Below are 64,362 nucleotides of genomic sequence, written 5' to 3' on the forward strand. Positions count from 1 at the left end.
GCTGCAACTTCCCTGCTTCATCTGCACAGTCATCTTCATGTTCCTGGTGCAACCTGCTCTTCTTGACAAATCTCAATGCTGTAATTCCACTTCATATTATGCACGTATATGTGTCTTACCCTTTCCCATTGGGAGATTCAGAATATCCCCTGTATGTATCCAAATGCACATGCCAGATTTATTTTTCTAGTTTGAGATGTGTTTCTTGTCAGCTTTAAGCAGGCGTTAATATCTGTGCGCTGTATGATTTGGTGAGCTGAAATTTTACAAATCAACTAAAACGTGCCTCTAGCCTTTAAATATATGAATTGACATTCACCAAAGGTGAAAAATATAGTTTATTACTTAACCCCACTCATATATTCCAATGATATCACAACTTAAATATCTTTGTTTTGAATTTTAAACGGGTATTCAGTTATTTTATAAAGGTTGGCAGTTAAGATGACGTCGCATTTGTGCTGATATTCTGTTGTTGTTGTTGTTCTTAAAGGCATGAGAATGGAAAAAAACCGGGGTTATTTTTTCAAAGAACAGAGTTGAAATTTATTTTCATGGGGATTGGAGATTCATTCCTGGTATTAACTTTAAAAGTAATGTAAGTATATTTTCAAGAATAGTATTTTATTATTTTAACTATTGTTAATGTGTTTCAAGAACTTTACTCACAATTGGAAGTTTTCAGGTTAACATTTATGTTTTGAGTCAATTCAATCTATTAAATCTCTGGGGGCAATAAAATAAGTACCCTCTCTAAGAAGCTATAATGAAATCTAATATGTAGAATGGCTCTTGTCACAAGAATGTATAATGTCCACCGCTAGTTCAAGACAGCCATCATTGCTCAAATGAGCAATGCTGGCTATCACATTGCAATACTACAAACTATAAATAGAAGTTTCCGTGTTTTCTTGCAATGACAACTTACCCATAAACTCAGCTCTCAAAGTACCTCGCCACTGACTCAAGTTCCGATCCACCGTATGGTATCCCGCTGAATATCACCAAGTTCCAGAGAACGTGTGTTGGTGTAACCATCAACCTCATAAGAACATCAACAGGCTGCTGCACACATCTTTTTCATGAATTAAAATTAAAAGACAAGCCACATTGCAACTGTGGTGATGTAACCCAAACTATGGACCATATAGTAAACCACTGTAGTCTATGCTGCTTGAGTGGAGGAGTAGCGAAACTACACAAACTCTCTCCTGCAGCCCTCTCTGGCTAGCAGACATATAAACATTTGGCAATTAACACATTACCATACGTGATAATATAATTGCTTATTGCAGCCGAGCGAGAACCTTTGGTTATGCACTTATTCATTTACTTTTTTTTTTCAATTTTTGTCTGAATAAATATGACATGATTGAAAGTTAACTTATTATTGTATTAAAATTAAACACTAATGACATAATTTCTAGATTTTGAAGCTTCGTGACTGCAAGGATTCATATTTCTTAGGTTTTTTCCGGTTAAAGTCACGTAGTTAAAAATTAAATTAATAAAAGTAAAATAAAATAAATAAAAATCACGACGTTTCGGAGGAACCACAGGCTATCCGTCTTCAGGTGGAACCTTCACAGACCGAGTGCGTATCTTGATACCGGAAAAACCCTAAGAATACTAATGACTAATAAAAAAAATGTGGTGTATTGAAATGTAATTTCAAGAAGGAAATTTCAAGCTCTCATTATTTTTTTTGCATAATTTACAGATAAGACTTTATCTGGTAGATGGACTGCCACTCACTTCAAAGACCGAGAGACAAAGCTTACAGTGTCAGTCAAACAGTACATATCATGTCTTGAGCAGATGAGTTGCCCTGGATCAATAATGGATCTCAGATATTGGATCAAACTGATGCCAATTACACAGTGCCAACGAACGGAAATTGTTTTCATCGATGTGCCAACTTCCAAAGAAGCAAATTTCCTGACTGTGGAGGTATGAACCATCCCAATGTATCAATAGTTAAATGTTAAAACGCAATGTAATCGAGGGGCTGTATTGTCTTGGTGTGGCCTTAAGATTGTTGTTGTTTTGCTGCATTGCCCAAAACTTGCATTTACTCTTGACAAATTTGCAGGTACAGCAGTCCCTCGGTTAACTTTTTAATCTGTTTTATGAAAACTGTTGTTAACCAAAATAACCGTTAGATCGAATATAGGAATTACATGTGTAATGCGAGCGTAAATTGGGTTGCTGCTGGGCTCTGGCCAATCACACGGCCCGGGGTATTGGGGGCGGAGCCGGTTTGGGGGGCTTTTGGGAGGGGCCGCCGTTCACCTCGGCTCCAATGGAAGCGAGGTGAATGGAGGTGGAGCCAGCAGGGGCAGTATGGAAGGCCGGATCTGACGATCCGGAAGGGGAGGAGTCAGGGTCACGTGGGAGAGAGGATATAGAGGGGAGCCCGGAAGAGATTGGGGGAGTTGTTGGAGTGAAGAAGCGGGACCACGTTGGGTGGCCGCCGCGCCATAAGCCACGTGGCTGATGGGGCTTCGGCACACCGTCGGCCAGCGGTGTGCGGAGCGGGGAGGAGTGGAGCGACTGACGGGAGAGCGCCAGCGCGGGGCTGTGCGCGAGAAGGAGCTGATGGGAGAGCACGTGCGGGGCACGCGCGAGGAGGAGCTAAGGAGGAGCTAACGGAGTAGCGTGCAGGGCACGCGAGAAGAGCATGCGCGCACACGAGAGGAGCGTGCGCAGCACGCGAGAGGAGCGTGCGGGGCACGCGAGAGGAGCGTGCGTGGCACGCGAGAGGAGACGCTGGTCCCTTGTCAGGACCAGCGGGGTGTGAGAACGAGTGGAGGAGCTGAGGAGGAAGCGCGTGCGCGGAGGAGACCAGCGGGGTGCGGAGAAAAAAACTTGAATAAAAGACAAGCGGAGACCAGCAGTGCCTGACGGAGTCTTTTATTACACTGGAGTAGGAAGTGGACTTTTTCAAGGCAAAATAACATCGAGGAAGATGGCCGAGAACTTGAAAAAGCATAACCCACTTGTTACTCTTCCGACGACGAAGAGACGGCCGCCGGCGCACGTCCTCCAGCGACCACGTGGCAGGCCACCGCCATCTTTAACATCGCGGCGGAGAGGCGGCCATGCGCTGCCATCTCGGAGGCGCCGCGTGGTGTGCATCCTGCTGCTGAGCAGCTGTTTTGCGGGAAGGAGCCACAAGGAGAGGACACCGATGCTGCTGCTGCCGGGGTGGGAGCACCCCCGTCCTGGCTTGTGTGCGAGACACCGGAGCAGTTGCGAGAGGACGCCGCGCTCACCGTCCGAGTTCTTCGAGGCGTCTCAAGTCACCACCCTGCCGTCCTCTGCTCGCTGCAGCCCCGGGCGAGTCGTGACGATATGCACCCGGCCCTAACACACACCTCACCCATCTTGCTTGTGCTGGGGTGCGATTGTTTGTTATGTCTCGAGCGTGCGGATCACGGGTCGGGCTGTGTGTGTGTGTGAGGATGGACTCGCTGTCTGCTTGTGTTTGCTCTGTGTCAAATAGTGTTTATGCGTTGCGGCATGGGGATGTTATCTTGATGGCGAAGTTAATTATTAATTCGGTTGCGTTGAGTGTCCCGCGCTGTTACCATCCCGTGGGTTGATGTGTGCGACGTGGTTATTTTGATGATTTTTTTTGCTGCAAGGTACGACAGGGTTAACGGTGTGTTGTCTGCCTGCAGCTCTGCTTGCGATTGTGCATAATGTACAACCTGTGTGTAACTTGCTGCTTGTAATCGCGATATGCTGACTGCACATACTGTAGAGACTGTCTTTCTGTACGGATACGGTGTGCGGTGCATTGTTTTGACCATTGGGTTCGGGATTGTTACTAGTTGTGCGTACCTGTTCGGAAATTGGTCAATTCGTGGGGGACCCTAATTTTTGGTTGTATGGGTGTTCGTGCACACGAGATTGCATGTGTGTTCATAGGAAATTGCGAGTGTTGAGGGATGAGGGCGTTGTTGGTGGCTCTGCTGTCAAGGGTGTGTGGGGCCGTAAATTTCCGCCAAGTGGCGTCGCTCTTTCCGTTGATTGCGTGTGGCCAGGGGTTGCATTGCGAGTTGGTGTGTATGAGCAATGTGTCTTGGTCAACTATGGGTTAAAAATTCCCCCGATACGACTGATGTGCGCAGCGAGCTGTGGCTATGCGTCGTATCGATGGGGGTTGTTAAAACGTGACAGGGGATGTGTGTTGTGACCCCCAGCAAGGGGCAGCTGGGGTGCACACACGGGAAAAACTGCCGAAGTGGTCGCACGTTGGGCCGCCATTTTGGCTAGCGCGGGAAATCGCGGGGATGCGCTCGGCGCATGGGGCCGCCATTTTGAGCGCGCATGGCAAATCGCGGGGATGCGCTCGGCGCATGGGGCCGCCATTTTGAGCGCACGTGGGAAATTGTGGGGATGCGCTCGGCGCAGGGGGCCGCCATTTTGAGCGCGCGGTGGAAAACCTCGGTGGGGCACTTCGCGCGTGCCGCCGCCATTTTCAGTATACACGTCGAGCCGCGGTGATGCGGTTATGGATATCATCCCTTGACTCTCGTGTTGCGCTCTAACTTGTGTGCGTGCATTGCGTGTTGTGCGCAATGCTGGCGTGTTGGCGCCCATCGGAGTAACAGGAGCATAGTGGCCCATGTCTGACTAAGGGGGGGCGTGTCATTGCACCAGCATTTTGGGACTGAGATGCTGGCTGGGTTCTATTCTGGGGCAAATATTTCACCAGTATACGCCTGCCATTGTTGAGTGGGTGATGCACGAGTTGTGGTCACATCGGCCTATGGCCGATGGCTGACCTGACAGCCCGGAGGCGAGACACTCCGTGGTATGTCTCAAACTAATGGGCCGTGTGCTCATATGGCTCGGGGAGTCGGGGTTCCGTCGTGCGGTGGCAGACTGTTAACCTGGTGGGCCGGGGGCTCACGAAATTCAGTTGTAGAGGTTCTGTTACGTTGCAGCGAACGGGGAGACCTGGCTAGCATGGGGCGGGGATTCCCCTTGCGGGTCCTCCAGTGGGAAGGGCAGCGGACTTGTTCCACTCTGGGTTATGACGTTATTGAATGTATAGGGGAACTAGTCCTGCAGATCCTATTCGGGGATATGGATATTGTGGGGGTTCAAGCGATTGGAATATGGCCTAGGTTAGCGGAATGCGACGGGTCCGGGGTGATTGCTAGGACGGCAGTGAGGACACATGCTGGACAGCGGGTTCAGTCTATTGGTGATTGTAAGCCAAAGTTGTTCAGAATGCATGTTGGGGAGTGTGACTCCATATCGTCAAGATATTGGCTAGGGAACATTGCCCCGTGGGGGGTCGATGGGGTCTGGCCTTGCCAAGGGATGAACCTTCCCTTGTCTGTAAAGCATCAGACTATAAGATGCTGGAGTGTGTCCACTGGTGATGGGATAGTACGGGATGGAGCGTGGCTGAGTCATTGCGATGTGCCATTGTCTCATCCCCGAAATTGCACTGGCCGAGTGGATGGCCAGTGGACGTTGCTGTGGTTGGGCGAAGGCAAATTAAATTTTGCCGCTGGGGAGCGTGGCTCTCTCCACCCGAGGGTGTGCAGCCGGGGGCTGTGTTGAGAGTGACAGTGGGTAGATGGTGTGTACGTGAGATGTCTGTGCTGGTCCTCAAGGGAGGACTGCTGATGGGCAAGAGCAGGAAAAATGTTGTTGTCATGTGTAAATAATATTTTTTAAGTTAAAATGTAGATGATTGCCCATCTATCGCGTCGATTTTGGGAATTTATTAGGTTTCTGCTTACGCGGGGCGGATTTCGATCATCTCCACTACCCTGGGGCCGGGTGGCTGTCGTGTACGGCATGCGGATGTGCGTTTCGTGGTGCTGTGCCTCAGGGGGTTGGGTTCTCCTTCTTGTCATAGATCTTCGGCGCCTGCCACACTGGGTGTCACCGGTTGTGCTAACCGGATGTGGACTTGAAGGGGGAGTGGAGCGCCTATTCGTCACTCCTGCTCTACCAGTTGTTCTCTGAAGTTGGACTTGAGCCAGGCAGATGGACCAGCAACACGGACACGCTCTAGACACCGCATTCCTGATTATGCGCATCTGCCGTTCTTGCGTGTCGGTTACCATTGTTGTGCATTGCTTTCCATTGCTTAATTCTTCTTGCTTGTTGCACGGAGGATGGGCCGGTGTTCCGTACCGGATCCAGATCCCTTCCCTTTCGTTAATTGTGTTTGTCGTTGTACTTTCCGTTGTGTCTGGGGTGATTCCTGATTGTGATGCCGTCGCTCGCATTATTTATCCTATTGCAGCCGGGACAGCTGGATTTTTCATCAGGGGGGGGGGGGGGTCATGTAATGCGAGCGTAAATGGGGTTGCTGCTGGGCTCTGGGCCAATCACACGGCCCGGGGTATTGGGGGCGGAGCCCGGTATGGGGGGCGTGTGGGAGGGGCCGCCGTTCACCTCGGCTCCAATGGGAAGCGAGGTGAATGGAGGTGGAGCCAGCAGGGCAGTATGGGAAGGCCGGATCTGATGATCCGGAAGGGGAGGAGTCAGGGTCACGTGGGAGAGAAAATATAGAGGGGAGCCCGGAAGAGATCGGGGGAGTTGTTGGAGTGAAGAAGCGGAACCACGTTGGGTGGCCGCCGCGCCATCAGCCACGTGGCTGATGCGGCTTCGGCACATCGTCGGCCAGCGGTGTGCGGAGCGAGGAGGAGCGGAGCGACTGACGGGAGAGCACATGCGGGGTGCGCGCGAGAAGGAGCTGACGGGAGAGCGCGTGCGGGGCTGCGCGCGAGGAGGAGCTAACGGAGGAGCTAACGGAGGAGCTAACGGAGGAGCGTGCGGGGCACGCGAGAGGAGCGTGCGCGGCACGCGAGAGCGTGCGGGGCACGTGAGAGGAGCGTGCGTGGCACGCGAGAGGAGACGCTGGTCCCTTGTCAGGACCAGCGGGGTGTGAGGACGAGTGGAGGAGCTGAGGAGGAAGCACGTGCTGGGCGCGCGCGAGACGACGCTGGTCCGCGGAGGAGACCAGCGGGGTGCGGAGAAAGACCTTGAATAAAAGACAAGCGGAGACCAGTAGTGCCTGACGGAGTCTTTTATTACACATGTTAAAACATTAATCCGTTCCAATACGACCAGAAGTTGACATTTTTTACCTTAAAACATAGTTCATAAGGCTAATTGTTTTCCTACTCTTTTTCCTTTCGCGAATTCATTTTAGGGGCCATTGCAACCACTATTAATTCACTTATAAGTTGCAAAAATAAGTAAAAACCACGGAGTCTGCAAGAGAGCCGTTTCCACTGCCAAAACAGAAACCAATGTAAACAAAGCCAGCCGAGGTGTCAACGCTCATAAATGGGCATCGTTGGTTGGCTGAGGCATGCTCAGCCCACTAAACGAGCGCTCGTATTGGCTGAAATTGGCGCCTGCGTGCATAACGTAAACATACCGTTAATAAAAATTTAAACTTTATTCACAACTATAGGGTTCTATGGGAGGCGAAACGTGAACCGAAAAACCGCTAACCGATATCATTGTTAACGGAGGGACTACTCCATGTTTGTACTTCCACGCTCATATATATATGTTTTGTGACTGGCTTAACTTTGATCTAAGTTACTCATGTAACCTTTATTATATTTCTTGTTGATGTAACTTTCTGACCTACCCGACTGGACATCTGTGAAAAGAGCTTCAAAACTCATCAGTTTCCTACAGTATGAATACATATTCTGATTCTGATTGTACAGGCAATCTTTCACTCATGTAAAAGTGACTTTGGCTTTGCTTAGAATTGACGTTGTCTAATGTGTCTGTTCATGGTGTATTTATTGTGCTGCATCTAACAGGGGATTTGTGTTTGTGTGCACGTGTTTACATCAAGGCACGATTTGGTGAAGTCGTTGTTTGTAATTCGATATCAGCATGGGTGAGTTTTCAAAATGGATCATTTTTGCACGTGACAGCCAGTGAAACCAATGTCAAGGTGAGAATCCTGAAACTTGACACCATCGATTGTGTCTATTTCTGTGTTGAATATGGAATGTTGCTTATGACTTGTCCTTAAAGAAAGGAATTCTGCAGTAGGTGTTCAAATCACACATAACCAGGTGGAGCATAAGTTACTTGCCCTGATAGAATCATAACAGACTCACACTATGTTCACAATATGTGTCATTACTAATTTACAGGGTGAGCAATTTACTCTTCTCCCTGCACAATCAAGCCTGATATTCCAAAAATAAACCCACAATTGTTTTCCTTCATGTACTCACGTGTTCAACATGTAAACTTACATAATATGTAAGTTTTTACAATCATTTCACCCTTTACAAACCTCTGATTTTTTCTTTAGGTTGGGAGCCCAGTTTCCTTCACATTAAAAAGCTCAGACAGCAGCATCACCAAAGTGTCTTACCAGGTAATGCTGTTTTGCACTCAAGCTACGTTTTTAGCTATAAGCAGGCAAATATTTCAATACTCTGTGATTTACAACAGAAATCTACCTTGGGCCAACACTACCTGTTACAAGAGCATGTTAGACACTTATTTCCTACTAGCGCAAAGTTCCCGGCGTCGCTCGGGGGAAAAATATATTTCAAAACTTTTCTTAAAAACATAACATATATACACAAATACTAAGCTATTGTGAAAGCCCGGCGTTCCATTTTCCTGTCCATTTGTCCAGCAATATAATTATAAGATGCTTGAAGAAGCCCTGAATGTAAAAGTAATAAAACGTGGCGGCTAAATAGTTTTCTAAAAGGTTTCTGAAAATTGTCGACCTTCCCCGCATAAAAAAATATATTTTACCCCCCCGTAGGCATTTATAACTACACACCCTGCATACAATCGAGTGAGTATTGAGTAGTGTCTAGTGACTGTAGCAGTATCTTATCTACTGACTACAGTAGTATCTACCGAGCCTACGGTCGTATCTATAGTAGTAACTACTGACTCTATAGCAGTATATAGTGACTAGCAGTATTTATTGACTGTAGTAGTATCTACTAACTCTACAGTAGTATCTACTGACTGAATAGTACTATCTACTGACACTATAGTAGCAACTAATGACTCTATAGTAGTATCCACTGACTATAGTATTCATTACTAACTCTACGATAGTATCCACTGGCTCTATCGTAGTATCTACTGACTGCAGTAGTATCTACGGACTCTGTCGTAGCATGCACCACCTCTATAGTTGTAACTACTGACAATAGTAGTATCCACTGGCTATACTAATAACTACTATAGTAATAAGTAATATTTAAAAACACTTTTTTAAAAACACGCTTTTATGAAATGTACTAGTAATGAAAGAACTCCACGACTCTAGGAAGTGGCCCCGAAGCTTGCCATAACGTAAGGGACCGTGGCCAATTACAACCAACGTCAGTTGACCGTGGACAATCAGACCCAAGCCGAAACATAACATATAAAAAAATATTTTAAAAAATGTTTAAAAAAATATATATATTTTTTTTATGATAGAATATATTATTGTCATCAGTATGGCATAAGTATACCAAGTTTGCAGTCGATACCACATTGGGAAGTGGGTTAAAATTGAGTTACAAGATTTGAGGATACAACAATGACGACGACAGACAGAGTGAGTTAAATGAAAGCGTGTAAAGCACACGATGACAGACCACCACAACTACCACCACCGCATGGTGGTAGTGGTGGTGTCATAGACTATTGTTAGTTCGTAGCGAGCAGCATTACCTATGAAGTATGGACACACAGACAGACACCAACACACAGACACCACACACACAGCCACCACAACAACAACCGACATTCGCAACTAAGTGGCAGTGACGTCGCCACGACGCTTGTGCCAGGCTATGTGCACCTTGAGGCCACGTGAAGTGTCGAACGCCTGCTGGCAGGAGGTCATGGGGCAAACCCAGGTGCCACGGGTCGACTGACTGAGATGACTGAGATGACTGACTGATGCACCACCTGTGTCCCCTACTGTACCAACTTGCTGTGCTTTAGCCACCCGTCACTCCACTCGTTGTTGTGAGCGTTGCTCCTCTGCCCTCCGTTGTTCTTGGAGGGCGACTGCCTCCAACTGCCCAGTAGCGTCCTTCACGAGCCTCCTCCACAGAGGCTGATCTTGACACCGCTGGTACCAGTCATCGGCAAGTCCACTCAGCTCCACATCCTCACGTACCACTTCACTCCATCTCTTCTCTAGCCAGTGCCACGCCTGTTTTGCCCCCTCGATCTGGCCAAACAAAAGCTGTTTAGGCATGCGGTGGCTGGGCATGTGGGCGACATGACCCAGCCAACACAACCTTGCCTGCCGGAGGAGCTCACCGATGGGAATTAGTCCAGATCTTTCAAGGATTTGTGAGTTCCTCACAAAATCTGGCCTGGTTCAACCCAGGATGGATCGTAGGCAGGCCAGCCTAAATGTTTCTAACCGGCGAAGTTGTTCCATTAGGGGGGTCCACGTTTTGCAAGCGTAGAGAAGGGAGGGGATGACTGTGGCCGAGAAGACCTGAAGCTTCGTGCGGAGCGAGAGACCAGGTAGCTTCCACACAGCGTTACGCAACCGATGAAAATATAATTCCGCTCGACTGATTCGGAGTGAGACCTCTGCTGTTAAACCGGAGCCGGTCATGATCACACTGCCAACGTATGGGAAACTCTCCACTCTCTCCACAACTGCCCTATCACCAATTGGAAGTTGTGTGGGTGGATTGTCCAATGGTACAAAATACCCAGGCAGGTGCTTAATTTTGGTGGAACTAATGGTATGGCCCCACCTCTTAGTGGCAAGCTCCAGGTTCAGCAGCAGCGCCTCCAACTCCTTCTCTGAGTGAGCAGCAATTACCAGATCATCGGCATACATAACATGGTTGAGCAATAGGGAGCCATCCCTTGACCGCACCCGGGCATCAATCAGCCTCCCATTGTATCTGTACCAGATGGAAATTCCTCCGGTACAGCTATTGAAGGTGGACATCCTTGTCGCACCCCAAGGTGTACAGGAAATGGTACCGACTACCGGCCACGTCGTTTTACCCGGGTCCGCTCGCCATCATGATGATCCTTAATGATCATGAACAGAGGGTCAGGGACTCCGAAAGCATGAAGAACAACCCAGAGCTCAGGCCTACTGATGGTATCATAGTCCTTGACCAGGTCAATAAAGCAGAGATGTAGGTCTTGTTGGAATTCCCTACACCTTTGCTGCAGCAGACGGACAGAAAATATGGCATCTGTGCAGGACCGCCATTTTCTGAAACCGCATTGGGGCTCCAAGCCTCTCCTCAGCGTGCCTAGCAAGGCGATGTTGAATAATCCTTGCCAGGACCTTTCCCGACACACTGAGGAGTGAGATGCCCCTGTAGTTGTTAGTCTGTGCGGTCCCCATTCTTAAAGAGGGGGACCACCAGGGCATCCTTCCATTCTTGCGGAACCCATCCAGTGGTCCAGACTGTTGGTATGATGTAATGTAGGGCAGTCTGTGCACAAACGCCACCCTCCCTCAGCATTTCGCTTGGTAGATCATCTCTGCCCGGTGCCTTTCCTGGTCTTAGACTCTGGATCGCCTTCAGTACTTCCTCAACAGATGCCACCTCAGCCAGCCACTCACAGGGGGTGACTTCTTCTTCCAATATTTGAGGCACTGCAGCCTCAGCAGGGTCATCACCACTTTGTCCCACGTTGTTTTCCAGGCTGAGGGATTTCCCCTCCCCCAGGACCTCACAGAAATGCTCAGCAAATCTGTGAAGCTGTTCCTGGGGATCGGAGATTGGATCACCGTTCTTTCCGCTAATGATGGTAATAGGTGTGGTGCTGCAGGTTACTTTTTTGATAGAATTAAAGAGTGATTTGTGATCGCGGGCCATTGAGGCATACTCCATCTCCTCAGCAACCCGCGACCACCACCCATCATTGCAGTGCCTCACAGCTCTCCAAACCTCCGAGCAAAGGCTGCAATAAGCGTCCTCATTCTCAGACGTGGGATGCTGTAGCTGATGAGAGTGGGCCTGTCGCTTTTTCTCAGCCAGCCTGAAAACCTCTTTTGTCAGCCAGGGTCTCTGGAGGAGATCTGGACCATGTACCCAAAGCAGCCATTGCAGCTGAATGAGCCACAGTCCTAAACCTCGCCCATTTCTCCTCGACATCAGGAGGAGTCGGGGACAATGCCAACCCCAGCCGCAAGCGATGATGAACTTCTCGCTTGCAACTTTCATCAGCTAGCTGAGACCATGCCACTATGAATTTGAATGGGGTCCTGGGTGTACACCCACCATCGGAGTGGAAGAATGGCAGGCACATCTTACAGATGACAAGTCGATGGTCAGTGGGCAGATCAGCTCCATGGTAGGTCCTGGTGTCAAGGACATGGGCCCGCATCCGCTGTTCCATCACTATGTAGTCGATTAGATGCTCTTGTTTGGACCTGGCGTGCATCCATGATGTTGTGTGGATGCGCCGATGCCAGAACAGCGTGTTGGTAATTACAAGCCCATGGGCTGCACAAAAATCTAGCAGCCTCCTGCGGTTGTAATTGAGCTGATCTGGCCCATGCCTTCCAATAACTCCAGACCAGGTGCCAGCATCATGACCAACTCGGGCATTGAAGTCACCCAACAGGATGACTCTATCCCGAGGGGCCACTTTAGGTAGCACCTGTGACAGGAGGTCATTGAAGGCATCTGACTCATCGGCCTTGCCTGCATCCCTCAACGGATGTTCGTCTTCCGTGGGGGCATAAGTAACCATGACCACCACTGCTCACCTCTGTTTGATGGGAAGGCGAGTCCAAAGTAGCCTGGGGCTTACAGCTTCCCACAACTCGCCGCCATGCTCCCACACCCCCTTCATTCTTGTGTTCACAAGAAGAGCCACTCACTGTGGTTTGGCAGTCTCCTGCCCCAAGTGGAGGACTGTCCACCCCTCATGGTGGCAGGAGCCAGAGCCGGTCCACTGGACCTCCTGAATACCACAGAGATCCAGGCGGTACTGGTCCAGCTCCCAACAGAGGAGTGGTAGCCTCTCCTCCGCAGTGAGCGTTCGAACATTCCACGTGGCCACACGTAGTGTTTTTTTGTTGTTTCTCGAGGAGCCCCGAGGGTAAGGATTCAGTCTCCTCGCTCCGCCAAATGGGGTATAGCCAGGAGACGTCATAGACGCCTGTCCACACGGGGCCTCCGGCATGAGCTTAGTGCATTTATTTTACTCGTAGTTTAGTGGTAATTAATTGAAGGTGGAGGGGATACCAGCCCCTCGCACCCATCCAGAGCCCCTATTTGGCCACTGTGGTGGTTACAGACGCCATGAGGGGAATGGCCAATTTAAGTTGGCCCTCCCTCCATGGCACGGCCAACCACAATGTTGCCATCCCGCACCACGAGGAGGTAGGGGGTTGTTTTTGCCGGACACACACACAGACACCACACACACACAGACACCACACACAGACAGACACCACATGAGTACCTACGAAGGTTGGAACTACACACATACAGACACCACACACAGACACACACAACAACAACAACCATTCGCCACTAAGTGGCGGTGACGTCACCACGATGCTTGTGCCAGGCCAAGTGCACCTTGAGGCCACGTGAAGTGTTGAACGCCCGCTGGCAGGAGGTTACGGGGCAGACCCAGGTGCCACGGGTCTACTGACCGAGATGACTGAGATGACTGAGATGACTGGCTGATGCACCACCTGTGCCCCCTACTGTACCAACTTGCTGTGCTTTAGCCACCCGGCGCTCCGCTCGTTGTTGTGAGCGTTGCTCCTCCGCCCTCCGTTGTTCTTGGAGGGCGACTGCCTCCAACTGCCCAGTAGCGTCCTTCACGAGCCTCCTCCACAGAGGCCGATCTTGATACCGCTGGTACCAGTCATCGGCAAGTCCACTCAGCTCCACGTCCTCCTGTACCACATCACTCCATCTTTTCTCTAGCCCGTGCCATGCCCGTTTAGCCCCCTCGATCCGGCCGAACAAAAGCTGTTTAGGCATGCGGTGGCTGGGCATGCGGGCTACATGACCCAGCCAACGCAGGCTTGCCTGCCGGAGGAGCTCACCGATGGGACTTTGCCCAGATCTTTCAAGGATTTGTGAGCTCCTCACACAATCCAGCCTGGTTAAACCCAGGATGGATCATAGGCAGGCCAGCCTAAATGTTTCCAACCGGTGAAGATGCTCCATTAGGGGGGTCCATGTTTCGCAAGCGTAGAGAAGGGAGGGAATGACTGTGGCCGAGAAGACCTGAAGCTTCGTGCGGAGCGACAGACCAGGTAGCTTCCACACAGCGTTACGTAACCGATGAAAAGATATTGCCGTTCGACTGATTCGGAGTGAGACCTCTGCTGTTAAACTGGAGCTGGTCATAAGCACACTGCGCACGTATGGGAAACTCTCCACTCTCTCCACTACTGCCCCATCACCGATTGGGAGTTGTGGGGGTGGAGTGTCCGATGGTGCTTAGTTTTGGTGGGGCTGATGGTAAGGCCCCACCTCTTAGTGGCACGCTCCAGTCTCAGCAGCAGCGTCTCCAACGCCTCTTCTGAATGAGCAGCTATTACCAAATCATCGGCATACATAACGTGGTTGACCAATAGGGAGCCATCCCTTGATCGCACCCGGGCGTCGATCAGCCTCCCATTATATCTGTACCAAATGGATATTCTGCCGGTACAGCTATGGAAGGCTTCACGAACTACGCGGTCAAAATAGATGTTAAATAATGTGGGAGCCAGAGGACATCCCTGTCGCACCCCAAGGTGTACAGGGAAAGGCTCTGACTCCCGGCCACGTAGTTTTACCCGGGCCCGCTCACCATCATGAAGGTCCTTAATGATCGTGAGCAGAGGGTCAGGCACTCCGAAAGCACGAAGAACAACCCAGAACCCCGGCCTACTGATGGTATCATAGGCCTTGACCAGGTCAATAAAGCAGAGAACTAGATCTTGTTGGAATTCCCTACACCTCTGCTGTAGCAGACGGACAGAAAATATGGCATCTGTGCAAGACCGCCCTTTCCTGAAACCACATTGGGGCTCTGCAAGCCCCTCCTCAGCGTGCCTAGCAAGGCGATGTTGAATACTCCTTGCCAGGACCTTTCCCGGCACACTGAGGAGTGAGATGCCCCTGTAGTTGTTACAGTCTGTGCGGTCCCCCTTCTTAAAGAGGGGGACCACCAGGGCATCCTTCCAATCCTGCGGAACCCGTCTAGTGGTCCATACTGTTGTTATGATGTCATACAGGGCAGTCTGTGCACAAACGCCACCCTCCCCTCAGCATTTCACTTGGGAGATCATCTCTGCCCAGTGCCTTTCCTGGTCTCAGACTCCGGATCACCTTCAGTACTTCCTCAACAGATGGCACCTCAGCCAGCCACTCACAGGGGGTGATCTCTTCCAATATTTGAGGCACCGCATCCTCAGCAGGCTTATCCCCACTTTGTGCCATGATGTTTTCCTGGCAGAGGAATTCCCTCCCCCAGGACCTCAAAGAAATGCTCAACAAATCTGCAAACCTGTTCCTGGGGGTCGGAGATTGGATCACCGTTTATTCCCCTAATGATGGTAATAGGTGTGGTGCTGCAGGTTACTTTTTTGATGGAGTTAAATAGTGATTTGTGATCGCGGGCCACTTAGGCAGACTCTATCTCCTCAGCAACCCGTGACCACCACCCATCCTTGCAGTGCCTTATGGCTGTTCGAACCTTCGAGCGAAGGCTGCGGTAAACCTCCTCATTCTCTGACGTGGGATGTTGTAGCCGATGAGAGTGGGCCTGTCGCTTTTTCTCAACTAACCTGAACACCTCCTCTGTCAGCCAGGGTCTCTGGGGGAGATCTGGACCATGTACCCAAAGCAGCCATTGCAGCTGAATGAGCCACAGTCCTAAACCTCGCCCATTTACCCTCGACATCAGGAGGGGGGACGATGCCAACCCCAGCTGCAAGCGATGATGAAATTATCGCTTGCAACTTTCATCAGCTAACTGAGACCAGGCCACTTTTGGTTTGAATGGGGTCCTGGGTGTACACCCACCACCGGAGTGGAAGAATGGCAGGTGCATCTTACAGATGACTAGTCGATGGTCAGAGGGCAGATCAGCTCTATGGTAGGTCCTGGTGTCAAGGACATGGGCTCGCATCCGCTGGTCTGTCACTATGTAGTCCAGCAGATGTTCTTGCTTGGACCCGGCATGCATCCATGATGTTGTGTGGATGCGCCGATACCGGAAGAGCGTGTTGGTAATTACAAGCCTATGGGCTGCACAAAAAACTAGCAGCCTCCTACCGTTGTTATTGAGCTGATCAGGCCCATGCCTTCCAATCACTCCAGACCAGGTGCCAGCATCATGACCAACTCGGGCATTGAAGTCACCCAACAAGATGACTGTCCCGAGTGGCCACTTTAGCCAGCACCTGTGACAGAAGGTCATATAAGGCATCTGACTCATCGGCTTTGCCTGCATCCCTCCACGGATGTTTGTCTTCGGTGGGGGCATAAGTAACCACGACCACCACTCCTCGCCTCCAGTTTATGGGAAGGCGAGCCCAAAGTATCCTGGGGCTTACAGCTTCCCACACCTCACCGCCACGCTCCCATGCCCCCTTCATTCTTTTGTTCAGAAGAAGAACCACACCCTGTTGTTTGGCAGTCTCCTGCCCCGAGTGGAGGATTGTCCACCCCTCATGGTGGCAGGAGCTAGAACCGTTCCACCGGACCTCCTGATTACCACAGAGATCCAGGCGGTACCGGTCAAGCTCCCGACAAAGGAGTGGCAGCCTCTCCTCCGCAGTGAGCGTTCGAACATTCAACATGGCCATCCGTAGTGGTTTTATGTTGTTTCTGGAGGAGACCTGAGGGTGAAGATTCAATCTCCTGGCTCCGCCAATTGGGGTTTGGCCAGGAGACGTCATAGAAGCCTGTCCCCCGGGGGCCTTCGGTACAAGCTTATTTATTACATTTTTATGTTCATATCGTAGTCCCGTGGTAATTAATTGAAGGTGGAGGGGATACAAGCCCCTCGCACCCGTCCAGAGCCCCCGTTTAGCCACTGTGGTGGTCACAGACGCCATGAGGGGAAAAGCCAATGGGCATTGGCCCTCCCCCCATAGCAATGTTCACGACAGTGTTGCCCGTCTGGCACCGCGTGGAGGTAGGGGGTTGTTTTTCCAGACACCACACACACAGACACCATACAGACACCGCAAACATAGATGTGGTGAGGCCTAGTCCCATGCAGAGCCCCCGGCCTCGCCTAGATTGCCCAGCCGGTCGAGGTGGCACCTTGGCAGTCTGGGGCTGAGCTGCTACCCTGCACCCCCCCACCCACGATCCCCCGGCCCGCTCTACAGTAGTTATCAACGGCATATAGTAGTAGCATGTAGCGATTCTATCATAGTAACTACCGACTATAGTAATATACACTGACTATAGTAGTAACTACTAACTCTACAGTCGTATCGACTGACTCTATAGTAGTATCTACTGACCGTAGTAGTATGTACGGACTGTATAGTAGTATCTACTGACTGTAGCAGTATTTACTGACCGTAATGGTATCTCCTGTCTGGTAGTATGTACTAACTCTATAGTAGTGTGTACTGGCTGTAGTAGTAGCTATACTAACTGTATAGCAGTGTGTGCTGGCTGTAGTAATAGCTATACTAACTCTATAGCAGTGTGTACTGTCTATAGTAGTAGCTATGCTAAGTATATAATAGTGCAAACTTCTTGACTTAAAACCTTCATGACTGCAGCAATATATATTGTTTGGTTCTTTGGGTGAAGTGATGTAGATAGAAAAATAATAATAATAAAAACAAAGTGAATAAATAATCATTAATAAAGTAAAAAAGCATAAAAAACAAAAAAACACTAATGTAAACTGTAGCCTGGTTCTAAATTGGGGTGAGTATACTGGCACTCTATAATGTAGACTGTAGACTGGTTATTAAGTTTGGTGAGTGTTCTTGACGTCTATAATGTAGACTGTAGCAATGGTTGTTAAACTGAGTGAGCGTTTAATAACCATTAAAGACTGCCTGTACACTCACCGAGGCTAAGAACCTGGCTACAGTTTACATTATAGACTGCCAGTACACTCACCCAACTTAACAACCATTGCTGCAGTGTGCATTATAGACCACCAGTACACTGACCAAACGTAAAAACTCTCTCCGATTAAGAAGCAGGCCACAGCCTCCATGAGTGTTATTTTAGTTATTTTTCTATCTATGTGACTTTACTCTTTGGTTCTTTCGGTAAAGTCACGTAGTTAGAAATAAAATCAAATAAAACAAATCACGACGTTTCGATCGCAACACAAGCGGTCGTCACCAATAATTATAGTACTTACCTGACAGTGCAGTGGTGAGGCCTAGTCCCGTGCAGAGCCCCCAGCCTCGCCTATATTGCCCAGTGGCCGAGGTGGCACCTTGGCAGGCTGGGGGTGGGCTGCTACCCCCCCCCACCCGCTCTACAGTAATAGTACGTAAGCGCTATAATATCAGTATCTACCGACCCTAATTGCACACATTGGGGTGGGGGGGGGGTAGAAGAGAACATCACACTTTAAAGAATGTACCTCAGTCTTGTGTGTTTTTGTTGCATTTTTAACGCGAATGAAAATCCCCCCCCCGCTCCAAGAACGCGTGTGCATTGCTAGGGGCAACCACGTCTATGCTTTATCGCGCATGCGCAGATGCGTGCTTTGGTGCGCGCTCAGTGATGTAATGAAATAAATAATACTAAATTGGTAATTAAACTACTTTAAAGTTGACGGATGCGAAATCAGAATCGTGCTGGCTCACCACGGGGCTTATCACGTGGTACCTGAGAACTTTTAAAAACTTATACCCCACGGTTCATGAGCCAAATCCTTCGCAAGTCTCGTCTACACACAGATTGACAAACATGCCTTTTATAGGTAAGAAAATACTAGCAGGAAGTACCCGGCGTTGCCGGGGGAAAAATATATTTCAAAACTTGTCTTAAAAACATAACATATACATAAACAAGTACTAAGCTATTGTGAAAGCCCAACATTCCGTTTGTCTGTCCATTTGTCCATCAATACAATTTAGAGGCTTGAAGAAGTCCTGAATCAAAAAGGATAAATAGTTGATGTAAAAGTTTTCCGAAAATTGTCGACCTCCCCCCTACCCCCCTCAAAATATACTTTTACCCCCCTGTAGGCATATATATGTACACACCCTACATACAATAGAATGAGTAGTGTCTAGTGACTCTATAGTAGTATCTGTCTCTACAGTAGTATCTGTCTCTACAGTAGTATCTACAGGCTGTATAGTAGTATCTACTCACTCCACAGTAGTATCTACCGACTCTATAGTAGTAACTACTAACTCTATAGTAGTATCTGCCGACTTTAATAGAAGTATCTGCCGACTTTATAGTAGTATCAACCAACTCTATAGTAGTAAATACTGACTCTACAGTAGTATCTAATGACTATCGTAGTATCTACTTAATCTATAGTATCTATTGACTCTAAAGTAGTATCCACTCACTATAGTAGTATCTACTAACTCTATAGCAGTAACTACTGACTCTATGGTAGTATCTGCAGACTATAGCAGTATCTGCTGACACTATAGCAATATCTACTAGCTCTATAATTGTATATATCGACTCTATATCAGTAGTGCACTGGCTGTAGTAGCTACTATCCCTACAGTAGTATGTACTGTCTGTAGTAGTTACTATCCCTACAGTAGTATGTACTGGCTGTAGTAGTATCTAATATCACTACAGTAGTATGTACTGGCTGTAGTAGTATCTACTATCACTACAGTAGTGTGTACTGGCTGTAGTAGTAGCTATACTAACTCTATAGCAGTGTGTACTGGCTGTAGTAGTAGCTAAATTAACTCGATAGCAGTGTGTACTGGCTGTAGTAGTAGCTATACTAGGTCTATAGTAGTGTGTGCTGGCTGTAGTAGTAGCTATACTAACTCTACAGCAGTGTGTAATGTGCGTAGTAGTAGCTATACTAACTCTACAGCAGTGTGTACTGTGCGTAATATTAGCTATACTAACTCTATAGCAGTGTGTACTGGCCATAGTAGTAGCTATGCTAACTCTATAGCAGTGTGTACTGGCCATAGTATTAGCAATACTAACTCTATAGCAGTACGTGCTGGCTGTAGTAGTAGCTATACTAACTCTATAGCAGTGTACTGGCCGTAGTAGTAGCTATACTAACTCTATAGCAGTGTGTACTGGCTGTAATAGTAGCTATGCTAACTCTTTAGCAGTGTGTACTGGCCATAGTATTAGCAATACTAACTCTATAGCAGTTCGTGCTGGCTGTAGTAATAGCTATACTAACTCTATAGCAGTGTACTGGCCGTAGTAGTAGCTATACTAACTCTATAGCATTTGTGTACTGGCTGTAGTAGTAGCTATACTAACTCTATAGCAGTGTGTACTGGCCTTAGTAGTAGCTATACGAACTCTATAGCAGTGTGTACTGGTCGTAGTACTAGCTATACTAACTCTATAGCAGTGTGTACTGGCCGTAGCAGTAGCGATACTAACTCTATAGCAGTGTGTACTGGCTGTAGTAGTATCTATACTAACTCTATAATAGTATACTCTTTGGTTCTTTCGGTAAAGTCACGTATGTATAAAATAAAATAAATCACGACGTTTCGGGCACAACACAAGCGTCCGTTATCAGGTGGGAAAGCATGGTCTGCTGCTGAGGCAGACTGTTTTAAAAGGTTTGAAATGGGTGTAGCCCAAGGGTCATAAAGAAGTGCTGGGGCTAGTGATGTTAACGTGAGAAATTAGCATGTAACTGTAAGATAGGAGAGGGGCCTCCTCGATGAGGGCACGGAAGTGGCTGTGTTAGTGTGAGAGCTTAGCATGTTAATGTGAAATCGAAGAGTAGTGCAATCAAAAGCGGCCTCCTAAACGAGGGCATGGAAGTGGTTATGCTAATGTGAATGTAAAATCGAAGGGTGGTGCAATCCAAAGGCATGAGTGCAACCCAAAGGGTGCAATCCAAAGGGCGCAATCCAAAGGGCATGTGAGCATGAGAGTGCAATCCAAAGGCATGAGAGTGCAATGCGAAGGACATGTGAGCATGAGAGATCTAAGAGAGAGACATAGAGAGAGAGACACAGAGAGTCAGAAATAACAGCTGACATAGGCAGGTAGGATGGAAACATCACATTCAGTTAAGACTTTACCTGGTTAATAACGTCCTTCCAATGATTGCTCAGTTTGTACCCATCCTCTCGGTTGAAGTTGTGTCTGTGTTTATATATCTTGATGGCTTCATGAACAAATCTCTGAAGGTAGCCGGTAGGTTTGCTGAGTACTTCCGTCTTGGAAAAATCAATTTCGTGTGAGCCCACAGCGTTAAAACAATGATCAGCAACAGCAGAGGTATTGGTCCTACCGTGTTTCAGATCTGCCTTGTGTTCACGAATGCGGTCCGAGACATGTCGTTTCGTTTCTCCAATGTAACTGCTGCCGCAACCACAACTCAGTTTGTAGACACCAGGGTATTGCTTGTCAGGAATCACATCCTTTACAAATGGGATTAAGTCACATATTTTGTATACTGTGTGGAAACGAACCTGGTTCATGTGTTTGTTTAAGATTTTGGAAATATTTTTGGTAACCCCTGCTATGTACGGTAAAGTGATGGTTTTGGTTGGATCCTCAGAAGGTTGTCTCCACGCATGGCTGTGGTGACAGCTTTGCGGATGGTATGGTTCGAGTATCCGTTCATCCTGAGGGCTTGGTGTACGTGCTCCAACTCACTGGCTAAGTGGTGCTGGTTGGAGATGCAACGGGCCCTATGGTGTAGTGTTTTGATGAGGGAATTCTTCTGGGCTGGATGGTGGTGGGAGTCAGGCTTTAGATAGGCATCCGTGTGGGTGGCTTTCCTGTAAACCGAATGTCCCAACGAGCCATCAGGTCTCTTCTAGATCAAAACAATCAGGAATGGTAGCTTGCCATCCTATAGATAGAAAAATAATAAAAAATAAAGTGAAAAATAAATAAAAAAAGAAATATAAATAATAAAGAAACTAATAACCATTAATGTAGACTGTAGCCTGGTTTTTTTTTATCGAAGTGAGTGTACTGGCAGTCTATAATGTAGACTGCAGCCTGGTTATTAAGTTTGGTGAGTGTACTGGCAGTCTATAATGTAGACTGTAGCAATGGTTATTAAGAACCAAGAATAAGTCTATATTATAGACTGCCAGTACGCTCACTCAGTTTAAGAACCAGGCTACAGTAGACATTACAGACTGCCAGTACGCTTCTAAAAATTCCTTGACATACTCAAATATTCCGCTCCCTTTGGTCTTTCTATCATCCAGTAATAAGTTATGACCTTGGTCCGAAACGTCGTGATTTATTATTTTATTTCTATTATTACTTTAATTAATTTTAATTTTATTTTTTACCTACGTGACTTTACCGAAAAAACCTAAGAGTGTGAATCCTTGCAGTCACGAAAGCTTCAAATCTAGAATCCCTAAACATTGTTGAGGAATCTTCTTGGTTCTTTCGGTAAAGTCACGTAGAAGGGAAGTAATAAAATACTAAAAATAAAACATAATAAAATAATTCACACGACGTTTCGGCCACAACGCAAGCAGCCGTCCTCATGAATCCCTGCAGTCACGAAAGCTTTAAATCTAAATTGTTGAGGAAAGCAAGGGGAAAACCCTCTTGTTATATTCCATAAATACAGCCCATAAGGCCTAGTAGGGAGTGAGGTGTTGTGAGGTAAGGGGGGCAGTGGGATGGATAGGATGAATGGAACTTGAACCAAGAACGTGCCTTTGCACAGAACCAGAGATTGACACCACTATACTATTTAAAACACATGTGACCAAATGTACTTGTTAAAAAAAGAAATAGTAATTCTGATGTTTTTAAACCCAACCTAGACAATAATCTTGTTTTGGTTAATAAGGTGCAATTAGTGACCACTCCATGTAATTATCTAATGCTAGACTCAATGCCTTGTTTATAATTTATGGCTGACAGGATCATGTTGAATAATATCTCTTTAAAATAAAGTAATATTTTAAAATAACTATTTGTAATTCCACGCTTGTTAACAATGCAGTGTTGGTTTGTTTTTTCAACAGGTCGTGTCAATAGGCCAGGTGCTAGAGGCTGGTGTGGCTCGCTTTCCACAATTTACGCTGACTCCCTCAAGTGCCTGGGGTCCTGTAGTCTTCATCATCGTATATTATGGAACAGACGATGGCTACATCGTCCATGAAAGTGTACAGCTGAGGGTGCAGGACTTGGAGAACAAGGTGAGGCTAGACCATGCTGGACTGCTTCTCTAAAGTGCCATACTCACTTGAGAGACGTGGCCGAATGGTAGGGAGTTTGGTCCTTGTTTTAGAGCTTTGTAAGTCAAACATAGCGGCTGCCATAGTGAACGTTGCAGGTGTACTATCCATTAAAACATGCCAACCGCTTTATAATGGGTGTTAATTTCCCTGTGACTTTATTTTAAAGAGGCCACGTGTACTAGCATCATTGTCCAGATTTGATCAATTATAAATTATCCCATTGGGAAATCACTATATACAACATCATGTGCCTATTGGCATAATAATGCCCATTTATTGGCTGGTTCTGCATGCAACTTGTGATGGACAGAAACAGCTGTAACTGTGGATTCCCTTGATTAGACTGCAGCAAGAAAGTGGAATGTCGAGGTGAGATGTGATGTTAAGGTGATTTGAGTTGCTGAGATATTGTTGCCTTGTATAAATTAAATCCCTATTCTTACAAGGTTATAATTAACATCAACCTTGATGCCTTAAGACCAGTCCTTGGCATTGGGATCATCTCGAACATTTTATCAGGTCTCATCCTTGGCCTAGGGGGTGTGACTCTGGTCTGAGGACTTGGCTTAGAGACACCAGCCTTAACATTTACCTTAGCAGAGAGGATCTGGCTTTGGATGAACTTGACACTGGCCTTGACCTAAAAGGCTTCCAGACGTTGCCTTGGACTGGCCTCATGTCTCTCAGTCTCAAACTCAGCCTCGGATTCTGGTTTTGAGCATATCTCTCGGGTTCCAGCCTTGAATCCAAGAATGATTAGCACATGTCATGTGTTGTCCTGACTGGCGGACACAACTTGACTTAATTGTCACTTTCGCAGGTGGAGGTGAAGTGGAGCACAACAACAGCTCAACCTGGGACTAGTGTGAGCCTGCAAGTCACAGCCTCTGACCCCCAGTCATTTATTGGTGTCATTGCGGTTCCAGCAAATTTATTTAGAGACTACCCAAGCCAGTTCTCCTCTCTCCTGGTGAGATACGGAGGTCACTGTTATCATACACTCTTCATTCTACAGTAGATGCATTCAAGTGATGACTATTTATTTTCAAGTGCGAAATGTCCGCAGTTGTATGATAACAAATGTGCATTCTACCTATCGCCAGAAAGGGCAAGTTGTATGGGGATGCCAGTTATTTTTTTCCCCTGGAAACGTTATTTAACCACAATCTACGTTGTATGTTTACATGATGCTTTGTGTGACGACACTTATTTGCCAACCGTGCTAATCTGAGAATTGTAATTACAATTGGACTTGGGTTTTGTAGACTATGAAAAATACTTTGACTCAGAAGAAATTGATTCAGTCATCCAAGCTCTCACAAACTAAGACATAAGTAAAACATATTTAGAAATAACATTTCAAAATATAACAGCCACACTAAGATTACATGAAGAAAGTACCAAAATATATATTAAAAGCAAAGTCAGTCAAGGAGAAGTTTATGAGCTACATTAAAATATATTTAATTATTTTTACTGGATACATGAATACATTTACATTGAAAGTATTAGCCATTTCATATTTACTGAATACATTAATCATAATGTTGAATGGGGATAGCAGCAGCATAATGTAGGAACTGGATAAAATAGGAAATTTAGTGGACACGTCTGCTAGGTTTATTTCCAATAATAATTCCTGCTACGTTGATGATGTCCACAGTTATACCACTATTCATAATGCACAATGACATATTTACTTGTTCAAGTGTGCAATCTGGAACTGGTTCCGCTTCATCTGAGAGATGGTCATGTTCTCGTGCTATTTGACTTGTTTTGCGAAAGAGACATTCATACCATGCTTCCACTAATTTGAATATTCTATCATTATCATGAGTTATGGGGGGTATTTCTGTGTGGAAATATGGGGAAAAAATTCCATTGACCTCATTTTGCTTTTGAACATTCTGGGTTTAAGACTATGTTATCTCTTAACTGCCTAAGCATATTTCTACCCATTTTCAATGCACTCTATCCCATAGGCATATACACGCTTTATCTAAACTTAGCTATGCCCTTTATCTGGCTATACTGAAGTGCAACTCACATCACACCAATCTGTGATCACTTTTTGTGTTAAATTTTTCACAACAGAGACATCTCTGACAATCTGGGGTTCAGCCATTAGAAACTTGTCAATCTCATTCCTAAACCCACCATATTGGCTTCTATGTGTTCATTTTATAGGATACGGTGTACATTATTTTCATGGCTTTCCTGTTTATAAACTCTAGTAGATGCTCACTTCCCTTATCCCTCACTTCATTATTGTAAGGTAATTTATTTCATTCATACATTTTCTCTGTTTCTTCTGTTAATGTTGGAACATACATATTTGAATGATCTTTAACTTGTCGTGTTTTGAGAGCCTTATTGTAATCTTGATTGCTTAATCTGATTTATTCTTGAACACTAAAACCTTGAAGATTAACCATCTCACTTTTCCATACATGTCCTACCCTTTTTATAGTACTATTTTAATACATTTACTGCCCCATGTCTCTCATGAGTAAACCTCCATTTATCTCTTATATGTAACCACTGACATATTCCCATCTTCTACCTCTCTTGCACATCTCTCTGCTATCTGTTTTACTGTCTACATCGAGCACCACTCATCATGTTCGTCAATATGGCTCTATATGCTAAAACTTGACACCCCTGTTGTTAACTGCTATAAAACCAGACCTCAGAAGTCTAGGCAACAATTTTGTAAAAGCTACGGGATCTAGCAAAAGGAAGTGATGGTGAGATGAAGTTTCATGAACTATATTGGCTATGATGACCTCCTTACCTTGCATAAAATGATGCATGGTGAGTTAGTTTTGATCAACGTTATTTACCTGTTGTCTCTCCCAACAGTATCAATATCAATACTATGATTATAATTATTACTGGTGGTGGACAAGCAACATATTTGAGGTAATGTTTGCATCTCCAGCTATACCAGTAACACATTTATTGATTCCTCTGAATTATGTGCAAATAATTACTGACACAGTTGCAATGTGTGACATTCACAGGCTAGGTTGACATACAATATCATTTTAAAATGATTCGCTCATGAATTATGTTTAAATCTTACTGTCTGTTGCTTAGGCTGCTGGGCTGAGCTATGTGACTAATGGAAACATGGACTACTGGAGTAAGTATTAATTAGGTTGTGCAGTGATTAAGGTCTGTGCCGAGTCTAACGGAATCCACTGTAAATCTACACACCTAGATCCAAATATATACCTGGCTTTAACCCATGATCTTCGCAATGTTTATAATTACATAATTTATGTTGGGGAAATGTTTTCGCTTAATGCGGCAATTTTTTAGGAACAAGTCTGTTGTGTTAAACAAGGAATTGATTGTTAAAAACCCTGTATAATGGATGATATTGGTCGTGAAAGCCTACGTGTTAAACTGAAGAAATTGCAGGAATACGATTACTTTGCCGACGGACTACACTTACATGTGTAGTGACATAGAATCAGTCACGTAGCGCTGGCTGCTGGCAGGGAAGGGGATATGCAGCTTACAGCGGCCCTGACTGACATCATGCCAGGTGATAGACCAGAGAGGGATCTAGGGAAGGGTCACGGAAGGGGCACACCAAGAACCCGCTAGTAGGTTCCAGAAGGGGGTGTGGCTGGGGGCGGTATAAGAGGAGGCCCGGAAGGGAACCTCGGGGCTGTCGTTTGGAGTGGGATCCCGTCGTGCTGCTGGAGTCTTCACCGTCATCTCCGTCTTCACTATCTCGGCATCGCCAGTCAGGCAGTCTACCAGCTGTCCTGACTGGGAACTGTGGTTACTAAGTGTTACTGTCAGGCCATATTAATAAACAGAGTGCCTCCTACTCTTAGTGTCTCTGAGTCAGTCACGACACATGTAAAAAGTTTGTGGATAACAGGAAGCAATTTTGAAATTGTGGATGGAAAAAATGCAGATTATCCTGGATAATGGGATGTAGAGAACAGACGTTTTCACATACTCTTGATTTCACAGATAGAAGTTGCATGTACTAGGGTATCGGTTAGATGAGTTCTGTATAACCACACATTTCCTCATCTGCACCCCATTCCTAGATAAACCACCTGTAAATAATGGAAAATCAAGGAAATTGGAAAATCGCTTACTCAATGATGGACTTCTGGATACCTGGTTTTGGCAGAATGGTGTCCTCGGGTAAGTATTATTTGTGTGTATCGCACCCCAGAATGCATGTACTGAGGTTAAACGAAGTTAGGGCATTGCTTATATTTCACCAACTCTTTAGGTCCAAGTAGCAGTGTCTATTGTATTGGAACAAAATCTGGGTGAATCTTAAGCGATCATTCAAATGGGGCCACATGATTGTATGGTTGGCGTTTTAAATACGTTTCTCAACATTTTTTATTGTTTCTTTAAATATTTGGTTTATAAACGTGTTCCTTAAATATAAATATTTTTTTAAATTAAAGGATTGTATGGCACGTCTCTTAAAGGCCAGACAAGACAATCACATTCACAGCCACTGCCCCTGAAATCAACTCCCACTGGATTGCCGTTGCCTTTTCCATATCAAACACAAGTGGATTATCGGTGGATTATACCAGCACTCCGGTATGTATGCGTTATTTTCTCAAACCTCTTCCCTCATGACATTTACTTGTTTTTATCATCATCATCATCGGCCTGACTAATTTACTGCTGGATAAAAACCTCCTCGTTGTCGCCATCACGTACGATTCTGTAATGTAACACACTTTAACTTGTCGTACGTGGAGTGGGTAGATGGGACAGCCACTGCCTCACGTTATTCTGTGACCTTTCCATCATTTTTTCTCCTGCACCTTGGCCATGAATTTCATTCAAAATTTCCGCGACCAAAAACCCACCCTGAAGTGAATTTGGACGTTGTACTCAATGTGCTCATGTGGGGGGATTAAAATTGACTTTGCTTTTTTAGGATTAACAGGCGACAGCCAAATCTGGCTGTCGCCTGATGAAGCTAGTTGAAATTACTGGCGAAACGTCGTACTTAGATTGTAAATTACTCTTTGGTTCTTTCGGTAAAGTCACGTATAAAGATAAAATAATAAATTAAATAATAGCATACGACGTTTCGATTGCAACACAAGCAATTATCATCAGGTATAAATGAAATAGAAACAAAAATCTAATCAGAAACATATAAACAGACATATAAGCAGACAGATATCACAGAGCTACATAGAGAGAGAACACACATAGGCACAAAGAGAAAGAACGTCTCTGTGACGAGGCCTTAAATAGAGAGAGGGGGCGGGGCAGAGAGGGAGGGGTTAGAGAAAATTAGCATGTCAATGAGTAGCACGACTAGTGATAAGGTGAAAAAGTACACTAAATCAAATAAAACCTAGCAAAATTTCGAAGCTTAATGCAATGCAACACAGAGGGTCAGTCAACACACAACCAGGCTATGCGTTGCGTGTTGACCGACCCTCTGTGTTGCATTGCATTAAGCTTCGAAATGCTAATTTTCTCTAACACCTCCCTCTCTCTCCGCCCCGCCCCCTCTCTCTATTTAAGGCCTCGTCACAGAGACGTTCATTCTCTTTGTGCCTATGTGTGTTCTCTATGTATCTGTGATATCTGTCTGCTTATATGTCTGTCTATGTTTCTGGTTAGATTTTTGTTTCTATTTCATTTATACCTGATGATAATTGCTTGTGTTGCAATCGAAACGTCGTATGCTATTATTTAATTTATTATTTTATCTTTATACGTGACTTTACCGAAAGAACCAAAGAGTAATTCCTGCACTCACGAAAGCTCCAAATTAAGATTGAACCACTTCTACGGGGAAGTTTTAAGTTTGTCTTTTGTCTCTTTCTGGGTTTTTTGTTTTCTCTCTCTGCTTGTGTATCGATCTTCGTGTTTTTTGTCTTTAAAATTTCACACTTAACTTCTAATTTAGCAATTTTTGGAAGATCATAATCAACCAGGCTATGCGTTAATTGTGTGTTGACCGAAACCTCTGTGTTGCATTGCATTAAGCTTCGAAATGTTGCTAGGTTTTATTTGATTTAGTGTACTTTTTCACCTTACCACTAGTCGTGCAACTCATTGACATGCTAATTTTCTCTAACCCCTCCCTCTCTCTCTGCCCCCGCCCCCTCTCTCTATTTAAGGCCTCGTCACAGAGACGTTCTTTCTCTTTGTGCCTATGTGTGTTCTCTCTCTATGTATCTCTGTGATATCTATCTGCTTATATGTCTGTCTATATGTTTCTGGTTAGATTTTTGTTTCTATTTCATTTATACCTGATGATGATTGCTTGTGTTGCAATCGAAATGTCGTATGCTATTATTTAATTTATTATTTTTTCTTTATACGTGACTTTACCGAAAGAACCAAAGAGTAATTCCTGCAGTCACGAAAGCTCCAAATTAAGATCAGATTGTAAATGTTGTGGCTTGGCTCTCCAACACACCGGTGTGCTGTACTAGTGACGAATTGGCATGTTCTGTTTACGTGACAACCCTTACTAGTTGGCTGTGTCGGGTGGTGGCAAGTTTTAAAGACACATTTATATATTTACGCGATCTAACCCAAAAAACATTTTATGTATGGTTATTGCTATTCTTTTGTTCTTTCGGTAAAGTCACGTAGATATAAAATAATAAAAATTATAAATTACTAAATTTCATAAAAACCTAAAACTCACGACGTTTCGATCGTCATCAGGCAGAGAAAAATGGGCAGCAAACCGCCAACTGCAACTGTTTATAAAGGCTTGAAATGGGCGTAGCTCAAGTATCAGAAGGAGTGGGGACAAGTGCTGCGGGGCAGCCTGAGTGGACGAGCCAAAGCTGTGAGTGGGTGGGGCATAAGAGCCGTGGAGCCAGCCCTTAGCAGCGAGCGGCGCAGTCCAAGTGTGTCAGCAGTATGGGGGGGGGGGGGGGGGGGGGGGCAGGCAATGCTAATGTAGAAGAAAAAGGGGGAAAGAGAGGGGGCGGAGCATGGATAGAGAGAAGGGGCAGAGATAGGGGGAAGAGACAGGGGGAGAGACAGGGAGAGAGAAGGGGCAGAGATAGGTGGAGAGAGAGGGGAAGATACAGGGGGGAGAGAGAGGGGGCAGAGATAGGGGAGAGACTTTTGACTTTTAAACAACTTTTATTGCCGCCAGCAGCAAAAGCACCGGAGGCGATTTCAATATGAAATACAGTCACCAGCAAACGAAAGAAAACAAACGTTACATATCGTTACAAATCCACGCGCTGTGGTGCTGAAAGCACCGCAAACAACACAAAAAGTCACGTGGTTGTGGTGTCATCGCGCACGCCACGGTGACGAGCGAGCGCTTCAGAAGGTGAACACGAGGGTGCCGTCCACGCCGGTGCAGAGGGCCTTTCCGGCTCCCCAGCGTTCGAAGAATACGCGCACATCACCAACGTGTGTGTGGTACGCGTGCTCCAGGCGGAGCCGCGCCTTAAGCAGGCCTCTGAACACTGGAAGTACAGAGCAGCCGTCAGTATCACCCTCCAGCATCTTTTTCCTCGTTCTGTACACCGCCATCTTCGCTTGCGCGCAGGCGAAGTCATGGCGCTTGTTTGCCAGGTAAGGCACCCCATATACGAAGCTGCTGTTGTAGAAGGGCACCCCCAGTTTCCTGAAGATGTCCCCCAAAAGGCGGAACATTGGTTTGAGCCGCTGGCAGTGTAAGTATTGGTGCGGCAGATCCTCCCTGGCACCGCAGGAAATGCACAAGTCTGTTACCCCTGGCGAGATTCGGCTGAGCCACACGGCCGATGGCAACGTGCAGTGTGCCAACCTCCACTGGAGGTCACCGCAGCGTTTGGCTACGGGAGACTTGTACATTAGTTTCCACTGAGGGGCGGCTGCAATGAGGGGAGAGAAATGGTCTCTCCATTTTGTGTCCGGTAGGTCGGCCAGGTCCCGGGAATGCAGCGCCTTTACGCAGCACGTGTAGAGCGCTGTGTTTGGGGCACTCTTGAGGGGCACGTTGCTGCAGCCTCGGAGCTTCAGGAGCTTGTCGGGAGTCGCCGTGGCCAGGGGGCTTGGTGCAGGAGAAACATAACTCTGGGAAAGAGGAGGGCGGGGGAGGGCCGCCACCATCCCCCGGTGCTTCCAGTTTAAGGTGCAGCTCCTTTATGGCGTGGAGTACGTTGCGCAGCAGCTTCTCCCCAGCGAGCATGGAGCGGAGCCCTGCGGTGTTGGCGATCTCAGCTGCGGTCTTCCACTTGGGCTGGTGGGTCTGCACGAGGTGGAAGACTTTTCGCAGCCCTGCTGATGTGAGGCGTAGAGCCAGGGTCTTCTCTCCTCTGATTCCCTGGAAAAGGTTGTTGCAGAACAAGGGCTCGTTCAGGAACTGCGCGAGGTTGTAGGGCGCGCGTGTTCTGCTCCACTCGAAGCTCCGCCACGCGTCCAAGAGGCTCTGGTGATAACTTGGCAGCCTCGTGTAGTCGACCAGGCTCAGGTCCATCAGGAAAAGCTCCTTTCCTTACCCCAGGCACCCCCCTGCATTTCTCAGCAGGGCGAGGGCCGGCGACTTCCAGGGTAGCTCCTCCCGGTCGTACAGCAGCCGTCTGACAGCCATGATCCTGAAACTCATGATCCTGGCGGCGACGTCCACCAGACGCTGGCCGCCCTCGCTCACCGGCAGACAGAGAACGTCTGGCCTGAGCCAGTGCTTCCCGTGCCAGACCAAGTGAGCCAGTGAGCGGTTGACTCTGGTGAGTAGCCAAGCAGGAGGCTGGAGGGCCTTGGCCTTGTGCCACAGCACGGATGCAGCCAGGGTGTTAGCGACAAGCACTCGTCCCCTGAATGACATCTGCGGCGCGAGGCGTGCCCATGTCAGTAATTTAGCTTCGATTGTGTCGGCTAGCTCGGTCCAGATGTTCAGAGCAACATGTGGTTTCCCCAGGTAAACCCCCAGGTACTTGACTCCATCGTCCCGCCAAATGACTCCTCCTGGGAGGAGCACAGAGCGAATTCCGCTTTGCGGCCCTAAACACAGGGCCTCGCACTTGGGCCAGTTGACCCTGGCGGAGGAGGCCCTCTCGTACACTGCAACCGCCTGGCAGAGCGTGGATACGTCATGTGCGCCGTTGAGGACGACGCATATGTCGTCTGCGTAAGCCGAGAGTTTGACGACTGTGTTCTCAGGTCCCGGGACTTTGAAGCCAGACAGATTTCGTCTCAGGTGGCGTAGCAGTGGCTCAATGGACAGGGTGTACAGCAGCCCCGAGAGGGGGGCATCCCTGTCTGACCCCCCTCGACACAGGGAACGGGGTGCCGAGCCGCTGGTTTATCTTCAACAGGCTGGATGTGCCCGTGTACAGGAGCCTGACGTGCGAGATGAAGGCCTGGCCGAAACCGAGCGACGTTAGGAGTTTGTCCAAGTACTCGTGGCTCACCCTGCCAAAGGCCTTCTCTTGATCCAAGAAGAGGAGGCCTAAGTCCATGTTGTGCGCTTCTGCAAGGGAGATTATGTCTCTGACCGTACCGATGTTGTCGTATATGCACCGGCCGGGGATACAATACGACTGTTCCGGCAGGATCAGCTGACCCAGCGCTGTCTTGAAACGGTTTGCCAGCACCTTGGAGAAGATTTTGTAGTCGGCGCACAAGAGGGAGGACACGGGTCGCCAATTCTCAACGAGCCGCAGGTCCCCCTTCTTGGGTAGCAGGGAGACCACCGCCCTCCTGCAGCTCTGTGGGAGTTCACCCTTCCTTCTGCAGGCTCTCAATCAACAGTTGTAGTAGTTGAGGGCCAAGCTCATCCCAGAAGGCCGCGTGAAATTCAACCGGCAGACCGTCAATCCCCGGGAGCTTTACCAGCTACGAGCCCTTTCACAGCGGCGTGGAGCTCCTGCTGCATGGTGACGGTGCTGTCCAGACGATCCCGCTCGGGGACTCCTAAAGTAGGGCCCCCGTCCAGTAGCTCCCGGACAGCCCCGCCGTGTGACGGTTTCGGCGGCGAAAAGTTGTGAGTAGAAATCCCTGGCGGTCTTGGCGATCTCGCTCTCAGATGTTGCTGTTTGTCCATCTGGGGTTCGCAAACTGGAAATTTTTGTGGTGTTGGCCGGTGTTTTGTTTAAGCGGAAGAAAAACTTAGAGGGAGAGTCCATCTGCGACAGGTGCTGCATCTTTTTGTGCACAAAAGCACGATGTGCCTGCTCGTCTGTGATGGACCTGAAAAGCCGCTGCTTCTCCAGTAACGTCTCACCCTGCTGCGTGTCGTGGGATGAGCTTAGCTCTGCCTCGAGTGCCAGCAGCTCGTTTTGCAGTTGGCGCCACCTCGTTCTTGGCGGCGGCATGCTGGCTCATGAACTGCTGACAGAGAACCCTGACCTGCGCCTTTGTGTTGTCCCACCATAGTTGGTGGGAGCTGAAGCTTCCTTTGGCAGGCAGCCACTGAGTCCAAAAGGCGTTGAAGGTTTCTCTGAAGTCGGTGTCATCAAGCAGCTGTACGTTGAGTCTCCAGTAGGCGCTGTGTTGCTCCGCTCTGGGAATTCGCAGCAGCACAGAGACCAGGTGGTGATCTGAAAAACCGGAGGGTACGATTTTGCTGTCCCCGAGCAGGTTAACGCTGCTGGCGTTGACGTACAGTCGGTCGAGCCTGGCAAGGCTTATCCTGCCTTGAGAGCTGCAGCGGCACCAGGAGTACTGCCGCTGGGCTGGATGCTGTAGTCGCCACACGTCACGCAGATCCAGTCTCCGCACGAGGTCAGCTAGCGGCCGTGCGGATTCAGGGTGAGGTTCGGCAGTGTTGCGGTCGAGAGCCGGGTGCAGTTAAAGTCTCCCCCCACGACGGTGAGCACGTCGTCCACGTCGTCTGTCGCGAGTGCGTCCCGCAGAGCGCCGAAGAAGAGCTTCCTCTCGGGGGCCTTGCTCGGCGCGTACACGTTAAAGCACCTGAGGCTGGATTTATTCAGGACGAATTCCACAGAAATCAAGTGACCTTTGACGATTTCTTTGAAGGAGACATTCTCTGGTGCAAACCGCGAACTGAGCACAATTGCCACGCCGGCGAGGTTGTCCTCGGCATGACTGAAGAAGGCCCGGCCACCTAGGAAAGGCTGGCGTTGGGCCTCCAGAGTGGCGTCGAGGTGGGTTTCCTGGAGGAGAGTCACATCTGCTTTGTGTTCCCTGACCAAGCGGCAGATCTGGTCCCACCTCTTGTCACTGCGAGCGCTGTTACAGTTCAGACTAGCAACCTTAATAGCTGAAGCCATCATGTAGTTTTGTGGTGGTGATGGTGGTAGTGTTAACAGTAGTTGCGGGAGGTTGGGTTACTTCTGGGCAGAAAAGCTCCTTCTTCGCCTTGCACATGAACGCTTTTAGCCGGTAGCATTCCTGAGCCGAGAAACCCAAACTGTCGCTGTTACGGCAAATTTGTTGGGACGCTTTGAGGAAAGCGGTGAGGTCAGTGAAATGGGCCCTGACCTTAACTTTACGCTTCCTGAAAGTTTTCTCGAGGAAGTTTTGGATGCCCCCAGGTGTGCAATCGAACTTGCTGTTGACTTGTGAGTAGCTGGACTCACTCATGGTGTCTTCTCCTTCGGTCTCTGACACCTCGTCGTCCGAGTTCTCCAGCTCGTGATACTGTGACTCGGCAAAAGCCTCGTTTGCCGTTGGCGATGGCAGGGCCTCATTAGGAAGAGGGTGGCTGTCCTCTGGTAGTGGAGGGTCTTTTGCTCTTCTTTCGGGTGAGGTGAGCCGGCCTTCCTCGCCTTCCTGCAGTGTGGTGCCTTCAGGCGCCGCACCGTCTGGTGGTTCCTCTTGCTCTGAGGATGCTGTGGCGGTGTTCAGCGGGGGTGTTGGCGGCCCTTGTCCCACCGTGCTGTCCTCAGGCGGGTCGTCATCGAGCATGTCTTCATATTGACCCCCTGCAACGGCGTCTGGGATGGCGCTCAAGGGGGGCGGTTGGTCGTCCTGCTCTGCGAGTTTTGGGTAGGGCTCGTGATCTGCGGTGGCCACGCGCTTAGGGTTAGGGGCCGCGTGGCCTCCTCCGCCGAGGGTGGGCTTTACCCTGCGCTTGCGGGAGGTGACAAGGGTGAAGCCCTCGGCATCCTCGTCATCGGTGGGCGGCTTTGTACAACCGGCCGCCGCTTCAGCGTCCTGCTGTTGCAACAGCTGGCACTCGTGCAGTGGTGGCTGCTGCTGCTGTGGCTGCTGCCGCTTCTTCTGCGGTTGCTGCTGCGGCTGCTGCTGCTCCTGCTGTTGCTGCTGCTGCGCGGGCTGCGGCGACTGCTGCTGTAGCTGCTTTTGCCGGCGCTGCTGAGGCTGTTGTGGCTGCTGTTGCTGCTGGCGCTGCTGCTGTTGCTGCTGGCGCTGCTGCTGCTGTTGCGTGGCGTTTACTGCAGGCTGCATGTTTTTCCCTTTTGGTTTCCCCGTGCAGTTTGCACGGGCATGGCCGAAGCCACCGTACACATAGCAGCGTGGCAACGCGGTGGACACGTACACGGTGTAGGTGTATTCTTCCGAAGTGTACTTAAAGTTCACGTTGAGTTCCGTGTTGTTGCCGTTTAAAATCATGAAAGTTTGTCTCTTAAACGACAAGACGTGCGCCATTTCTGGGTCCCGTGTGCGCAAGGGCAGCATAATTATTCGGGACACAACTTTGCCGAACCGCTCAAGATCTCGTTGTAGGTCGGCAGTTTTGAGGAAAGGTGGTGGGTTGGAGATGAGCACTTTTCGCGCGGGGGAGGAGAGAGGTGTGCATTGCACAAATATCTCCCCCTTGAAAGTGAGCCCCGTGGCGATGACACGTGCCACCATCTCCGCGTTGGTGAAGAGGACCACGTAGCCACGGTTCATGGGGGCCGCAGCGATGATGTTTCGCTTCTATCACGTCGTCCACCTTTATCTCAGGAGGCGGGAAGCAGAACAGTCCGTGTTGGGGGGTTTCAGGAACCTCCGGAACAGCATGGCGTGGCATTGCCGAAATAAATAAATAGTTCAATAAACAAATAAATAACCTTCGTTAGCTGCAGGAATGAAAGGAGAGAACAAGACAAGAAGAGATGGGTGGGAAATAAGAGTGGGGGCGCAGGGTGGAGACAGGAGAGAGGGGGGCAGTGAACAGGTGTTGTCACGAGCGTCCCGTGGCGTGACGGGTGCTGGGGGGGGCAGGGGAGCAGCAGTGCAGAGAGAGGTGGAGAACAGAGCAGAGAGGAGAGGAGTGAGAAAAAAAGGAGCGATTTTTATGTTTGCAGTAAAGCAGAAGAATAGGAAGGATGCAACAGAGGGGGGAGGAAAATGTAATGGGTGCAGAGCTGTGAGTAGGCCGCAGGCCTGCCGAGTAAACGAGTGTGAAGAGAGGAGAAAGAGATAAAGAGGAGTGAGACAGCACGACCCTGTGTTGTTGGAGGCACTCACAGAGGTGGAGGAGAGAAGATGAGCACTCGATGGTGCTCGGAGATTTAGAGAGGTCGCTGGAAAGTTCAAAAAACGAAGTTAGGTGAGGCTAGGATGCGTACATGAAACTAGGCCCTCACTGGCAGGTACTGTTTCTCCAGGAGCACAGGTAGACACACCCTTTTCCCAGCATGCACCGAGAGAGAGAGATGGGGAGAGAGAGGGGGTAGTGATGATGGGGGTATTGCACCTTGCTCCACACATCCACAATGCTGACGGTGGAGGTTGACAAGAAATTACAAATCAAGTCATTACCCAAAGTGGTTGATGACATATTTCCAATGATTGCTGAGTTTATAACCATCTTATCGGTTGAATTTGTGTCTGTGTCGATATATGTGGATGGCTTCATGAACGAAACTTTGTTGATAGCCAGCAGGCTTGCAAAGTACCATAGTTTTAGAGAAATCATTTTCAAACATGGTAGGACCAATACTTCTGCTGTGGCTGATCATTATTTTTATTTGGCTGGCTTACACAATGTATTTCTCAAAAACGATGGTATTTTGCAAGCCTACTGGCTATCAACAAAGATTTGTTCATGAAGTCATCCACATATATAGACAGACAATTTCAAATGAGAAGACGGTTATGAACTCGGAAATCATTGGAAAGATGTTAACAACCACTTTAGGTCATGACTTCGTTTGTAATTTCGTGTCAACCTCCACCGTCAGCAGCGTGGATGTGTGGAGCAAGGCGCAATGCTCCCCATCTCTCCCCCCTCTCTTTCTCCATATCTCTATCCCTTCTCTCTCCCCCCCCTCTCTCTCCCCCTTATATCTCTACTCCCCGTCTCTCTCCCCTCATATATCTCCCCCCTCTCTCTCCCTCTATCAATATCCCCTCTCTCCCTCCTATCTCTCCCCTCCTCTCTCTCTCCCCTATCTCTGCCCCCTGTCTCCCCCCCCCCTTTCTCTCCCCCTCTCTCTCCAACTATCTCTGCCCCTTCTTTCTCCCTGTCTCTCCCCCTTTGTCTTCTCCTGCATTGCCTGCCCAGCACATACTGCTGACACACTTGGACTGCACCGCTCGCCGCTCAGGGCTGGCTCCACGGCTCTTGTGCCCCACCCACTCACAGCTTTGGCTCGTCCACTCAGGCTGCCCCGTAGCACTTGTCCCCACTCCTTCTGACACTTGGGCTGCACCCATTTCAAGCCTTTATAAACAGTTGCAGTTGGAGGCTTGCCGCCCATGTCTCTCCATCTGATGACGAACGCTTGTGTTGCGATCGAAACGTCGTGAGTTTTTGGTTTTTATAAAAAAATGTTTTTACTTTTTTTTCTTTTTCTTTTAATATTTTCCATCTATGTGACTTTACCGAAAGAACCAAAGAATATGAATTCCTGCAGTCACGAAAGTTTAAATCAAAATGTATGCTTATTGTTGTCAGTTTGAAGTGACCTCACCATTGCAAGTCACCATAAATGTACCCAGCGTTACATTTCTTGGAGAAGAGTTCATTGTGGAGGCAACAGTTTTCAACAAGCAGACACAGACAGCTCAGGTAACAATGAGGCACCTTTACGATCAATTAACACATTTACAGTTTCACAAACCTTGGCACTCAACATTGTGAATTATAAATGTATAGTATATAAATAACGTTTCGGTACTTATGCCTCTTCCAAGACTTGGTCAGCATGGAAGAGGCCAAATGTAGTACCGGAACGTTACATCGATTATCCGGTGCCTTCGAGGGGGAGCCGGATTTTAAAAAAAACGCCGGATAATCACATCATTATTTAATAATATCGAATTTTTTTCACATTCTTGAATGACATGTTTTTATGTGTTGTTATGTTTTTTTGTGTTTTAAATGCATGTATTCGGTGAAAATGGCATAAATAGACATACAAATAGACACAAATAAATACCCTGTACGAAGTTACTGTATTTACTGTACCGTACTTACCACTCCAATCTCGAAGACTTTGCATGGGGTGAATAATTTACATGCAGTATTTTCATTTTTTTCGAATTATACGTAGTGTATAATGAACTTTATTTAATATTTAACACTGAAATCAAGCAGGGCTACTTTTTTTTGTCACGCACATGGTGCCGATCACCGGACTGGCTACGGCCTTTAGAGCGGTTTTGCCGGTTTCGCCGGATCGGCCGTGGGACAGCCAGATAATGTTGGAAACTGGATAATCGATTATCAACTGTGCTCTCCAGAGGGGCCCGATAGCGCTTTCTCCAGAGGAGGCCTTTCTGCCAGCAGTGGTGTGCACAAGCAATTGCAGGGCTTACGTTAATCTTTAATTGGTTTTAATAATTTAGATGTTTTATTGTGAGAATCATTTTAATCTGATCCTGACGTTATTCCTCCCATTATGTATTTACCTATTGATTTCTAGGTCCTTGCAAAACTGATGGAGAATGAAAACTTCACGATTCTGTTCCAAAGCAACGGTCTCTCCCCCAATGAACGAAGCTTGAATGTGTCCGGTCAGAATTCTGCCACTGCCTTCTTCCCGGTTTCTCTGAATGTTGACGGCAAAGTTTCCTTCGCTGTAGTTGTCTCCTACCAAAATGTGGATTACACAGTGGTGGGATACACATTGGTCAAGGTAAGTGTGTGCTAGTGTGCGTGCATGTTCTCACATACAGCTGCAATGGGGCCACGTGCTGTCTGCAGTGATTGAAAATTGGGTTGTGTTAATCATGCCATGAAGGCATGGCTTGTGAAGGGAGCACTGAAAGGGAATAATGTCTCATTCCACTTCGTTTCATGTGGGAGTTCAGCTCTTCCATTTAGTAATAATTTGCAGAATTTCTGTGAATACTTCATAAACAAATCATGATTGTTGAAATTTCATAAGCAACCATGCATATAAAAACAGTAACCAAATATAAAAGAATGAAAGTTACATTGAGCAGTCACACCAAGGAGGGAGTTGTTAGAATTTTTATGGCCCCCCTTATTAAAAGAGGATCTACGTCCTTCCAATCTGTGGTATCAGTCTTATGGTCCAGTTAGCTGTGATTATGTCAACACACAATTGCCACCCACCCTCAACCGTTCTCTTGGGACGTAAGCGCTGCCCAGCACTTTATCTGGACTTAGGTTCTGTATTTCCCTTCACACTTCCTCAATAGATGGCACATTAGCCAGCCACTCGCAGGGAGCACCTACTTCCTCCAATATCCGAGGCATGGTAGCCCCATTAAGGTAAACTCTACTTTGCCCCAAGTTATCTTGAGATGAGGGGTTTCCCCTCCTCCAAGATCTCACAAATATCCTCAGCAACATGCAAACCTGTTACTGGGGTTCCAAGATCGGATCGCTGCCCTTTTATTTATTTCTAAAAACACAAATATCAGGTACCTGCTATTTCACAACTTAATGCGAAACACTAGAAATAATAGCATACTAGGGATCTTCCCATCCAATCAGAGAATTTGCAACACATGTATGTTCACATAACCAATCCGCAAATACACCCGGAGCACCATTTGTGATTCACAATAAGTTTACTTACACAAATTTGGTTCATTACATCGCACGCAAACACTGTGGCCTCAACTACATTCGAGAAATGGCTAAATGCCTCGATAGTTTCATGCAACATCTTCTGTCAGAAATTTTTGTTTCATGGGTGTACCTCACATTAATTTGATCAGACTTCTCTATCTCAGGAATGTAGGTTACCAGCATTATTTAATTATTTTTATTATTATTTTATTGAAATGGTGATTGGGCCCAGGAATGTATTTCTGGAAGGATTGTGCCTTGTTCACACAAGAACAAACCTTCCACCAATGCAAGGTGACAGCAACATTTTATAATTTGAACATAAACTAGTTTATAGCGTAATACATTTTTAAAATTGTAGGGTTTGTCCCGTACTTAATGTATATTATTCGGTAACTATTAATCTGCCTGTTTAAAACTGCGCATCAGATTTTTGTGTATTATCATTAGGTCCTATGGTGTAAAGTGCAGTCTGCAATCCGTGTTATCTCTCTGGCCTCCTTTTATATGTGCTGTGAACAAGGGCTGTTGCCTAAATGTAGCATATTAGTTATTTATTTTAAGGCCGTGTTGTTGACGAATTTTCTGTCTCAGTGTCTGACAAGTGCTGTAATCTTTTGTGTCGTGTTTTTTCCCATCATGCAGTACCCAGGCTTCCCACAAACGTACTCGGAGAGTGCCCTCCTCAGCCTTTATGATAATACAAATTTCACAAGATCATTTGTGTTCAATTTCCCACCCAACATTGTACAAGGAAGCAGTTCAGCCGTCCTTTACATCTACGGTACATGTCCATTGGGCACCATGCCGATTCATTCTCACAGATATATCCAGATTGCTATTATTGGTGTTTTTGCTTATATATGATTTTACATCAGGGCTGACTACAAGATTTTTCTGAGTATTGCCATAGTTGGATAAATAATGGGAAATTGCTTTTCCATGTAATAAAGAACTTTAAATGGAATATGTATGCGTTAACTTTTAAAATTGTGTTATTTGTTGTTAGCAAACACATAATGAAAATTGAGCCATCTGGTAGCAGCATATGACCACGTCTGAATAAAAAGTGTGATTACGTGCAAAACATCAGCTAGATAGGTCGATTTATATGAATTAGGTGCAGATGAGCCAGCCACAAGTAAGTCAATGGCATCCACAAGTATTCAGTAGCTACTGCTCAGTGCTCCACCAACCACCACATCAGGTAATGAGCTCCAATAACAATTCCCGGGAATACTCAGATGGTTTATGGATGAACAAGTTATTTGTAGAGTACTAAAGCACGACTGGGGCTTTAAGCAGTGGCCTTGACATGCGCTTGTGTGAAACGTGCAGGAGACATCATTGGGCCCTCCCTCACTGGGCTGGACCAGCTCATTCAGATGCCGTACGGCTGCGGGGAGCAGAACATGATCAACTTTGCACCGGGAATCTACATCCGGATGTATCTGGACGTGTCCCACCAGACAACGCCAGATATCGCTGTTAAATCCTTGAATTACATGAATTCAGGTAATGTAACATGTTGGAATTGTTATTAGTAGGCTGTTGTATAGCAGATATTCTGTTGCTCGTCATTCCAGTATCCCCACTTCCGCAAATTGACTTGTGAACTGCTGAATCCCGTTCGAAGGTGATTAAAAAAATTCAGGTTCACCCATCATTCTATGTGCCAGCGGTGAGATGTTCGGTGACAATGCATTTTTATACCCTTGGTCATTTTGTTTCAGTTGAGTTTCAGTTGTGTAGCTGTTGGTAGTTTTTCGAAGCAGTGCCATTGTGGCTCGGAAGCTTTTCTGTGATTTATTTTCACCCTTGAAGGGTAACAACTATTGCTTTTTGTATGACAATAGGAAAATTCACGAACCAGATGGAATAGCCATGGACATTATAAAAGAAAAGCAGAATCAATGATATTATTAAATCTTTATACAAAATAAATACCTCAATCTAGAATTATGCCTCAATTATTGTCCTATTAAACAAGTGAGACAAACCTAACTTGAAGAGTTCAAGTTTTCATTGATGCTATCTTGGCAGTGGTTCATTAGCACAAATAGTGTCTAGATTGTATATTGTTTGGTTGTCTATCATCTTTATAAACTTTTGATAAATATGACAGGAGGTTAATCATTCTCTAATTCTTCAAATTACAAAATCTCATCATGGGACCTCCTTTGCCAGAATAGGTTTTCCCCTTTTTTTCTGGCAACAAAACAGGTGTTAAGATGTTAAAACACCAAACTGAAACCTTTTACAAGGAATGATGTCTGCATTAACCACAACACTTGTGGTCAGAATGCAAACAAAAACATACTCTGATAATATATGCATCAACCTATTATCTTATAAAATCTCATTAATCAAAAACACTCCCATAAAAATAAACAAATATAGGCAACCGTTTGGACAATGGCTCTTCTTCATAGTGGGGAAATCAAGAACTATTGTAAAAGTATCACACAGGTTAAGAGCAGGAAAATAAACACTTTCAGAAAAAGAATCCAGGAAAGAGCTCACGTCTTTTCTCAGGAGCCTTGGGTTTAAGTCTCGTGAAGGGAGATTATCGATTAGAGAACATGCGCGAGATCGCAACAGAGGTTGGGCAATGAGGACAGCGCATGGGCAGGAGTGAGATGGATGGTACCATCATGGGACAATGCGGGATGGTGATGGTATGGGGAGGCTTTCATTCAGCAGTGGATTAAACATAGCTCATGATGAATATGACTCCTATTTGTGTTACATAGGTTATAGGTTCAAGTTTGTACTGAATTGTTTCTCCTGTTAACCTAAAGAAACACTGGCATATAATGTACATCCGATTTGCGTAAATCGTAAATTGTGGAAGGTATCTTCTTGGTTCTTTAGGTAAAGTCACGTAGAAGGGAAGTAATAAAATAATAAAAATAAAGCATAATAAAATAATTCTCACGACGTTTCGGCCACAACGCAAGCAGCCATCCTCAGGTGAAAACCAGGTCTGTCGAGGCGACAGCATCTGAATGAAACCGCACCATGCTCGGAGCATATATTTAAGCTGGGTTAGAAGGGGGGGGAAAGGGTGCCTTGACAAACTAATTTGCATATCAAGAGGAATTTAGCATATTTATGGGAAATGCAGGTATGTGATTAGTACTACTTATGCCCGTGCATTATGCAGGATTAGCAGCATCAAAGGGAGGGGATATGGGAAATGCAGGTATGTGATTAGTACTACTTATGCCCGTGCATTATGCAGGATTAGCAGCATCAAAGGGAGGGGATAGGGGTAGCATTAATAAAGGGAAGGAGTGTTAATAGTATGTAGCTGCAGTAACTAAAACCACCACGTAAACAACTAAAGTATAAACTACATAGTATCATCAGTATACTAAATATACTCTACAATAAGCTGAGTTACTAACAGTAAGTAATACATTACAATTCTACGTCGTAAAAAATATAATATGCTTCCATCTAAGCTTTATTCTCTTACATCACACGAGTCTACACTGTACTATATACTGCCATAGACAAACCCAACATAAAATTACATACTGTATTGCTATACATTGTAATATTATACAATTACGATATTATATATTACTTTGTACATTGTATTAAGCATATACATTTTATACTATTTGTTATTATACACTGTACCATTGGCCGTCGTGTGAAAGATACTAAGAGGAAGCAACGAAATATGTTAATGGGAGAGTAGTGTAAGGAAACTTGCAGCGGAGCAAAGAATCCATTCCCTGCGGAGAATACAATGCCAGTGAGTGGAACGGGGTCTGAAAGTCACCGTAAACGTAAACACAATCTTAACTGATTGTGTTCACGTTTACGGTGACTTTCACTCACTGTCATTGTATTCTCCACAGGGAATGGATTCTTTGCTGCGCTGCAAGTTTCCCTCACTACTCTCCCATTGACATATTTCGTTGCTTCCTCTTAGTATCTTTCACACGACGGTCAATGGTACAGTGTATAATAACAAATAGTATAACATTTATATGCTTAATACAATGTACAAAGTAATATATAGTATCGTAATTGTATAGTCAATATACAGCAGTGTGATATACATTAGGGTGGGTAGAATAATACATAGTGCAATATTACAATGTATAAGGTACTAGCGGAAGTACTCGGCTTTGCCCGGGTGAAAAATATATTTCTTAAAAACCTTACATATATATACACAGATACTAAGGTCTTGTCAAAGCCCGGTGGGCTGTTTGTACATTTCTCCACCAACAAATATATAAGCGGCTTTCACAAGTCCAAAAAATTGTAGAAAGTGTGGGGTAAATAGTTGATGTCAAAAGGTTTCCGAAAATTGTGGTCTCCCCCCCCCCCCCCTCAAAAAATATCTTTACCCCTCGTAGGTATATATACTAACAACACCTTACATACAACAGAGGAAGTGGTATCTATTGACTCTGTAGTAGTATCTACTGACTGTACCGTAGTATCTACTGAGCCAGTAGCTACTGACTGTGTAGTAGTATTTAGTGACTGTAATAACTACTAACCATAGTAGTATTTACTGGGCCTACAGTAGTATCTACCGACTATATACTCGTAACGACTAACTGTATAGTATCTGCTGACTCTATAGTTGTATCCACTGACTATAGTAGTAACTACAAAATCTATAGCAGTATCTACTCACTATAATAGTATCTACTGACTCTAGTAGCTACTCACCATGGTAGTATGTACTGACTGTATAGTAGTATATACTGACTGTAGCAGTATTGACTGACTGTAGTGGTATATACTGACTGTTTTAGTATTTACTATAGCGGTATCTACCAACTCGATAGCAGTATCTACTATCACTACAGCAGTGTATACCGACTGAGGTGGTACCTGCTATCACTACAGCAGTGCATACTGACTGGTGGTACCTGCTATGATTACAGCAGTGCATACTGCTGTGTTGGTACCTGCTATGATTACAGCAGTGCATACTGCTGTGGTGGTATCTGCTATGATGAGAGGAGTACATATTGTGGTGGTGGTACCTGGTATGATAACAGCAGTGCATATTGACTGTACTCATCATTCACCCTCACCATTCACCACTCACAACTCACCCTTACCACTCATCCTCACCACTCACCACTCCCACTCACTATTCACCATTCACCCTCACAACTCACCACTCACCAATCTCCCTCACCAATCTCCCTCACCACTCACCCTCACCACTCAGCTTCACCACTCACCCTCACCACTCACCCTCACCACTCACTCTCACCACTAACCCTCACCACTAACCCTCACCACTCTCCCTCACCACTCTCCCTCACCACTCACCACTCTCACCATTCACCCTCACCATTCAGCCTCACCACTCACCCTCACCACTCACCGTCACAACCACCACTCACCCTCACCACTCAACCTCACCCTCACTACTCACCATTCATCCTCACCAATCACCACTGACCAATCACCACTCACCACTCTCCACTAACCCTCACCACTCAACCTCACCACTCGCCCTCAAAACTAACCACTCTCTCACCACTCACCCTCACCACTCAGCACTCACCCTCACCACTCATCCTCACCACTCACCCTCACAACAACCACTCACCCTCACCGCTCACCACTCACCCTCACCACTCACCCTGACCACTCACCACTCATCTTCACCAATCACACCCTCACCAATCACCACTCACCCGCACTGCTCACACTCACCACTCACCACTCACGCTCACTCTCACCACTCACCCCTCACTAATCACCACTCATAACCGCCACTCACCCTAACCACTCACCCTCACTACTCACCACTCATCCTCACCAATCACACCCTCAACAATCACCACTCACCCTCACCACTCACCACTCACCCTCACAACAACCACTCACCCTCACCACTCACCACTCATCCTCACCAATCACACCCTCACCAATCACCACTCACCCTCACCACTTGCCACTCACCCTCACCACTCACCCTCACCATTCACCCTCACCACTCTCCCTCACCACTCTCCCTCACCACTCACCAGTCACGCTCACCACTCACCCTCACTACTCACCACTCACCCTCACTGCTCACCCTCACCACTCACCCTCCCCACTCACCCTGACCACTCACCACTCATCCTTACCAATCACACCCTCACCAATCACCACTAACCCTCACTGCTCACCCTCACTGCTCACCCTCACCACTCACCCCTCACTAATCACCACTCACAACCGCCACTCACCTTCACCACTCACCCTCACTACTCACCACTCATCCTCACCAATCACACCCTCAACAATCACCACTCACCCTCACCACTCACGCTCAACACTCACCCTCACCACTCATGCTCACCACTAACCCTCACCACTCACCCTCACCACTCACTAATCACCTCTCACAACCGTCACTCACCCTCACCACTCACTCTTACCTCTCACCCTCATCACTCACCCTCACCACTCACCCTCACAACAACCACTCACCCTCACTACTCACCCTCACCACTCATCCTCACCAATCACACCCTCACCAATCACCACTCACCCTCACTGCTCACCCTCACCGCTCACCACTCAACCTCACCCTCACCACTCACGCTCACACTCACCACTCACCCCACACTAATTGCCACTCACCCTCACCACTCACCCTCACCAATCACCCTCACCACTCACCCTCACCACTCACTACTCACCCTCACCACTCACCCTCACCATTCACCCTCGCCACTCACCCTCACCATTCACCCTCACCACTCTCCCTCACCACTCTCCCTCACCACTCTCCCTCACCACTCACCCTCACCACTCACCAGTCACGCTCACCAGTCACGCTCACCACTCACCCTCACCACTCACCCTCACCGCTCACTACTCACCCTCACCACTCACTCTGACCACTCACCACTCATCCTCACCAATCACACCCTCACCAATCACCAATCACCACTCACCCTCACTGCTCATCCTCACTGCTCACCCTCACCACTCACACTCACCCTCACCGCTCACCCTCACCACTCACCCTGACCACTCACCACTCATCCTCACCAATCACACCAATCACCAACCGCCACTCACCCTCACCACTCACCCTCACCACTCACCCTCACTACTCACCACTCATCCTCACCAATCACACCCTCAACAATCACCACTCACCCTCACCACTCACCCTCACAACAACCACTCACCCTCACAACAACCACTCACCCTCACTACTCACCCTCACCACTCATCCTCACCAATCACACCCTCACCAATCACCACTCACCCTCACTGCTCACCCTCACTGCTCACCACTCAACCTCACCCTCCCCACTCACGCTCACCCTCACCACTCACCCCTCACTAATCACCACTAACAACCGCCGCTCACCCTCCCCTCACCACTCACCCTCACCACTCACCCTCACCACTTACCACTCACCCTCACCACTCACCCTCACCATTCACCCTCACCACTCTCCCTCACCACTCTCCCTCACCACCACCACTCACCCTATTCCCGTTTTAAAAACGTACGTGTCGCCAAGTATGCTTGAGGGTGATTGGTGATTGGTGAGGGAGAGTGGTGAGGGTAAGTAGTGAGGAATAGTGGTGAGGGTGAGTTGTGAAGGTAAGTGGTGAGGATGAGTGTGAGTGGTGAGTGGTCAGTGATAGTGAGTGGTGAGTGATAGTGAGTGATAGTGAGTGGTGAGGGTGAGTGGTGATGATGAGTGAGGGAGAGTGGTGAGGGATAGTGTTGAGGGTGTATAAATGTTTTGCCTATGATGACAGCAGTACATGCTGACGTTTTGTATGTTAAATGTAAAAGCTAAATGTGTGAATGTGTGTGTCGGAAATGTTAAGCAAACGTGGCGACACGTAAGTATATTAAACGGGAATAGGGCGAATCTAAAGGAATCTACAACCTTCGATGATTCCTTTGCGCGATTCAAAGAATCGATTCCTGGCGCGTAGGAGGTTTCCATTTTTAATTACAGAGTTTTATTTTCATTGGTATGTTATGTTTTAAAGTTTTCAGGAGTTTTTTATAATATTTTTGCCCCGGTCAACGCCGGATATTTCCCATTCGTAGCAGTTTATATCAACTCTATAACCAACTTATATTAAACGGGAACAGGGCGATTCTAAATGAATCTACAACCTTCAATTTTTTTGCGCGATTCAGAGAATCGATTCTTGGCGCGGTCGGTTTTACATTTTAAATTACACAGTTGTATTTTCATTGGTATGTTATGTTTTAAAGTTTTCAGAAGATTTTAAATGTATTTTTCCCCCGGGCAACGCTGGGTATATCGAGTTTATACCACAAAGTCGTCGCCTGAGACGTGTGGGGTGTCGAGGCCTAGTACCGTGCAGAGCCTCCGGCCTCGCCTAGATTTCCCACCCGGCCGAGGCTGGGTGCTGTGGTCGTTCCCCCCCCCCCCCCCGCGCTACAATAATACTGTCTAATCGCTATGATAGTAATTGCACACATTGGGGTGGGGGGGGAGTTAAGAGGACGTTAAACTTTGATGAATTTACCTCAGTGTCGCGTGTTAATGCGTGCGCATATTTTTAACGGGAATTAAAAATGGCGTCCACTGCGCAGCGACAGCGTTGCTGCCCGTTGCCAGGGGCCAACCGCCCGTTGCCAGGGGCCAACCGCCCGTTGCCAGGGGCAACCGCCTTCGCGCATGCGCACTAAATCGATAATCGGTCCGATTTAAAGTTTAGAGACGAAAAATCGGAAATGCCTAAGTTTACCGCGGGGCCGGGGGCGTGCCCACCTGCAAAATTTAATCTCGGCGAACCCCATGGTCTGAGATCTAATTCCCCCGGAAGCGAGCGTACGCAGACGGACAGACGGACAGACATACAGACAGACAAAAAATGAATTATATAGGTTAGATAGGGTGGTTTATAGCAATACAGTATATAATTTAATGTTGGGTTTGTCTATGGCAGTATATAGTATGGTGTAGACTCGTGTGATGTAAGAGAATAAAGCTTAGATGGAAGCATATTATATTTTTTACGACGTAGAATTGTAATGTATTACTTACTGTTAGTAACTCAGCTTATTGTAGAGTATATTTAGTATACTGATGATACTATGTAGTTTATACTTTAGTTGTTTACGTGGTGGTTTTAGTTACTGCAGCTACATACTATTAACACTCCTTCCCTTTATTAATGCTACCCCTATCCCCTCCCTTTGATGCTGCTAATCCTGCATAATGCACGGGCATAAGTAGTACTAATCACATACCTGCATTTCCCATATCCCCTCCCTTTGATGCTGCTAATCCTGCATAATGCACGGGCATAAGTAGTACTAATCACATACCTGCATTTCCAATATCCCCTCCCTTTGATGCTGCTAATCCTGCATAATGCACGGGCATAAGTAGTACTAATCACATACCTGCATTTCCCATAAATATGCTAAATTCCTCTTGATATGCAAATTATTTTGTCAAGGCGCCCTTTCCCCCCCTTCCAACCCAGCTTAAATATATGCTTCAAGCATGGTGCTGTTTCATTCAGACGCTGTCGCCTCGACAGACCTGGTTTTCACCTGATGACGGCTGCTTGCGTTGTGGCCAAAACGTCGTGAGAATTATTTTATTATGTTTTATTTTTATTATTTTATTACCTCCCTTCTACGTGACTTTACCGAAAGAACCAAGAAGATGAATCCCTGCAGTCACGAAAGCTTTAAATCGAAATGTGGAAGGTATGTTTAGCATAATAATAAAGATTAAATAATAATTCAGTTACCTAGTTTTCAAGTTCCTTGGTATATTAAAATGGGGTCTATGCAATTAACATAAAGTACTATTTAACAGAGATGCTACATTTAGTGCTGTCTTCGTGTTGGTTTCCAGCATTGAGTTTAACACGGCAATTATATTCCGTAACTGTGTATTTATTTTAATTTTGTAGTAACAAGCTAAGCATGCCGTTGTGTTTATTCAGGCTATGAACGAGAGCTCACGTACAGGAGAAGTGATGGCTCCTTCAGTGCATTTGGAAACTATGATCAACAAGGCAGTACATGGTAATAGCCTACAGCTAAGAAACTAATACAGTGGTCTTTCAGTTTTACTTTATTTTTCATTCTCAACTGGTTTAATTAAATGAAGTTTAAAAAATATTCTGTATTTTATGCTTTCATTAAAGTTGTTTTACTTGTCATTTTGTTTTTAATATTTTCCCTTTTCTGTTGTGTAATCTTAAACATTGCAATACATTGAACAGTTATATAAACTGAAAAAAATTAATTTGTGTTACGTAAGTTAGATGACCAACAAAATACAATGGTTGAAGGCTTATTTTTTCCAATGTTTGGATGCAGTACTACAATTGAAACCACTTATTTTTTAAACTGTTTATTACACATTCATATAATCGACCCATGTTTCTGTACACGGTCTTGATACTAAATCTTGGCAGCCACATCATGTATGCTGCAAACTCTGTTAACAGAAACGTGAAACAGGAATACATATTCTTTGGGTCTTTTGGTAAAGTCTCGTAGATAGAATACATTTTAAGAAAACCATTCCTGGTTACAGTCTTAGCTGAAATACACGTGAGAGTATCACAAACATAGCTAAAAGTAACATCATCCTCTTATTCACATCTCTCAGGTACAAATCTGTAATGGGTGTTGTACCCCAATGGTACATTCACAGATCGTTCTAGACATAGCCTTTAGGTGATGTGCAATAACCTGCACCGAATGATAATTATTATCAGACACATGTGTAAACTTGTTTTTGGTTGGCACTTTCTAAAAAAAACTGTTCTTATCTGATAATTCCAAGCAAATATACCGGACAGTAGTCATGAATGCCACGATGGGCAGAATGTGAATCTTTCTCCTAAGTGTGTACACAGCACACATATGAACGTCAAACATCTTGTTTATTAGTTGTGCAATATTCCCGAAGAACCCTGTAGTCGTTCTCTCCAAAATTAATGTATTTGTTTTTCTTTGTTGTTACTCTGTTCACACACCACGGATGCGCCTTATAAAACAGCCAGGCAACTAGCTAAATGGGATCATCCTCATAAAAAATGAAAATAAACTCAAAAACTTTAACTTAAAATATGGGATGAGGGCAAATACTGACTACCCTCTGAGGGTATGACATGTTTTCTTGGGCTATTGTCCCAAGTGGTATTTTTCAATGTTGTCTTTTTCTCAGAATAAGGCTTTATTTATACTGGAGGAACCCGATGAGCTGTAAAGCTTTTTTTCACAGATGTGCGGAAGTTTTCACAGCTGTTTGCATGTGTCCTGCGCTCTCTTTCCAAATCCTTAGGCTGACAGCGTTCGTGCTGAGGACTTTCCTGCAGGCACGGAGTTATATCCCTGTGGACAGCAATGTGATCGACACTGCTCGCAACTTTCTGCTGAACTCTTTGGCACCATCTGGTCAGTTCACGGAGCATGGCTACGTGATTCACAGGGAGCTGCAGGGCGGCTCTGCCAGCCACATCAGCCTGACAGCCTACACTCTCCTCGCCTTCCTGGAGGACAGTACGGTAGGCAGATGATGCACAATCAAAGTATGGGAATATTTGGTTGAGACAAAGATAAATCTCGTCTTCATTGTATGGCTGATGTAGATATAGAGCAACAAATCATTTTACATAAAGGTGGTTGACCCAGATAATTGCATCAGGAGTAGTATAATGTTTGACTATGATACCTCCTTATTTGTGAATCGGGCACTGAGTCCGTTATACGTTCCATGGTCTGTTCTGGTTGACCATAGTCGCACACTGGAGAAGTTAAAATTTTATATTTGTGTATCAAGTCACCGCATCTGCCATAGCTGGTATGGATGTGGTTCTGGGTATCCCATATGCTTCATGGAATATTAAAGCCAGGGAATTTCTGCATCAGGTCTTTCATGAGGTATTTGTTTGTTTTATTGTGAACTCCATTCAGCTTTCCTAGCATCATCAGGGTTGAAATTGCATTTCTGAAGGTTAGGCACATGGGTCCAAAATGCTTGCATAACTTGACGCGGTCGTAAGGGACGTTATTGAGATCCTGGTGGAAGGGGAGACGTACTTTTTCCATGATTATCTTCACTTTTCCCTGAGGGTTGCAGCATCGCAGTGAATGGATCTGTGAGCAATTTGCAAAAACGTGGAAAATGTCAGGGTGTTGTGGCCATCTTGAGGATTCCAGTATTCAGATGGACATCAACAAGTCAAGCCTGGCTATTTCTGGTTCATCCCGGTGTACCGTATACTGCTAAGGAGTACACAAGCATCATCACTGCTGTATGAAACCCTGATGCCGATGCTCCCCAGCTTGTGCTTGGCAATTTCTGGACGAGGTTGACCTTTGTCTTCTTTTTAGCGGCTATCTTTTTCAGTTGGCCATCAAAGATTATCCTGTGGTGCAACTTTATTTCTATATAGTTCAGAATTGGGTAATGGTATACAGTTTTGCCAGAAAAAGACACTTTCAGGGTGCGCTTAGCATTTCTGTTCACAAGATGAAAGGTAGTGACTGTTGATTTGTGCAGGTTTGGTTTGAGCCTCCATTTCCAGAAATATCCCTCCATGGTGTTTAGGTCCCCATTCAAGGTGGACTTGATGTCATTCAAGGTGGCTGCTTATTTTACCAGGGCAAGGTCATCTACGTATGCAAATTTGTGTAACTTTTTTGGTGACACACTCATGAAGACATTGGTGAGCATTTGTGAGCATTTAGCCTTGTTGCAGTCCATTGTTGAGGGACTGGGGTGAACTGCCATTGTCACCAAAAGGGACATGTACCTGTCAATTACTCAGCATCATCCATAGCAAGCAAAGTGTTTTGAAACAGTGGATGATCCTTGCAAGCTTCATCATCATGCTTTTAATCCAGACTGTGTCGTAGGCCAATGGGACGGTATTCCAAAGTGGAGCAGTTCAAGCAACTAAGTGGAAAGATAAGCGTTTTAACCTGCAGTATGGCGGTTGAACAGTACATGCTTACCTCGCTTTATGTGGGTTTGATTTGTACAATTTTACTTATGAGGCAAACTTTTTTCTACCCAAAATCGTTAAATGCGACTTGATTTCACTGATATCTGGCTATGCGGTCAAACGTGTGACAATAAAGTAGCTGTTATTTAATATATATTCAGTTATTTCCAAATATTGTATAATTCTTGCTCGGGCTGTCTTTGTAATTTTACTTTGCATAGGCAGGTTATACGTTGTGTAAGTTATTACATGCAGTTATTAGGGCTTGTGGATGAGGTGGGAGGCGAGGGGTGAAATTGGGACCCCTTCTGTGGATGTTTCATTGTTCAGAAGGTAGTGTTCCTGATTTTACTTTTGACTTCAATGCCTCGAGGGTCACTTTAATATTTCTATCCCCTAGATAGTGCTACCTTGAGCAGGTGCCAACGGCACTCTTCTTAAAGACTCAAGTGTTTCACTTTCTCTTCCTCCTCCTTCTCTCCCTCTTCTCATTCATGTTTTTATTTTTCTTCCCTCTGTTTCTCTTTCCCATCTTAGATCATAACTCGGGGTTCCTCCAGATCCATTCGTTTATACTAATTGTGCTAACGCATGTATCCTGTTTCTGTTTTCTTGTTTATTTAGTGCAGTTAATACTGATCATAAAACTTACACATTACATTTTTCTTTTGCATGAGACTGCATAGGGTTTTGGTGAGATCAAATAACACAATGACAATGTAAGATTAATTATTGAATATCCTGCAGTGGTGATTAGCATGCATTGTTAGGGATCTGTATATTAGAGTGGTTGACCTGAACACATTGGTTAAAGGTGCTTTGCTTAGATTATCCCAAAATGATAATTCTGGTGCATGTGGATTACAGAATAACAATGTGAACATCTCAAGTGCTATCCACTTCCTGGAGGCGAATGTGAGTGGTGGCGGCGTGGCAGCCAGCCTGCCCTTGGCCCTCACAGCGTACGCCCTCTCCCTCGCCAACAGCAGCCACGCCGATACTGCCCTGACCCTACTCAACAGCCGCTCCACTTCAATAGGTCAGGCACTAATGCAACACGTGCCCACTGAACCCACAACTTCTGAATGGGTGATATTTTAGTTGCACGTCATAGAGGACCTGTCAACTCACGACTAGAGTGTGTTCCCAATAGGGTGTTATGCTTAACTTTTGAAAATATTCCAATGACTTATTTCTGTTAACCTGATAATATTGTCTCCTTCACATTTCTGTCTCTCCATATAAAACAATCAAATAATTTCTTACACAACCCATCAGCCGCATAACCTTCTGGGAGTGCATAATTTCAACAGAATTGAATCAAGACAAGCAAACTTTGGGCTGGTTTTGACATATGCGTCTCATCATCAGAGTCAGGGTGACAAGCTGAGTTTTGAGTAAAATACTAAATTAAATAAAAGCGTTAACTTGTACATTATATTCCAGAGAATGGGCTGAAGTTCTGGTCAGACTCTGCATCAAATCAAGAGTCCTACTACTGGCAGCCGTCGGCCATCACCATTGAGACCACAGCATACGCCCTCCTGGCTCATCTTCATCAGAACAAAATTGCAGAGGCGGTCCCTATCATGAATTGGCTGAGTCAGCAGAGGAACCACCTGGGAGGATATGCCTCCACACAGGTAACGATACTACCTGGGGAACATTCCTCTACAGAGTTGATTGAAAGTGACACAATTCATAATTGATATTTTAAGGGTTTTTTTTGTTGAAGGCAGTTGCGTGATAGCTGCGATAGCATGTCGGATTTGCAAGGAAGTGCAGCATACTTCAATATGGATTGCCGTTGATACGGCTATTTTAATATACACAATAGACAGGAAGGACAAGATCTAAGGGCTCGCATAATGCACATGCATAATGTACGTTGACTCGGTAATCCCCCTCCCCCTTTGCGTAAGAGCGCAGAAGTGTGATCACCACATCTACGCCTCTGTATAAGGAACGAAACAGTTAGGCTTCTCCACAAATCTGGCTGTCGCCTAGTTGTAATTACTGGCGAAATGTCGTACTCGCATTGTGAATGTTGTGGCTTGGCTCTCCAATACACCGGTGTGCTGTACTAGTGACAAATTGGCATGTTCTGTTTACCTGACAACCTTTACTAGTTAGCTGTGTTGGGTGGTGGCGGGTTTTAACGACACATTTATATATTTACCCGATCTAACCCAAAAAACCTCGATTATAGATGATATTGGTCACGAATGCCTACGTGTTAAATTGCAAGGAAGACCTGGAAAAGACAGAGTTAGGGTTTGAAAAAATGAATATGAAGATTGTAATTTTTTGTGAAAGGTAGCATATTTATGATTTGGTCTTATTTGGATATACTATGTTGGCAGTGGTGCAAAAGGACACGTAACAAACTCAACACATTCATCAAAAACACTGCCTTATGAGGAAAAAACAATATATTAGGTGGCATCTTAGGGAATGGTCCTTCTGCATTCCAGATAGATAAAGGGCCATTGCCCAAAGGGTTGCCTATTATATGTTACCTTCGAGGCCAGTTTCATGATGAATAATTATCTACTAAGCAATAAAGTAAGTATGGACAATAAAGTAACATTGAATATACATTTTTTTATTTGTAATCGTATGTAATTCTGCACAATATCATCATTGACGGAATATGTTGTGTATTTAATTATACATTTAACATTTACATTTAGAAAAAATATAGTTGCCGTAAATAGGTCAACGTCATCTTCTTGGTTCTTTCGGTAAAGTCACGTAGAAGGGAAGTAATAAAATAATAAAAATAAAACATAATAAAACAATTCTCACGACGTTTCGGCCACAACGCAAGCAGCCGTCCTCAGGTAAAAACCAGGTCTGTCGAGGCGACAGCGTCTGAATGAAACAGCACACATGCTTGGAGCATATATATAAGCTGGGTTGGAAGGGGGGAAAAGAGCGCCTTGACGAAAGAATATGCATATCAAGAGGCATTTAGCATATTTATGGGAAATGCAGGTATGTGATTAGTACTACTCATGCACGTGCATTATGCAGGATTAGCAGCATCAAAGGGAAGGGATATGGGAAATGCAGGTATGTCATTAGTACTACTTATGCCCGTGCATTATGCAGGATTAGCAACATCAAAGGGAAGGGATATGGGAAATGCAGGTATGTGAATAGTACTACTTATGCCCGTGCATTATGCAGGATTAGCAGCATCAAAGGGAGGGGATAGGGGTAGCATTAATAAAGGGAAGGAGTGTTAATAGTATGTAGCTGCAGTAACTAAAACCACCACATAAACAACTAAAGTATAAACTACATAGTATCATCAGTATACTAAATATACTCTACAATTAGCTGAGTTACTAACAGTAAGTAATACATTACAATTCTACGTCGTAAAAAATATATAATATGCTTCCATCTAAACTTTATTCTCTTACATCACACGAGTCTACACCGTACTATATACTGACATAGACAAACCCAACATTTAATTATATACTGTATTGCTATAAACCACCCTATACTGTCGACTATACATTGTAATATTACACTATGTATTATTCTACCCACCCTAATGTATATCACACTGCTGTATATTCACTATACAATTACGATACTATATATTACTTTGTACATTGTATTAAGCATATAAATGTTATACTATTTGTTATTATACACTGTAACATTGACCGTCGTGTGAAAGATACTAAGAGGAAGCAACGAAATTGCAGCGGTGCAAAGAATCCATTCCCTGCAGAGAATACAATGCCAGTGAGTGGAACGCGGTCTAAAAGTCACCGTAAACGTGAACACAATCAGTTAAGATCTGAAATGGTTTATTACGTCCTTCCAATGATTGCTAAGCCAGAATCCATTTTCTCGGTTGAAATTGTCTCTGTGTTTGTATATGTGGATCGCCTCATGAATGAATTTCTCATGGTAGCCAGATGGCTTGCAGAGAACCTCTGTCTTGGAGAAGTCAATATCATGTGAGCCCACTGAATTGTAACAGTGATCTGCCACGGCTGAGGTGTTAGTCCTACCGTGTTTCAAGTCTGCTTTATGTTCACGGATGCGGTCCGAGACATGTCGTTTGGTTTTCTCCAATGTAACTGCTACCACAGAGGCAACTTAGTTTGTAGACGCCAGGGTACTTACTGTATGTCTGGAACCACATCTTTTACAGACGGGACCAGATCACGGATTTTATGTACTGTGTTGAATCGGACCTGGATCTTGTGTTTTATCAGGATTTTGTAGATCTTTTTTGTGACCCCAGCAATGTAGGGTAAGGTGATGGTCTTGAAAGGCTCCTCAACATGATCCTTCTTGATGGTTGGAGTGATGGCTTTGCGGATTGTGTAGTCGGAGTAACAATTAGCCTTAAGAGCTTGGCGTACGTGTTTGAGTTCACTGGCAATGTGTTCCTGGTCGGATATGCATTGGGCTCTATGGTATAGAGTCTTGATGAGGGAATTCTTCTGGAATGGATGGTGGTGGGAATCCGGTTTTAGGTAAGCATCCGTATGGGTGGCTTTCCTGTAGACAGAGTGACTCATTGAACCATCAGGTCTCCTTTTAATTAGGACATCCAAAAAGGGTAGCTTGCCATTTTTTTTCGACTTCCATGGTGAATCTGATGGCTGGGTGTATGGAATTGATGTGGTCGAGAAATTGGTCTAGAGCAGGCCGGCCATGTGGCCAGATGACAAAAGTGTCATCTACGTACCTCTTCCATAAGGTCGGGCGTAGAGTGACAGTCTGGATGGCGTCAGTCTCAAATTTCTCCATGAACACGTTGGCTACAACCGGAGATAGGGGGGAGCCCATTGGGGTGCCCTCAGTTTGCTTGTAGAAAGTTCCATTCCAGGTGAAGTACGTATTGGTTAAGCAGTGTCTCACCAGGGGGGGGGGGGTACCCCAGCGTTCAGTCCTTGATGAACCAAGTCTTCAATGATTGCGATGGTGTCAGGTACAGGAACTTTGGTGAATAAGGAAACCACATTAAAACTGACAAGCAGGTCGTCTGGGGACAGGGAAATCCCTTAGATTGTCGATACCAGGTCAGTAGAGTTTAGTACCGCAGAGGTGGTTTTTCCAGTGAAAGGCCGTAGGATTTCAGACAAAAAACGAGCCAGTTTGTAAGTGGGGGAGTTTATGGTAGAGACAATGGGACGAATAGGTGTATCTTCTTTATGTATCTTTGGCAAGCCGTATAATCTTGGTGGCCTGGCTGCAGGTTTCAGACTGCCACTCTACGCCTGACCTTATGGAAGAGGTACGTAGATGACACTTTAGTCATCTGGCCACATGGCCGGCCTGCTCTAGACCAATTTCTCGACCACATCAATTCCATACACCCAGCCATCAGATTCACCATTGAAGTCGAAAAAGATGGCAAGCTACCCTTTTTGGATGTCCTAATTAAAAGGAGACCTGATGGTTCAATGAGCCACTCTGTCTACAGGAAAGCCACCCTCACGGATGCTTACCTAAAACCGGATTCCCACCACCATCCATCCCAGAAGAATTCCCTCATCAAGACTCTATACCATAGAGCCCAATGCATATCCGACCAGGAACACATTGCCAGTGAACTTAAACACGTACGCCAAGCTCTTAAGGCTAATGGTTACTCCGACTACACAATCCGCAAAGCCATCACTCCAACCATCAAGAAGGATCCTGTTGAGGAGCCTTTCAAGACCATCACCTTACCCTACATTGCTGGGGTCACAAAAAAGCTCTCCAAAATCCTGATAAAACACAAGATCCAGGTCCGATTCAACACAGTACATAAAATTTGTGATTTGGTCCCGTCTGTAAAAGGTGTGGTTCCAGACATACAGTACCCTGGCGTCTACAAACTAAGTTGCCTCTGTGGTAGCAGTTACATTGGAGAAACCAAACGACATGTCTCGGACCGCATCCGTGAACATAAAGCAGACTTGAAACACGGTAGGACTAACACCTCAGCCGTGGCAGATCACTGTTACAATTCAATGGGCTCACATGATATTGACTTCTCCAAGACAGAGGTTCTCTGCAAGCCATCTGGCTACCATGAGAGATTCGTTCATGAGGCGATCCACATATACAAACACAGAGACAATTTCAACCGAGAAGATTGATTCTGGCTTAGCAATCATTGGAAGGACGTAATAAACCATTTCGGATCTTAACTGATTGTGTTCACGTTTACGGTGACTTTCAGACCGCGTTCCACTCACTGGCATTGTATTCTCTGCAGGGAATGGATTCTTTGCTCCGCTGCAAGTTTCCCCGCACTACTCACCCATTGACATATTTTGTTGCTTCTTCTTAGTATCTTTCACACGACGGTCAATGTTACAGTGTATAATAACAAATAGTATAACATTTATATGCTTAATACAATGTACAAAGTAATATATAGTATCATTGTATAGTCAATATACAGCAGTGTGATATATATTAGGGTGGGTAGAATAATACGTAGTTCAATATTACAATGTATAAGGTTTAGGGTGATTTATAGCAATACAGTATGTAATTTAATGTTGGGTTTGTCTATGGCAGTATATAGTACGGTGTAGACTCGTGTGATGTAAGAGAATAAAGTTTAGATGGAAGCATATTATATATTTTTACGACTTAGAATTGTAATGTATTACTTACTGTTAGTAACTCAGCTTATTGTAGAGTATATTTAGTATACTGATGATACTATGTAGTTTATACTTTAGTTGTTTACGTGGTGGTTTTAGTTACTGCAGCTACATACTATTAACACTCCTTCCCTTTATTAATGCTACCCCTATCCACTCCCTTTGATGCTGCTAATCCTGCATAATGCACGGGCATAAGTAGTACTATTCACATACCTGCATTTCCCATATCCCTTCCCTTTGATGTTGCTAATCCTGCATAATGCACGGGCATAAGTAGTGCTAATGACATACCTGCATTTCCCATATCCCTTCCTTTGATGCTGCTAATTCTGCATAATGCACGTGCATGAGTAGTACTAATCACATACCTGCATTTCCCATAAATATGCTAAATGCCTCTTGATATGCATATTCTTTTGTCAAGGCGATCTTTTCCCCCCTTCCAACCCAGCTTATATATATGCTCCAAGCACGTGTGCTGTTTCATTCAGACGCTGTCGCCTCGGCAGACCTGGTTTTTCACCTGAGGACGGCTGCTTGCGTTGTGGCTGAAACGTCGTGAGAATTGTTTTATTATCTTTTATTTTTATTATTTTATTACTTCCCTTCTACGTGACTTACCGAAAGAACCAAGAAGATGAATTTCTGCAGTCACGAAAGCTTTAAATCGAAATTTAGGTCAACGTCATGAATGTAACATACCATGACATAAAATTGGGAAGGCAGATGAACTTATCAATACATTCTTCTTTGGTTCTTTCGGTAAAGTCACGTATAAAGAAAAAATAATAAATCAAATAATAGCATACGACGTTTCGATTGCAACACAAGCAATCATCATCAGGTATAATGAAATAGCGACATAAAATCTAACCAGAAAAATTATAGACAGACATATAAGCAAACAGATATCACCAAGATACACAGTGCGGGCAACACAGGTACAGAGAGGGGTGATCGTCTCTGTGGGGTGGCCTTAAATAGACAGAGGGCGGAGGCAGCGAGAGGGAGGGGTTAGAGACAAAATTTACATGTCAATGAGTACAAAAAAAAAGTGAGCAGGCTTAGGGAGAGAAAGAAACACACTAAATTTAATAACCTAGCAAGTATCGAAATGTTATGTAAACGACACAGAGAGTCGGTCAACACACAATTAACGCATAGCCTGGTCGATTACGTATTTCAATGATTGCTAAGTTAGAATTTAAGTGTGACAATTTCAAAGAAAGACAAAACATAAAAACAAGAGGGACGGAGACACACAGACAGAGCAGAACCTAAGAACGACAAAAAACGAGTGTAGACAGAAAAAATTACACTAAATAAACAGGCAGAGAGAGAGAATAAAAAACCCAGAGAGAGAGAAAAAAGGTAAACTTGGAACTTCCCCGTAGAAGTGGTTCAATCTTAACTTTGGAGCTTTCGTGACTGCAGGAATTATTCTTTGGTTCTTTCGGTAAAGTCACGTATAAAGAAACGTCGTATGCTATTATGCTATTTTTTGATTTATTATTTTTTCTTTATACGTGACTTTACCGAAAGAACCAAAGAATAATTCCTGCAGTCACGAAAGCTCCAAAGTTAAGATTTATCAATACATATTCTAAATATAGTTCGAGAAATATTATTAATCTAATACTCTAAACTGATTAACAATGAAATTGATGTAAAAATAAGTAAAACACTGGATGAAAATTACATGTAGATTTCTGGTTGTGATAGATGTGTAATAAAGGACTCTTTCACAGTGTCGATCTCCGTTGCCCTTTATTTGGGTTCGTGTAAATCTCGCTATCACGGCGTCCTCGCTCAGGCCCGCGTCTCTTCCGTCAATCTCTCCGCAGCCACACTGCTGCTCCGCCCTGCAGCCACCCTGCTGCTCCGCTCTGCAGCTACACTGCTGCTCCGCTCCTCCTCGCTTACGGCCAGCCTTCCACAGCCCGCTAGCCCCCCTGCGCCCGGACACCGATGGCCGACGGTGCCGAGGTCTCCCAACACGTGGCGATCGCGCCACCCTCCCAATATTGCCCAGCGTGGCCTCCTCCCGTTTTCACTCCGTCTTCTCTCCCCGATCCCTTCCGGTTCTCTCCCTAAATCCTCTCCCCCACGTGACCCTAACTCCTCCCTCTCCTCATGTGACCCAGACTCCGCCCCCCTCAATCCTTGCTCGCATTACATGACCCCCCCCCCCTGATGAAAAACCCAGCCGTCCCTGGCTGCAACAGAACAAAATAAAGCGAGCAACTTTCAACCATCGGGCATCACCAGACAACGGAGATTATAACAACACGATAACAAAAAAACAACAAGAACAAGAACAACAATCAACGAAAGGAAAGGGATTTGGAATGCGTGCGGGTCGCCAGCCCGTCCCGAACGGGCGGCGGCCCCCCCACAGACCGAGAACGCGACGGGGTTTTAAGAGCGACAAGATTAGAACCGCCCGCCGCTGTTGGAGGCCCGTCAACGCCAAGGTCCCGTTCCCCAGAGAGACCCGAGTCCGGGGTCTCCCGCAACCGCATCTGTGGTGGGGTTGGAGGGGCAGTGGGGTCAAGTGTCCCCGTCGCCGTGGTAGGCCCACCCAGAGCAGGATTCGCTGCATCCGCCTGTGTTACGGCCGGTTCGTCTGTAGAATGCACGACAGGCGCGCTTGCAGGGTCAACAGGCAAAGGCAGAGGTGCATCGGATGCAACAGACACCGGCAAGGCAACATCAGGAGATGATGCATCCGTCCGCGGGGCCACGTAGGGTTTCAACCGAGACGTATGGACGTACCACCGCCGAGATCCGAACCGAACACGCGCGGACTGCGGGTTAGGAACCTCAATAAGCTTAACCGGCCCCTGCCATGGTTTGTGCAGCTTAGGGGAGGTCCCGCCCGCACCTGCGGGCAGTGCAGCCAGGCCATGTCCCCCACTCGCCAGGGGCATTTCCCATTCAAGCGCTGAGCGCAACGTTCGTTCCGGGCCTGGGTCTTGGCAGTAGCCAATCGGGCCCCTCCCGTGCCTCGGGTGACGCGTCGAACAGTGCCTTGAATGTACTCGGGGAGAGGCTTAACAGGACCCTTCGCCCCCGTTCCCAGCTGTACGTCCACCGGCGGCACATTCTCGCGGCCGTACATTCGAAAAAATGGAGAATACCCTGTCGACGCATGAGGCGTCATCCGATACGCGGAGAGTACCTCAGGGATATGCAATCCCAATCAGCTTGTTTCTCGTTAACCGTGTGACATAGCATGGCCGACAGCGTCCGATTAAGCCGTTCCACCATTGCCATCCGTCTGCTGGGTGGTAGGGAGACGTTACGAACCTTCATGGTTCCCAGAGCAGCGCACACTTCCGCCAACAATTTAGAAGAAAAATTTAGCACCTTGATCCTGTGAGCAGCCTTTTCCAGCGCCCCTTTGTCATTACATATCCAAACAGGAAGGCGTCGTGATAGACGCCGCCGACTGGTCGGTAAGGGCAAGCCATCGGCCAGCGGGAAAGATATTCCACCCCGACCGCAAAAATGTATTGCCCCTAGCGGATGGCGGGAAGGGTCCCCAAAATATCCAACGCCACCAACTCGTTAATCTGAGACACCTGTATAGACACACTCGGGACACGCCCGAATGTGTCCGACGACATCCGTCGTCATGCCGTGCCAGAAGTAGTCTCGCTGCAACGTCAACAAGGTTTTCTGCACCCCGAGATGTAATAGAGTGTCGCAGTGCAGAGTCCGAATCAATTCGTACCGTAACGACGACGGTACTACCAGACGCCAGCGATCGTGCAACCCCTCCCTCCACATCAGCAACCCATCCCGGAGAGCGGCCCCCGGCGTCTCACCGGACAGCAGTCCCCCGTTCCCTTCGCAGCCCGACTCTGTAAGGCCCCCAAGGGTCATCAAGCAACTTCTCGCGAATCCATACCGAGCGCGGCAGGTTCAGAACCCCATCGGCCGGTCCCGGGCATACGGGAGCCTCGGGCACCTCGACAGCTGACACAACAGGCCGAGGGGGTTGCTGAACCGGCGTACACCTATTCGTACCCGAAGCGCAAGCGCAAGGGGACCCCTGCGGCAACCTGGAGAGCGCGTCCGCGTTCGCGTGACGCGACCCCTTCCGGTAGTGAATTTCGAAGGAAAATTTCTGCAGGGTTTCCAACCATCGTGCCAGTTGGCCAGATGGTTGGTCAACTCTCAGGGCATATTGCAAAGCCGCATGGTCCGTGCGAACAATAAACGACCGGCCGTATATAGATACGGGCGATATTGGCGGAGAAAGTAGACAATAGCCAATAGTTCGCGGTGAGTAACGCATTAGCGGGTCTCTGCCGGAGACAGCACGCAGCTACCATAGGCTACCACGCGTTCCACGCCTCCCTTGGACTGTGACAGAACGGCCCCGATCCCGGTGTCACTAGCGTCCGTATCCAGAATAAAAGGGCGATCAAATTCCGGATAGTCCAATGTCGGCGCCGTCGCCAAACGATCACGTAGGCCTTCAAACGCCACTTCCTCGGCGGTCCCCAACTGCGCCAACACCGCTTTCA

General features: G+C 46.3%; 1 protein-coding gene across 1 annotated transcript; it reads left to right on the forward strand.

The window, feature by feature from the left end:
• Positions 1-1,902: 1,902 nt before the first annotated feature.
• On the forward strand, positions 1,903-54,872 carry LOC133362277 (CD109 antigen-like; the record flags this gene model as incomplete). The annotated part of the gene is made up of 17 exons (XM_061581206.1): positions 1,903-1,950; positions 7,856-7,957; positions 8,327-8,392; positions 23,120-23,293; positions 24,156-24,305; positions 26,198-26,257; positions 26,435-26,480; positions 27,409-27,508; positions 27,808-27,925; positions 38,124-38,237; positions 39,094-39,306; positions 40,857-40,995; positions 41,550-41,726; positions 50,166-50,247; positions 51,518-51,740; positions 54,051-54,222; positions 54,630-54,872. Coding segments are annotated over exons 7-17 (1,594 nt in total), but the record flags the coding sequence as incomplete, so codon positions are not given.
• Positions 54,873-64,362: the final 9,490 nt, after the last annotated feature.

Source organism: Lethenteron reissneri, unplaced genomic scaffold (genome assembly GCF_015708825.2).
Source record: "Lethenteron reissneri isolate LAM-NWPU_2019-01 unplaced genomic scaffold, ASM1570882v1 scaffold_142, whole genome shotgun sequence".
NCBI classification, from domain to species: Eukaryota; Metazoa; Chordata; class Hyperoartia; order Petromyzontiformes; family Petromyzontidae; genus Lethenteron; species Lethenteron reissneri.